Genomic DNA, 72,089 nt, shown 5'->3' on the forward strand with positions numbered 1-72,089 from the left:
TTTATTAAATCTATTATCTATAATAAAACCAGACATGGCATGTTAGCAAGGCTCTCCTTTCTCCCTTGCTATTTATCTAATTTGTTTTTTTTTTGTATTTTTATTTTAAAACTAAACAAACTTACTCTAGTAGCCAATCAATCTTAAGTTTTAAGATTTTCATCTCTCTACATTAACTCATCATTAACTCCCTCTTATCTTTCTCATTAATTCCTTTGATGATCTCTCATTAATCAATCCATTAACTCACTCCACTAATTCTCTCACCTCTTAATTACTCCAAAATTGCTTAAAAATCATTTACTTTTTTCCTTTTTTAATTCATTTTTTTCATTTCTTCTTAATAACTAAAATTAATAAAAAATTACTGAAGTTAATAAAATATTAAATTTTTTCAAGCTTTTACCTAAAAACTATTAAAAATTAAGAAATTAGTAGTTCCTAAATTAAAAATGAAAATACATATGAGTTTTATTAAAAATAATTAAATCAATAGGATAATAAAAATTAATAATAGAAAGTAAAAATATTAAAATAATAAAATAAAGATTTCAAGTCCATATGAAAATTATAAAAATGAATTGAAATTGTAAAACTAATAATGGCATAATTTGAAATGTCATAAGACTCCTTCCAGTTAGGGATGATCATTTATAACTTAGGTCGACTTGACTGACCTATAGGGAAGATAGTTTTTCTCATTTCTATCAAATACCTAGCTTCCCCAATCTAATGGGGTCGAGGTTGCCTTGACAAGGATGGGGGCGAGGACATAGGATTGATAGTGATACCAAATTGGGGACAAGGGTGGGGATAGGGAGTGAATTCCCTACCCTACCCTGATGCTAATTATGTATATATATTAATATTATTTATATGATACATCAAAATATATTTAAAGATTTTTTAAAAAACATCTTATTTAAGTAAATATATCTTTAAAAATACTTTTAAATTAAAAATTTCTGGGATTAGGTCCTTGACCGGGAACCAGTCCCCATTAGGGGGATTGGGGTGGAGGGTCATTCTCATCCTTGATGGGGGTTGAGGTCAGGGATAGGGATTTGTTTCAAAGTTGAGGTCGAGGATAGAGAGTATGGTCCCTACCTTGAACTTGCCCCATTGCCATTCTTATAGACCTACAAATTTCTACGTTTAAACAACTATTTTTTTTTTTGAGCTAGGCCTATCATAGATATGTACCAAGTCCACACATAAGATGCTAGTAGTAATTCCATAAACGAATCAGATTCATATTGGATCCAAATGCATCTGCATCCTCATTCGATTATGAAATCTATAGATCCGCATTTGCATCTGATTATTATTTTGTCATATTTTGGCTCGAATCTGGATTTAATCTGTAACCATATTATTGTGTTTAAAATGACCAAAAAAATAAACAAGTTTTAAAAAACTAATTATTTTTAATATATATATATATATATATATATATAATGTAAAAATATAAATATTAAATTTATCAATTGTAAACTTTATATAATTATACACAATATCTATATGTGTACATAATACATGCATACATAAAATAATAATTTTTTATTGGACTTGGATTTTAGTTGGACCGGATGGGGTTAAATATGCATTTGATCGATTTGATTATATATTAATTGAATGCAAGTTCTAACATCCAAATCCAGGATAATTAGATTCAGAGTCGAATTGAGTATTGATGTACTTTCAAAGTCCATTAATAGCCCTAGCAAGCATGTTCCAATCTAAGCAACCCCTAAGCTTCACCTGAAAGTTATATATATAGATAGATAGATAGATAGATAGATAGATAGATAGATAGATAGATAGATAGGTAGATAGATAGATAGATAAAATTAAAATTAAATGAAAAATTAATTTGTAAAAATCATAGTTTAGGCAAGCCAATCCCTATCCCAATCCCAAACAAATATTATTACACTTGGGGTGTATGCCAAGCTAGGCCAAAAAACATTAAAAACTGTTAATACACTATAAAATTTGGCCTAAGATCTTTTATTTATTTAGTTATTTTTGTTCATTAGGCTACACAATGGTGGTAGCCCATCCCCATAGCTCCTTTGGCTTGAATATTAATAATTTTCATCTAAAAATAGTTAAAAACCCAAAAATAATGCATGCATGGGTTGTACTTAATTCAATTCAGTCTAATTACGAATGTCACATTGCTCTTAAGGGTGTAATTTGGACCAAATTGAGGATCAACCAAATTACAACTAAAGTCTTTAACGTCAATCTTGGGCTTAGATTAATTTCATTATGACTACAACCTAATTTCATATATTTACTAATATTTAAGTATTTTAAATATTTAAGAAATATTTACAAAAAATATTACATTTTACATTAATAAAGTAAATAGAAGACCAATAGATAATATGGAAAAATAATTATTTTATTAAGTAATTGGCAATAATTTATTATTTTTATTAATAATTAATCAAAATTTCTAATTTACTAAATTAATAAAATATTTTTATAAAAATCACTAAAATAAATAATAATTATTTTATAATAGTTATCATTTTCTATCATTTTACCTTCCCTTGACAAATCTCATGCATTGCACAAGTCCCCGCTAGTACAATAGATAAAACAATTGATTTGGATGAGCAGTTTGGTCCAGAATGTTATTATACACAATACGTAAACTGCCATCAACAAGTGTGCCACTACTGTGCAATAGTCCATAGCAAGGTTTTAAAAACTAGACCAGACAAGGAATCGTTTTGGGGACCGGTTCCTAGGTCAAATGGTTCAACCGTTTGGTTCGAATGAATGACCCATTCTGGCTTAAAAATAAAAATAAATAAATAAAATAAAGAACAACAAAAAACTGTTGTCTAGGTCGACAGTTCGATCGCCTGGGTCAGAGGGTCATTGACCAAATCAACGGTTTTGGCCAAAAAGCGGTTTTAGGGTGAAATGGAACCGATTACCTGACCGTTCCCAGGTCAACGGTCTGACTGCCTAGTCCGGTTTTCAGAACAATGGTCCATAGGCCGATTACATGGTTGTGTCGAAAGTAGTGTTGTATAGAACGTTGAAGTCGGTTGTTTTGCAATGGATTTTGAAGTATGTTAGTTTATTGTTTAGAATTGGTGGTAGTCGTTGTGGTTTGTTCTTTGGATTAAATTAGTCAATTGCTAATTGTTCTTTACGGTTCAAATTAAAAAAAATAGAGGAAGGAGTTAATAGGGTATTTCTAATTAAGCAGTTTCCACCTAAGTCCAATTCAAGCATTACTTTTGGGTTATGTCTAGTTTACTTGATCATAATCCAAGTTCCACTTTATTGAGAGTGGCCAATTCCTATGCTCTAGACAAATTTGTAATATTTTTTGTATCTTAATGTTAAATGTTTTATTATTTTTTAAAATTTATTGATTTTTTATTATTTTCATATTAATTTTAGGTAAAATTATAAAAAAAACCTCATCATAATAATTCTACAAACCACCCTTGTGTTTTCACCTTAACAAAAACCTTCATTATTATAGTTTTGAAACTAAAGTACAACCACCTTCTTTCCGTTGGCTTTTCAATAATAAAGGCACTAAAGTTACCAAAATACCCTTACCATTATTAAGACACTATTGTACACAATTTAAAGTTTTAACTTTACCCTCTATTAATTTATTTTGCCTGACAACTTTCAAAGTGTAAATGAGTAAATCTCTCTACTCTTCTCGGATGAAGTAATTTAGTAAACTACTTAGACAATAGGGGAGGTTTTTGTTAAGGTCAAAACACAAGGTAGGTTCATAGTATTACTAGAAAACCCAAGGAGCTTTTTACAATTTTCCCTATTTTAAAATGGGAATTAAATTGATTTTAAACTAATTGAACTATAAAACATTTTTTTTTTGTAATTTTTCTTTTTGGTAATTCTTACTAAATTTAATTAATTGTATTAAAATTTTATTTCTAATGGAATTTAAGTTGGTTTCAAATTAGTAAAAACTAATTATAAAACAAATAATTGTTAGATAATTTTGTATTAGTTTTATATTAATTTTAAATAGATACCAGTTTTAAAATTGTCTTAGTACTTTTTATTAATTAGTTTATTTTCATTATATTAATAAAAATATTTATATCAATAATTAACACTTAATAACTATTTTTATTTTATTCAAGTAGTTTACTAAATTATCTTTGCTATGGTTAATTAATTTTAATTATTTTTAAATGGAATATAAATGGATTATAATTTTTATGATGTTTTATTAAACGTTTCCAACTTGTAGTTGATTCAAACAATTGAACCATTCAAACATGACTCTGGCTTATTTCTACTTCTAGGTTTCCAGAAACCAACTATTTTGTCAAAAAAAAAAAAGTTGATTTGGTCAAAACTCATTCAACTTGCACGGTTGAACTATTGACCCTTTTGACCTAGTCATTGAATCATAAGTTACAATATACAATGTATTGAAAAACTTCTAGAAGACTTAACTTTGTGCTTGGTTGTCCGATTGGGGTCATATTCTTTTCTTTATTTTGGGTAATTTGTTGCAATCTTTGCCACTATACCAAACAAACTCAAATTTTGGCCTCAAATTTTAATTTTCAGCTCTTTTATTTATAAAAATGAAAAACTAAAATAACAATACAAATTATACCTAAAATAATACATGAACACAACAAAATATAGTTATACTATATAATATTATACGTATGCAAATGAATTGTTGAAATGTGACCTGGAGGCAAAAATTATTTAGCCTCCAAGTCAGTTTTTAAAACATTGGTTTTATTTATTGAGAGAAGTAAATAATTGTTATTATGAAATGCAAATTAATTGATTAATTAACTATCTTTTTAGCCTAATAATATACCAGTAAACAGCTCCATTTCAGTATAATTAATTTTTATTAATAATTATAATTCAATGTAAATATATCTAAAGTTAATGGATTAGTAGAATAATGGAGAGGAGAGAGAATTAGTAGCATGGGTTATTGAAAGAAAGAGTTAATTGCATAAATAATCAGGAGAGATAATTAAAGGGATTAATGAGAAAGAGGAGAGAATGTTTATTGTGAGTTAATAAGGGGATCAACTACATCAATTTTGCTTCGCCAATCCATTCTTTTTAAAGTCAAAATCCTTATTTTTAATTATTCCTACATAATTGAAATTGATATGGGTTGGGTCAATCCATTAATGGACTAATGCTACACTGTACAAGAAGGTAAGACTATCAATGTGTTGGATCTATCCGACAGGATCAAACCAACCGAATTTATTGTCTGTCCTGGTTCTACGAATTTGTCTTAATTAATAATTGGGTCGGGAGTGATTCTTGTTGTTCTGAATCAATTATATAGTTAATAATGTGGAAAAGGCCCAATGCAGAATTTTGATTTTCACTGTAGAGATATAAACATTTAAAATGTTAAAAATTCATACTGTATGCACCCAACTAACTTTGAGTCTACAAATTCTAACCCTAGGCTGAATCGTCATTCTACCTAAATTTTTGTTATAGATGGCGTTGATTCTAAACCTTAGGTTGTAATGTCTTGCACCCGTAGAATGGGGGTAGTGGATCCACACACTTTTCAAAGACATAAATGTCCTTGTGAGTATTTCAGTGATGTAATCAGAATACGTCAGCTTGAAAAAATGAAGAAACTTCAAGCCTTAGTACAAAGTTAGTTATCCGTATCAAAACCCTAATAAATATCCCAATATCTGTCATGAAAATTTGTTTTAAATCATTTTATTGGTGACTAGGTTGAGGGCATTTATGGAACAGGCAAGAAAATTACAAAATTACAAGACGCCGGACCTTCTCCAAGCAAAAATTCTGTACACACTTTATATGCATGGAATTCCGACCACACATTGAGATACATGCATAGATGTTATAATGTGTGATTGGATGCGTGTGCAAAGAATTTTTACTTGCAAACGATGATCTGGGACTGGCTCGGACACGGTAAGATCACACACACACTATATTGTTTTATTACTAATTAGAGAGATTCGGACTCCATAATCCATACATACATAGAAAAATTGTTGGTGGGTGTGTATACAGTCTCATAGGGACTGTATAATGAGACTGTATAATCCATATATATGTATACGCTTTTAAATGATATTCAAGTCATGAGTTCAATTATAATGCATTTCCAATTTTTTTATGGCATGGCATATCAAAATTTCAATCAATGATATAAAAAATGTCATATGAGATCTATTTTTCATTGGTTCATGTTTCATATTATTCTTTAAAGACTTGGTATACGTTCGGTTCTGTTTACGTTTATTGAGTAAACATTTTTTGACAGTGCCGTATATGTGTCTCGTCAGCAAATACCTCATTAATTGCATTTGTGTGTATCGAAGTTTGCAAACTTCGATTTCTGTGTGCTCCTTCCTTTTCAGGAAGATGGAGAAGCTTCATTTTAGAACTTCTTGAAAGGGTTAGATATTTATTGGCATTTTGCTGATATAGTGTCTAATGGCACCTATATGTCATAAATGCCCTCATTAAATATATTTCTCGGCTTTACAATCACACAAGTACAAAATGTTTAATGAATAAACATAAACGAAACCAAACACTCTCTTAATAACATTGTTAAAGATATCAGTATGTATCTATTGCAGTATCACTGCATGGTTCATTCAGATTTGGGTTATATTACACCAAATTGGCAATTGTAAAGTGGAATGGTTCGTGAACCCTACTCAATGGCGGTTGGTTGGTGATCTTTGATGATTGGGCCTATTATTTAATGCATGGAGGATTCAAATAAATATACATTCAACGATCAGACCGGACTGTTTACCGGGTCTCGCTTCAAGAGAGGGATCATAATTAATGGGCATAAGATGGTAATTATGCATAAACTATCCAAATTTAAGCTCGAAAAATATCTTCAAATCAGAATTTTGGATCCTTTAATTAAAAAATAAATTTAATTTAATTTTTTAATTCAAATAAAAAACCCAATCCAAAGGCTTTTAGGACTCACCATGTAAATAATAGATTTTTCTCTTTCTGAGTTTCTTCACACCTCCCCTATCCTATGTTATCAAGTTCAGAGAACTTATTAGATGGTCTCCAATTAATCATATCATGAATGTCTTGCTTTAATTTTCTGTCCCATACTTTGAACTTTGCTTTTATCTCATAAAAGTCGCCTCTTTAATACCTTTCAAAACCGGTGGTGTTCTTGGTGAAAGGAAGGTTCCTCTTTAACTCATCTTTTAAATTTGTACGAATGAATTGTAAGGAGGAAGGTAGGTTCCTCTTTCCGATCCCCACAACAATTAAGAATTCGTTGTGCTGTGCTGTGTTGAACAGTGAAACAATTTTGCACGAGGCAGTGACGCAATTCAATCTTTATGACAATTGCTTGGTCAATTGCATGCGGCTATAAATAAGTGCCATACCTTCCTTATCAAGCACAAGAAATCATCCTTCTTTCTTCCCTTTTTCTCTGGTTTAATTCACTCTTGATCTCCCCATTCCCCCTCAAGTAACAATGGCTCCAAAGACTTTCTTTGTCTTGGCTTTGGCCTTGGCCTTCTACTTTGCTTTCACACTCATTCCCTCTGAGGCTGTTCCTGGCGAGGATGCCGGAACTAACATATAGTAAGTTCTCAAAGAAATTAGTTCCATTTTTATGCTTTGGACATTCCTTATTGTTCTAACAATTTCTCTTGTTTTTTTTTTTCCTTTTCACAACCCTTGTTTCCAATTCTCCATCCCTCCATATTTGACACCCTCTTTTAGAACTCTTGTGGTATTTAAAAATTGACGACAAACAATAAAAATGTGTTTGATTCATAGCAATATTTATTCATTTTGCCTATTTTTACCTATTCTTATCCGTTTTAGAATTTCATCTTGAATAAAAATGAGAAAGAATGAGAATTGAACCAAACATAGCCTAAGTTATTCCATCTTATCTTTATAATATAAATTAGTTGGAGCTGAAAAGAGTATCATATTACTATAAATTGAGACATACTGGTATCGATTTGTAGGGTCATGGATACATTGAATAAGAAAAATTATCTTATGCGTTTTCTCTTATTCATTTACATTTTGTTTTCCTACTACGCTTCCTTGAGGGCAAGGTGACCTAAAGAGTAAAGAGATCTTGCATCCTATAAAAAAATAATAATGACACAGGAAATGAAATTGCAGTATGGATATACAAACATTTTTAATTTGAAACTTACATTGTTTTTGTTCTTTTTCTGCCTGTGTGAAGCCAAGGACGTCGTCTTTTCGGACTTCCGCGTATTCCTCCTGGTTTGCTTCGACCTCCTACTCGTGTTATTAAACATCCGCTACCTCATTTTTTTAGTCACCCTCCACACTTCATCGGACATCATCCTCCTCCGTGTTGTTGAGGAAGTAAGTTTCAAGTTCAACAGCAACAACGCAGTGGTAGCAATAATAGAAATAAATGTTGTTACGTTGTTGTTGGAAATTTTGTTGTACCACAGGATCGTGAAGTTGGTATTTAGTATTGTTAAGGTGTGTTGTACTACTTACTATGGTTCCATCATAAATAAAATGTTCACTAGAGTGCTGCATGAATGTGTAATTAAGTTATCTCTTTCAAAGTAGAGGGTTGAGCCATCAACCCAAAAACCAGTGCCCAAAACGATTCTATAATTTTTGATAAATAATTATAATTTATCTAAAAATTTATATCTAAGGCTGATTTTAATAATTATTTTTGATTAATTTATTGATATTCTTAAAAATTGGCCGATTAAACACCAAAAACACTAAAATAATCAACTATACACACAAAGTAACATGTGGCAAAAGGGGAGACCACCCCTTTCGTATATACATATACATATACATATACATGTATATAAGATTTCTGATTTTCCAGATTTCTACGAAACATGGCTTCATGACATCTTGGGATTCTTAGCAAATATAACGCCATATGCCATTACATAAATCAAAAAGCCTAGCTCCTGAACGGGCACTTAGGGCCTATTTGTTTCCTCTTAAATCTTATTTCTTAAGAGGATTTTTTTAACTTTAAGAAAAAAATAGTTGTTCATTTTGTCTTATCTCTTATTTCTTAAAGTGCAATCATACATTTTTTTTTTGTTTTATAGTAATACTCCCAAAAGAAACAAATAAAAACTCTCATATATGGGGTCAAAATAGATATTTGATAATATTTAGAATTTAAAACAACATTCTATACATTCAAAGCTCAAAGAAAAGAAAAAGTTCGTCAATACCAATACATCTCTTAATATAATTATTACATTTTCAAATATCAGACTGCAGAGCGAACAAACAGACCCATAGTGAAGGACTGTGAAATCCTCTAAGACTCCTATAGAATTTCACCCCAAGACCCAAGGGCCCATTCAATAATGCTCCCCACACCCTACCCTTACACAAATTACATTGGTTGAGTAGGAAACCCCACACAGATATTCCTAATTTTCAAAGCTCTTCTACATCAACCATCCAGCAGCCAATCCTATCAATAACTTCTTAATCAGCTTATGATGAGGTTGGTTTGCTCGCGCGCCTTACCTCAGATTCCGACTATCTCAAACAAAAGTATTAGTAAACCAGAATTCACCCCAATCTGATATTGATGTGAGCTATTTTGTATATTTTTTAAAATATTGGGGCTTTTTGCATTTCGTGAGTCCCTGAGAGTTCCCCATAGAGCGTGACCCAAGCCCAGAAGATGTTCCCAATTCTTGGGGGCATGGGCTGTGGGGCACGCTATGTGGGAAGCCCATCCTGTCATCCATTTCACTGGGGGTGGAGTGTCAGATACAGCAGCAGGAGTTTTGTTTTTGCTTATGTGACATGATGGTGATCAGTGCGGCTTGTTGGAATGGTATATGTCTAAAAGGTGTGTAAGCACAGTGTGAATGTACATACAAGAGGATGCATGAATTGATGGAGATACCAAAGTTTGTTTGTATATCTTCAACGGGGTGACTCAACCACCAAATAATCGCAACCAATGTGATGTTCCTCTGTAATTCCATTCTCAATGAAAACCATGCATCCTCTTCAGTTTTTACTAAATATTGTTTTATAAATATTCCAAGTGGAACATATTTTATTACACAAAATAGTATATGTTAAGGGTAACTCTTCCGCTACACACTACACGGAAAATGGTCGGATCCGGCGGTTTAGAGCTAGCGCCTTTCTGATCACCGCTATAGGGATATCTGAGGCGGCGGGCTTCCATTCATTTTAAAAACTGATGCGACGGTCTATAACATAGCTTCGGTGGATTTTCTTAACGAACCGGAATTAAATCGGTCTAATATTATAATGGACCGATGTGGAGAAACACGGGGACGAAAAAATTCTTTCTCCTGCACAAATGTTCTTCTGTTCGACAAGACGGAAGGTTCGCTTTCTAGCAGAGAACCAGACAAATTTGGAAGAAGACAAATTGCAAAGGAAGAAGACAAATTGTAGAGGAATTTGGAAGAAATGCGTGAAGGTTCTCTTCACGAGCAAGAAAAATTAAAGGGGAGAATCATTGTTTGTGCAAAAGTTGGGAAAAAATCTAGGGTTAGAAGTGTTGTGCGGTTCAAGGTAGCAGACTTTATTTATTCTTCATTTGAGAAGAGGAAAAGATCCCTTTGTGCTTGAGAAGGGGGAAATTTGAAATTTTTGGGCAATATCCAAGCTAGCACCGACATCTGTTCGTTTGAGCAAGAGAATAGAAGGTAACGTTCTAACCCTTCTTTTAATGGTTTCCATAATCAGCGATAGTGAACAATGAGAAATTTCTTAATGGTGTTTGTGTATGGAGAAAACGTTTGTTCATTTTGATTACTTCTCATATAACTTATGCAGTTTTCCTTTATTAATGGTGTTTCTGTATGGATAAATTTTTATGGTGTACATAGTATATTTGAATGTTGTCTGTGGTCTAAGATGCTTTTAAAACTGAAAATAGGTCCAAATCGATCTCCAATAAAACCTTGAAGCTTAGGAATGGTGGAGTAAAAGCTCTAGCGTGTAAAGAATTACAATGCATCAAGGGTTATACAATAAGTGCCAAATAATGATTAAATGTTGAAATTTCCCTTTAACCTTTATTTTATTATATTTATTTATTGGATATTTATCAATGAAATATATTATAAAGAACAATAATAAATACAGAAAAGGGTTGCAAACAAAAATAGAAAAGCAAGCAGTTTAATTCTACTTTTAGGAAAGTGGTAACAAGGGGATGTAGTTAGCTAGCAGCAGGTTGGTGGATGTGCTCATAGTTTGGAATATCAGCTAGATTTTGCACAATCCCTCTGAAATCTCCCTATTGTGCTTGGGGTGATATGAAATATTCCAAGAATCTTCTTTTCCCTCATCTCTCTAATATATTGCTAATGTATCAACAATATTTTGAATTTCATTCATGAATTGAAAACATAAGATCTGAAATTTTAGAATATCTTCAATTCTTTCGTCTAATATTTCATTAAAATAGTAAAAAACAATTAGCATATCATCAAGGGACATGAACTTGAAATTCAATGGGTAGAAAGATTGGCCAATTGCTTGGCTGATGGTTTGTCAAAACAAGGGGTTAACAGGCAGCAATTGTTTTGGGCACAAATGTGAAAGTTAAAACTAGTTTTGGGGTGAGATAGGTGAGGCTATGCCTCACTTTGTTTTCCTTGATTGTAACCACAACCACTAGTTGTATATGCTTTCATCTTTGAATGAATGCAATCTTTTTTTGTTGATAATAAAAAAGTAAAATTTTTGAAATTCTTTTTTTTTCCCCTACAAGAAGATGACTGCCCTATTATTTTCAATGTGATTTATTTACTAAGTCATTATAAAATAAAAGAGGGAACAACATGAGATTTACCACTTGCAAAATTCTATCTGAAGCATCACCTCCCAATGCCCTCAGACCTGTTTTGCCATACCATTAGTACACACCCCAACTCTGACTGGCATGTAAAATAAAAGAGGGAACAACATGAGATTTACCACTTGCAAAATTCTATCTGAAGCATCACCTCCCAATGCCCTCAGACCTGTTTTGCCATACCATTAGTACACACCCCAACTCTGACTGGCATGTTGTGATACACCTCTTTAGGAACGACATCTTCTACTTGCTCCAAAAGAGATAGCAAAGAATCTACAGCCTTCTAGGGATCATTGGAAAATGCACTCAAACCTGGTTCTTTCTTGCAAGAACAATGAACCATAATTATAGTAAAACACGCACGCCAGACATGTACATCATAGAATGGGATTTCTCTCTAATCATGGGCCTAAAATAAGTAGAGACAGGAAACATTTAGAGAACAGAGACTACTTTGAGTATTACAAGTGAAACAATAGGAAGCAGCAATCACTCAATGATCCCTTTCTATAGACCTCATATGCTTCGTTCAATCAGTGATACAGTAGAATAGATACATACTTGCAGTGGAAATTGATTAATCTCAACAATTTACTAGGCAAGGATTAGTAAATTTTTGGCTTGAGCCACAGAGGTTGCAGACATACTAGCAAATTATGGGCTTGAACCAGATGAATATACACCCGTGGTGAATGCCCTTCGGAAGAGTCCCCAAGCAGGGATTGATTTCACGAAGTAAAAGTTGGCTTTGTTTATATATAAAGCACCATTTCAAGAATCAAATTCTCATATAACTCAGTTTCAAGGATGAAAAATAGAATAAATAATTCCATTAGTTTTTATAGGTGCCTTGGTATCATTTTATATTAATTTACAGATTGATCCTGTAGTAGCATGAAATCATGTTGTTCTACTTCATCATCTACCATCTCCAACTAGATCTTTGATTTTGTGGCAACCATGTTATGAACCAGATGAATTTGAACCAGCTTTAGGGAAAATGGGAATGGCAATAAGAACTTGTGACAATTGAAAATTTATTTTTGGTTGATTAGCTTAGGAATAAGTTCTATTTATTTATTTTTTTGAAAGGTAAGGTAATTTTATTTAAAATAGAAAAGAGGATACAACAAGGTCCTAGCCAGAAGACTGGCCCAGGACAACTCAGATTACAGACTCCACAGGGACTGGGATCTAAGCAGCTGAGGCAAGTTCAGGTGTTTGAATTCAGAGTTTACAGAAACCCAGGAAATCAGCTTACTCACAGCCCCCCTGCACCAACTCTTTTGGACTTTTAAATTTGTTGCAAAAAAATCTGTTGCTTCTTTTAGACCAAATGGACCAAAGGACAGCTGCTGGAATAGTTCTCCACACCAACTTTCCTTTCTTCTTGAGGCCTCTGGCCTTCCAGCAACATAGCAGATCGTTGACAGTGCTTGTTATGACCCAACTGATTCTGATAGCTTTCATGAAGTGCTCCCACACCCGAAAGGAAATCGAACAGTGGAGACAAAGGTGGTCTGTAGATTCAGGCAGAAAGCCACAAAGCCCACAAGAACGTTTACTCTTGAAGAGTTGCGTGCCTTGGGTTGACGTCTAGTCCAAGCGTATAACCTTAATGAAGGTTGTCTGTTACAACCGGTTATTCGATCGAGGGGTCCTGGCAATTGAACAAAACAAGAACGTTTACACTAAAGTACATCAAGCAGAGGTGAGAGTAACTTGTACACTTTATTCACACAATTTCCACTAACCATATTTACATCACTGATAATACATCCAGAGGTTCTCATAGTTCTAGGTGTGAGGTACTGGTCTTCCACTCATGAACAGAGTCCAGGTAGGCCGATGCCTCTCATCCACTCTAAGGGCATGGCGAGGATGCGGTTGAAAGTGCATTCGACCAGGAATTCTGCCAACGCATGTACCATATTCTCGGGTTCAGCCTCGTCTAGGGAAACCGAGATGAGGTCATCGGTCGGCCGGCCCTGACTTACTAGTTCATCCATGAAGTCAATCCCTTCCAATGGTAAGGCTTATTGGTTCTTGCCTTTTAGTGTTGCAACATAGCATTATCTTTCAACTTGTCGGTTCCCCCTGACCACTCCCATGCCATGTTTAATGGCGAACTTTATGGCGAGATGATAGACCTCTACCCTTGACCATTATCTGCCAACTTGACTTCAACTTATACCTACATAGACCTCTACCCACCTTGGCCTGGGACTAGAAGTAATCCATTAGATGCATAGATTATTGGTGTCAAATTTGTCCCTTAGGCTGTGTTTGGTTGTTGTGCAATTTTATTTACTATATTTTAAAGGCATGGGAGTGCAAATGAAAAAAAAATGCAAATTCATGTTTAATGTTTAATTTTATTCTGGATTTTAATTTATTATGCTTTATGTCTTAATTTACTTTATTTGTATTTAATCAAACAAAGTAAGTTAAAATTTGTAACAAAAATAGGCCAGAATTTACATTCAAATAATTTGCACTGTGATAATTTTGCATGAGTGCAAATTTATTTGCATTGCAACCAAACACAGCCTTAAGCTCAGTTTGGAAGTTGTACAAATACAAATATATAGAGTGCAAAATCTTACATTTTGTATTATTCTGTATATATTTGTATTGTACATAATTCTATTTGTACTCCTTAGGCTCAATTTGGAAGGAATACGTATAAATGCAAATATATAGAGTGCGAACCTTGCATTTTTTATTATTTTGTATGTATTTGTACTCTTTCTAAACTGAGCCTTATTTTATAAACGTTTTGTAGAAAAATTAGACATATCTTTAATATTATATATGAAGAAAAGTAAGTGTGAGTGTATGATAAATAATAGTTACTTTTAATCAGTAATATGAAGAGAAATGATAATATACCGTAAAGGGGCAATGTCAGGCTTTTAGAAAAATTTTACCCACTCATACCTCGTCTGCAAATGGATCTTGATGGATTGCTAACGGAGGAGAGATTTATCCAATAATGTCACCCAATCAGGTGAATTTTAATGAAAATCCACCTGATTGGTTATAAGTTTTTCTACCTTTTCCTACATTTTCCTTCAAACCAAACATAGCCTTAGTGCATGAACAAGGCTGAACGATCAAAGAACTAATCATCCATATGGCAAAACTCATGCAAAAATGGATTGGAGAACAAAATGGGTGCAAATGTTCTTCTTGCTATCCTCCATTAATGGGCCAAATTTACCCCCTCCCAAAAAATGTCTCTTGTAGGATCGACCGCTCAGACTGCCCATGTCATATTCCTCCATACAGCAGGAACATCTCTTCGGTATCATACGTCTCCAGCATCGTAGGTTTGTCCTTTCATGTTAATGTATTTGACTCGTATTCCCATACTAAAGCTATAGTTTTACGTTTGGGATCTGATGGGCCTAATATCATAAAGGTGGTGCATGAACTCATGGGCCACCTAAGCATAGAGAACAACTAAGGATCCAGTACCACTAGAGGAGTTAACCCTTGTTACTTCTTCCAGAAAAGAGAATAAGGGTGCCCTTGTCAGTTCAAATCTGTCTGATGAACTTACAATCCATCAAAGATATATAGGGGAAAGCCAAGTCTTACATTTGAGAGTGTTATATTTTGTTTGATTGCAAAGAAAAGATAAGAGAAAGGGACAGAAAAGAAGAAAAAGGGAGAAATTCTTTTACTAGTACTAGAAAAAAATGAGGTAAGTCCTACTTTTCTTACTCTACACTGATTTTCTTTCACGAAGACCGTAAATAATAATCAACGACATGTATCTTCTAAACCGTCCTGAAATGTAGCCCGGATCGATCCATTGAAAGGAAAAACCGTGTCCGCGTAAATAAGGATGTGTGTGCCTCTAGTATTCCTCAGCCCAGTCATGGCACACATCAAAATAGCCCTTTGCTTTTTCCATCAGTTGAGTGGCTTATTTTTATTATTACTAGTTAAGTGGAGAGGAGGGAGATGGGAAGAAAACAAAGCTTTCACCATTTACATTGAAACCAATGTTTAAACCTTGTTGTCCTGCCTATCTTTAAAAAAAAAGAAAAAAAAAATAACTTTTTTCCTTCTGCATAGGCACATGAGATCACAAGCAGACGCACCTTAGTGCACGAAATCATACACAAAATACCTAGAAATAATTTAATAACTAATAGGAATAAGTGAAAATAAGCATTTGCAAGAATTGAGGGAAAAGGAAATAGATCACATACAATGGAAATGGGGAAGATGCAACTCTAGGATCCTCATTCCAATTCCTTGGAAGAAAACGCCTAATAAATATGCACCACACATTTCAAGCTTTGGTATGATTGAATCGGTCAGTTTAGGAGTTCTAATATGCACCATCTATACCTAATTAAGTTGAGTTCACACACAAATTGCCCGCTGACAAATTATGAAAGAGCCTATTAATAAAATTAGAGACTGAGAAGGAAAGTTCCTCCAAAAGGACATCAACATGTTAAGATATATTTGAAACATTAACAAATAAGGACTCATTAAAAAAACAAATTATATCAACATTACCATCTTCTGTCACCACATCCACATGATTTTCATTACCAATTATTTGATTAACACAAAATAATGGAGACAAATTATAAAACTAATATTTTAATAAAGAAAAGTACACCAAGTGCTAGTCTACTTGGTGGCGAGCTGTCTGAACCCGTGCTCTTCAGACCCGACTTGCTCTAAATGTCGAAGTGCCTTAGTACCGAGGTGATCTTGTGCTAAGGTGGGCCTGTCTTGAGGTGGACTCTATTCAAGGTGGGCCCAGTTGTCCAAGCTTGACCTGTAGCGGACTTGGTACCGTTGTCCTGGTCGCGAGCTGGTACTAGGATGATCTTAGTCCGAAGTAACTTTAATTAGGGGTACCAGGGTACCCGAGGTCGCTTTGTAGCCAGTTGATTTATGTTGAGTTGTCACCTGTGTTGAGTCATGTCCACATGTCGATCTGATCATGTTGAGTTGTCACTTATGCCAAGTCACGTCCACGTGTCTCCCTGTTATGAGGTCAAGCCAAATCCCCCTTCATCAATTGCCCCCCACTCCCCGAGCTAGGGGTCTTGACCTAGTGCGGGGAGTTCACGATGTGACAAATGGATTTGGCTCGAAGTCCAGGCTGCTCTGTCAGATTGCGTGCGGTTTACGCATGGACGTCACACGATCTATAAATTCCGTGGATGCTAAAAAACGTTCGAAACTGTCTTCGATCTCGAGGGTCGTGCAGTCGGTTTTTTAGGAGCCATCAAATTGCTTTGATCTTGACTGTTGCTTCTTTGGTATAGTGGCTATAAATAGGGGGGACCCGGGGCTCATATTCTTCGCCATAAGCTTAATAGCCTTCGATCTGAGGTCGTGCTTAGCTTTTTTAGCTCGAGTTTTCTAGTTCACCACTTTCTTCTAGTTTGGTTGTCATTCTTTGGTGAGTCTTAGCTTTTCTTTTTAGTTCAGTTCAGTTTGTCAATGTCTTCCTTTAGTTTTGATAGTCTCTTAGATGAGGCCAAGGGTGGTACCTCGGACCAGAGGGGCAGTCCGTGGCCCTCTCGAGGGGCAGTCACCCCGTGAGGCTCGAGAGGCCTTGGGTAACCTGGCATCCACCTCTCATCAAGGTCGGGTACCGGACAACTTTGGCCCTTCAGTAATGACCTTGGACAGGCTCCAGGCCTTAGTACACCAGTATAACCTCTCGATAGAGCTCTCCTATAGTCTCCCCGTAGGTAACTTTCCTTGGGAACACGATCACAATGAGATCGTGATTTTTGAAGACCAGCTCGTGACTGGTCTTCGTCTACCTTTGTACCCCTTGATTATAGATGTCCTAAAGTCTTTTAACATCATCATAGACCAGTTGCACCCGAACTCCATTCGCAATGTAGTAGGGACCATTTCGCTTTTTTATGAGTATTGTCTACCCCTCAACCCTGAGATTTTTTCTTCCATTTTGTCTATCAAGAAGAACTCTTCTTATGCTCTTCTCAAGCATAGGCGGACCTACTACCTGTCTCCTCGCCTGGGCTATAAGCTTTTGCGCAAACTACCTAATAGGATCCCGACCTGGAAACGGAATTATTTCGTGGTCCGCAATCCCACAGGGTGGCCTTTTCTAACCCATTGGAAGGCGGCCATTCAGGATTCTGGTGTTAGACTAGACCTGAAGACAAGGAAGACGCTCCAGTCTTGGGCGGAGCTTGGTTTTATTTGTGCGGACTACCTTGCCGAAGATAAGCTCGTGTAGGCCGACTTGAGTCCTGGTAGGTTGCTTCGGGTTTTTTACTTAGGTTCTGATTAGTTCGTGGTTAACCTTCTACTTTTTTGCAGTCACCATGCCAGAGGTCGATGCAGAGTCTCTTGAAGAGTTTCCAAAAGGGGAAGAAGCGAAGGGCCGCGAAGAGACCTCACTAGGAAGCTCGGTCATCACCCTCTGGCCCAACCGAGGTTCTGGCTATGGAGCCGATCTCCACTAAGCCCCCCAGGGAGGAGGCCCGACCTACGTCCCCCGAAGCGGTTGTGGGCGAGGGCCGCGAGTGGGAAGCCCATCCCAGGAGCGGGGAGGCTTGTCTACACCCGGGGCGGCAGACGTCGAATCGGAGAGTGCTCCCGCAAGCACGCAAGAAAGTATAATGGATCGCATGCTTGCGGTGCGCAAGAGCCGAGACGTTGTCTTCTATGATGAGGTCGCGTAATGGGCTGACATGTCTTCAGCTCGGCTCTTGGGACTGGCCACTAGCTACTGTATGGTGGTAAGTATCCTACCTTCAATATTTTTTTTACTGACCTCGGTATTCTTTTGCTAGGCCAACTCTGCTATTCACACGCTGGCTTGCCAATCTGCGACCCGTTCAAAGGAAGCTCGGGACGCCAAGGTGGAGGTGCGAAAGCTTCACCGCGTGTTGGACCTAGTTTGGGGCGGAATACTTCAAGCCAAAAAAGGAGTTGAGGGCCAGAAGCAGCTGATCTTGGTCTAGGAAGGGCAGATCTCCGCGCTGACTGAGGAGAAGGCATGGCTTCAGCGAGAGGTCAAAAACCTCAAGGCCTTGGTCCATGAGCGTACCCAAATCTTCGAGACCGCTATCCAAGAGGCGCGGATAGAGGAAAGGAACTAGGCCGTTGAGCGCTTCAAGGAGTCCCCAGAGTTTCGCGCTCTACAGGTTGAATATGGCTCGAGCTCCTATCGTTCCAGGTTCAAGCTGTATAGGTACCTAGTCTGGTAGAAGTTCCCCGATCTCAACCTTGGTGCCATTATGATGTCGGGCATAGCCCCCGGAGTGGCCAGGGCAACGGACGAGGAGCCCGACTCGTCAGGGGTGGAGAGCGATGACGAGGTCGAAGTGGTGGACCCCTCCGCGTGATAGTTGCTTCTATTTCTTTTTCTTCTTGAATCCTAGATGTACACCCCGAAGCCACTAAGCTCGGGTTGTAGCAAAACTCATGTACTTGAACTTTTTCATCAATGAAATATACTGTTTTTGTGCAAAAGATATTTATGGATAACTTCCGATCTAGGCAACATATGTACAGGTTACCCGAATTGTCGAGCTACGGAGCTGGACAACAAGTAAAGATAACCAAAAGTACAAATTATTTGTTACTCCAAACTCTGGGGTTACCCCAAACTATCGAGTTACCGAGCTTGGTAACGAGTAAGGGTAACCAAAGTGGAATTTTTTCGTGTTTGTCACCCCGAGCTATCTTTTGGGGCTATTAGTAGGGGCGACCTCGATGAGCGACATCGTAGGGTATGTACCCGATCTGTTCGCGTACGGGTTATTTAAATGTTGGTTCCCTGACGGACCTAGAATGTGATTGTTGTCAAGGTGGTATAGACATCGTAGGGTTTCTACCCGAGTTGTCTATGCCTTAGATGCCCATGCCAAGGAGGCGACTGGGACTAGTTCGCCCATGCCGAAGAGGCGACTGGGTCTTATGTGGTGCCGAGGTCTTTTGTTAGCTTGGCATTTTGTTCCTTGGGCGATGGGAGCGACTCATAGTCCACTCTCCTTTGGAGTTCGCCCATGCCGAAAAGGCGACTGGGTCTTGTAGTATTTTAGTCTTTAGGCTTTTGGGAATGACTCAAAGTCCACTCCTGGATTTTTCCCATACCGAAGAGGCGACTAGGTCTTATAGTGTTTTAGCCCTTAGGCTCTGGGAGCGATTTAAGGTCCACTCTCCTTGGTTTTCTAGGAGTGACTCTCAGTCTGCTCCCCTAGTTTGACGATTACAGGTAGTATCATCTTAAATTGTTGATGTTCCAAGCCTGAGGTACATGTTTTTCCTCTAACGTTTTGAGCTCGTATGTACCTTCCCCGGGTGCCCACTTCACTCGATAGGGACCTTCCCAGTTTGGTCCAAGCTTATCCACACCGGGCTCAGGTACTATAACTTTCCGAAGGACCAGGTCTCCAACACGAAAGTCTCTTTTTTTACCCGGGCATTATAGTACCGAGCTACCCTTTGCTGGTAAGCTGCAGTCCGAATATACGCGAGGTCTTGTACTTCTTCTACCAGGTCGAGGTTGGTATGGAGCTCGTCATCGTCTGCTTCTCTGTCGTATGCCTCTAGGCGTAATGTAGGTACTTCAATTTCGGCTGGAATTACTGCTTTCGTGCCGTAGGTGAGGTTAAAGGGAGTTTCACCTGTGGTGGTCTTGATTGTAGTTTGATAGGTTCATAGTACACTGGGCAGCTCATCCACCCATAGTCCTTTAGCTCGGGCTAAGCGGGCTTTTAGTCCACGGAGTATAGTTCTGTTCGTGACTTCTGCTTGCCCATTTGCTTGAGGGTGTGCCACCGAAGTGAAATTCTGTTATATCCTCATCTCAGCATACCAGTTTTGAAACTTGATGTCTTCAAATTGCTTTCCGTTGTCAGAGATAAGTACTTGAGGTAGTCTGAAGCGGCACACTATACTCCTCAAGAAGAAGTTTTGTACATTTCGTGCTGTGATTGTTACTAAGGGTTCCACCTCTACCCACTTTGTGAAGTAATCCACTACTACTACCAGAAATCTCCTCTATCCTGTCGCTGGAGGGAATTGTCCAAGGATGTCGATTCCCCACTATGCGAAGGGCCATGGGCTGGTGAGGTACTTCAGGTCGGTAGCAGGTTGGTGATGGATGTTGGCGTGCCTCTAGCATTTATCACATTTCTTGACGAGCTCGAGTGCGTCAACTCGGACCTTGGAATCTGCTTGGTGATGATGACTGGAAGCCGCGTAGAACTTCCCTGACCTTGGCTAGATAAGTAGCCATGGTGGGGTCATGAGCTTCGTAGTCAGCGGTTGCCTGGTTGACCACGAGCTGGGAGTTGCTGCAGATGACGAGGTGCTTCACTTGTACTTCGTTCGCCAGCATGAGCCTGGCTATCAGTGCTTTGTGTTCCGCTTCATTGTTAGATGCTGCGAACTCGAACCGAAATGTGTATTCCAACTTCAACCCGCTTGGCCCGTACAGAATGACTCCGGCTCCGCTTCCTTGCTGATTTGATGAACCGTCTACATGAAGGATCCAAGGCTCCTCGTCCCAAGTCAACTTCGTTTTAACCGGGACTGGTGTCGCACTGGTTGAAGCTTCCTTCTCGTGCTCGGTTTCTATCAATCTGGGGACTATGGTGCTGAAAATGCATTCTGCTACAAAGTCGACAAAGGCTTAGTTCTTAATTGTTGTTCGGGGCTCGTACTGAATATTGTATTTGTTGAGCTCTATAGTCTACTTCGTCAATCTTCCAGATACCTCGGACTTGAGTAAGACTTGCCTCAAAGGTTGATTGATAAGAACGACGACTATGTGGGCTTGCCCTGGGTTCGTGGAAACATCGGAAAGAGTTTTAAGAAGGGTGTTGGAGAATTGTCAAAAAACGTTCGAGACATTAAAGACGGTTACGACTTGGTTCATGACTTATAGACGATGTGAAAAATGATGCTCCTCCTCCTCCTAAATGTATTGCTGTTCCAAAACAATATTGGTCAGGCGGAAACAAGTAAGAGTGTTTTGGTTGACATCATCCTAGCTTCAACATCCCGTGGCATCAATTACTAGTAATATATAGAAATGAGGCTTATTGTTGTTGTTGTTATTGTTAAAACTTTTATGCTACTATATATGGCCATGTGCTTGTTTGAACTTTAATGGGCTGGGCATATATAATATTATAATATTAAGTTGTATGAGCATCGATCAGACTAACGACCCAAACACAAATTGGATATAAAGGCGATAGTGCAGCAACTCATGGACCACCCAAACATTAATTTGTTTTGGGTGATCATTTCAGCTTGGCCCTTGCTTGGGCTCGCATCAAGCCCACATCAAGGCTCGGCCTGGGCCTAACATTTAAAGTTCGGTCATTTAAGCACTCAAAATCCATAATCTCAATACTGAGGGTCTTGATGAGGGCTACACGCCTGCTAAGAGCATCAGCAACTTTATTTTGTCGTCCTGTCTTATATACAATTTTATATGAGAATTTGTCTAGGAAGGCAGACTATCTAACATGCAAATCACTTCTTAATTGTTTTTGCCCACAGAGATATTTTAGGGCCTGGTGGTTAGTGTAGAGAACAAATTCTTTTGCAATTAGATAGTGTTCCCATGTCTTCAGGGCTCTAATCACAACATAAAACTCATTGTCATAGGTGGACCACTTTTTCCTGGATTTACATAATTTTTCACTGAAGAAAGCAACGGGTCTTTTTTCTTGGGACAATACAGCCCCTATGCTAACTCCACTGGCATCGCATTCAACTTCAAATAATTTATCAAAATTTGGTAAGGCAAGGACAGGAGCAGTACATAATTTTTCTTTTATGAGAGCAAAACTTTGCTCTTGTTCTTCTCCCCATTGAAATTTTTCCTTTTTCAAACATTCAATGATGGGAGCCACAATACTACTAAAATGTTTAATAAATTACCTGTAGAAAGTTGCCAACCCATGGAAGCATCTCACATCTGTGACATTTGATGGGGTCAGCCACTCCCTAATGGCTTTCACCTTTTCTTCATCTACTTTAATACTATCATTGCTCACAATAAATCCCAGGAATAATAAATTATCACTCATAAAAGTGCATTTCTTCAAATTAGCATATAATTTATTTTCCCTCAATGCTTTTAGGACCTCCCTAATATGTCCCACATGCTTAGTGATAGATTTGGTGTAAATCAAAATATCATCAAAATAGACTACCACAAATTTATCAGTGAAGGGACGTAGTACCTGGTTCATCAGTTTCATGAATGTGTTGGGTGCATTGGTTAGTCCAAAGGGCATAACTAACCACTCGAACAAGCCATCTCTAGTCTTGAAGGTTGTCTTCCATTCATCTCCGGGACGGATCTTGATCTGGTGATATCCATTCCTGAGATCTATTTTTGAGAAGACTACAGCTCCATTAAGCTGATCTAGCATGTCGTCCAGCCTAGGAATGGGGAATTTGTACCCAATAGTAGTTTTGTTAATGGCCCTGCTGTCGACACACATTCTCCAAATGCCATCCTTCTTAGGTGTTAGCAAAGCTGGTACTGCACAAGGATTCATAATGATTTGAATGTGTCCATTTTTCAATAATTCTTCTACTTTTTCCCGTAAGATTTCATTTTCTTTAGGACTCATCCTGTAATGTGGGAGGTTAGGTAGACTGGCACCATCGCTCAAGCCGTTGCGCGTTAAGCATGATGAAAAACTATTGCGCGCACTAGCGTGCGGAGCCTGAAAAACGTAATAGGCTGCTACTCTAGGCTCGCTTCACTTCTTAAAGCGAAGCTCGCTGCGCCGCTCGATGACTTCTAAAGACTGCTCGCCCCTATCTCTAAAGGGGCTTACGAACGAGTGGAGTGCTTACGCACAGAACGAGCTTTGTCTACGAAGCTTCGCTCGCCTCAAATTGACAACTCCCCTCGGTCTCTTACCATACACCACTTCGAATGGTGACTTCCCAACGGTCCAATTCACATAGTTTTGATAGGCAAACTCTACAGTTAGAAGAGCTAGAGCGTCTGAACTTGCTGTCGGAGCTTGCAGCGGCGCCACTCGATTGGCACGCTAGCAACAAGCAACAGATTGAGCGCTAGCGCGACACTAACAAGCGGCTGTGCTACCGTGCCGTGCTAGCGCTCAAGCAAGTAGGCTCGAAAGTCGGAGTGCGCATTAGTGCACACGTTTTCTCGCTTGTTGCATCCGGCTTTCTTGCTGCTCACGTTTTTCATCGTGCTGCTAGCGCCCAACCGTTTTCTTCGCTGGTTCTGGGCATGAGAACGCAATGCCATGTTGGATGACTTTGTCGAAAGTGGTGAGGCAAAGTATGGATAGTTGGAAGCGGAACTTTGGTACAAGGGCTCGAATGAAGGTGGAAACCAGAAAATGTTCGGGTTGGTGGCCTGGTAGTTGGCTAGCTAAAGTTCTCCAATGGTTGTAGAATTGGGTTAAGGTTTCATCGTGTTTTTGTTTCATGTTGGCTAGGTCATCTAGGGTTACATTGGTTTCTAAGGTTCCATCGTGTTTTTGTTTCATGTTGGGAGGGAGTTCATTTGGTAATTCCTCTGGAACTACATCATGGAATTCATCAAGTAGTCTCTGCACTTCTACTAGAATTTTATTTTCATCATTAACATTTTCTCAATTTACCACTAACAAATGTATTTCACGAGTATCCTTACATTCTTTAACAAATTCAGCATGGTGATGGGTAATGGTAAGGAAATTTTTCTCATGTGCCTTTGGGGCCTTTGTAATATTCTTTTCAGCCATAGGTAACAAAGTATAACGTATACCCTATTTTTCAAGTTGATAGGTATTCTTCCTACCCATGTGCCTTGCATTTGTATCAAACTGCCAAGGCCTCCCTAACAAAATATGGCAAGCATCCATATCTACAATATCACAGTATACTTCATCGTGGTACTTATCAATAGAAAAAGGTACATTGCAGTGTTCTTCCACCCGTACGTCGCCTCCTTCCTTGATCCACCCAATTGTGTATTGTTGGGATGTTTTTCAAGAAGCAGTTGTAATTTTTGTATTATATCCCTGCAAATAATATTTTCTTGACTGCCACTATCAATAATTAAATCAAATATTTACCCTTGACAGTTACATCTAATACGGAATAACCTATGCCTTTGAGAAGTATCTTTATTTTTCTTGGACAACATTAATTTTCTTACCACACAAGTATACTCTTCATGTTCGTATGGACCCTCTTCATCCTTCCCATCAGGTCCATAGTATACTTCCTCCTCAACATCTTCTTCCTCCTCCCTCTCTATCATATTAATTGCTTTCCTCCTGGGACAATCACTGGATCTATGCCCAATCTCATTGCATTTAAAACATTTAAATGGAGTAGGCTTTGCATAGGGATTATTGGGTTTAAGAGGGTTGGAAGGGTTACCTCGAATATGTCCTCCTGTAATGGCTTTACTGGCGTTAGCTGTATTTGCCGGGTGAGAAGGTTGTGCTCTTGGGACTGATTTGCTTCTGTTGACAGTTGCCGGTCTGTTGTCGCTCCCGCTGTACCGGCGGTAATTATCACTACGTGTCTTCTCTTGGAACATCAGTTCTGCTTTCAAGGCCAAGTTTCTTGCTTCCTACACACTAAGAACCATCTGTACACCAATTTTGTCTCTGATAGACGGTCTCAACCCGCTCAGATAATGGGCTACCTACTGGTTATCACTTTCGGATAATTGGTTCCTTTCAGCTAATCTTAAAAATTCAGAAGTATATTCATTAGCACTACGGGAACCCTGCGCACACCGCTGGTATGATTCAAACATGTACTGTTCATAGTCTGGGGGTAAAAATCTACCTCTGATTAACTGTTTCATGCACCTTCAGGTTCGAACAGGACCCCTTCCTTCTCTGATACGGGTCTCTCTCATCCGTTCCCACCAAACAAATGCGCCTCCCTTTAACCAAAAAGCTACCAATTTTACCCTCCATTCTTCTGGTATCTCCATGTACTCGAAGAAACAGTCGACTTCTATGATTCAATCTAGAAGTTCTTCTATGCCAAGATCCCCACTAAAAGTAGGAATATCTACTTTGAGTTTAAATTCATCATTGTTCCTACGGGGATTGAAATTACCTTGATTGCGCCAATTTCTACTGTCATCGTCAAGGACTGGATGCTAGGATACAGGTCCGTTGTGATCATCTCCTTCGACTGGATACGGATTCTCCCGGTTTCGTGGAACATCCTCCCATAACAAGGTTTGCAGTTGTCCAGCAATCTCTGCCAATTGTTGTTCGATGTTACGTGTGGCTGTGCGTTGTTCTTCAATTGCTCTCCAAATAGCTTGTAACCCCTGATCTCCGTCACGGGGTGGGTTGCGATTGCTGCCGTCTGTGTTGGCCATTTGTCTAGGCGAAGTCCCTGCTCTGATACCACCTGACACAGTGTGGAAGCAGTAGAAAACTAGAGCTAGCTATGCAAGCACCGGGCAAACCTAGTTTCTAGCGAAACTCTGATCTCCAAACAACTTGTAACCCCTTATCTCCGTCACAGGGTGGGTGGCGACTGATACCGTCTGGGTTGGCCATCTGTCTGGGTGAAATCCCTGCTCTAATACCACCTGACGCAGCGTGGAAGCAATAAAAAACCGGAGCTGGCTATGCAAGCACCAGGCGAACCTAGTTTCTAGCGAAACTGCACGATTTCTCTAGGAGAGAGAAAAGGTGGCAGAATTTGAAGAAGAAATCTGAAGAAATTCTGAAGTGTCTATTAACTGAAAAATAACCATATTTATAGTACATGTGGAAATTGTAAAGTAATTAGGAAAGAGAGTTGTGATAGATCCTAATCTGCATGAATCTTGGACTTTCTTGATATTGATCTTGGTCTTGATAAGATCGAACAGTCTTCGGCTTGATCTTCCACTGTCCGATCTCCTCCATGCATGAATCTTGGAAGTCTTGGAATTCTGGATGCTTCTTGATTTATGAAATTCTTGATAGTTCTTGGATTCTTGGATTAAGTCTTGATGGATCTTGAATTACCCTTTCTTGACTTATCTTGGACTCTTATCCTTATCCTAGGAGCTGCCGCCCCTAAGGGTGAGATGGGCCTTGGGATGGGCCTCCATCATTTATAAATTTTTTAAAGTAAACAAATCGGATTGAATCAGATCCGAAGATCCAACTTACCAATAGGATTCGAATTCGAATCAAGGCCTATAAAATCCGATCAAATAAGATCCGATCCAATCCATTTGCATCCCTAGTTTTAGGTTAAAGAGTTTTTTGATAATCGTCAAGTGTCACGGTTCTTCAGTTTATTCATCCCCAAAAATATCCCAATGAAGAAATATACTTCAGGGATCAGTTTGGCACCCCTTCTGGCATAGGACCTACAGAATTACAGGCTTTCCATGTTGCAACGCATGCATCTCCACTACTCTCAATTCATTTCCCTTTCCTTCCTGATGGTGTGAAGGCAAGGACGTCTTCTTGTCAAAATTAATCCAAACACGATGGAAAAAGGATTGGAGATGGCGGCCGAAAATGTAGACAAAATCAATGATGTCCATCAAGTCATCAGCAACCAGCAGTCTCCCTGCCCTCCTTTGGTTCTGTTATACCGTGTGTTTCAGTGGTGCTGAATTCATATCTTCTGATGGCTTAAATAAGAAGAAATAATGGTTATTGTGAAGATGTGTGTTCTAGTGTTGTTGTTGGAACAGTTTCTGTGACATGTTGGTCGATCCATTGGTGCTTGTTGAATACTTGATCATCAAGTCAGTAGTAACGTCAAGATTATGGTTTGAGCGTGTAGGGCGTTGCTTTGAATTGTCAAGGTGTGTATTCTAGTGTGTCGTCCTTTATGTTGGAATGGTTTTGATGGTCGGTGCTTGCTGAACACTTGAATTTTTGGTCAGTGAAGTGTATTGTCTTTTTATGTGAAATTTGTTGTCAAGGCGAGTGTTTGTGTCGTATTTGCTGGAATGGTTTGATATTTATGGTGTTTATTTTTTATTTAGTAAATGTTTTTCATAGTTTTGTATAAAAATTTGGGACAAAATCTGTTTTAAACGGTTTTTGACACCCAGTCTGGATTTTCTACAAACTTCCTTCTACTCCCCTCTACTAACCCATTAAAATTTTTTCAGCTGTTACTAAGTCCTATCTAGTGTAATGATTGACTAATGCCTTAATTAATCCCTCCGTTAAATACTATTTTAAAGAAATATCTGTTTTTATGCATTAATTAAATATTTCTAAAAATAAAAATATAATAGTTTTGGGTTAATAGAGGGAAGTTTGCAGGAAATCTGGAAAATAGGTATTTCTTTAAAATAGTATCTAACGGAGGGATTAATTAAGGCATTAGTCTATCATTACACTAGATAATTACACTAGATAGGACTTAGTAACAGCTGGAATAATTTTAATGGGTCAGTAGAGATGGGAGTAGAGGGAAGTTTGTAGGAAATCCGGACCGTTTTGACACCTCAATGCCATTAGGCGCCATAAAAACCAAACAATAAAAAAACGAGTTTAAATTAGTCCCCTACAAGCTCGCCACTTATTAGAAACATCTCGTGATGATAAGTACCAGAAATGATGAGGCATCATAGGGAGATGTTCCCAATACAATGTAAGGATGTGTTGTGGGACGTTGTGGAAAACTATCTTCTGTGGGGCTGATTTCAACTCTGAAAAAATGCCTTTGAAAATGAAAAATATTATTTTTGTCATCACATTAATCAAATGACACATTTATCAATAAAACAATTCAACTAAATAACGTTTTTGACATTTTTCTGTTACACCTATATATGATGCTGAAATGGCATTTGGGCTTTTGGCCCACATCTCTAATTCTATAAGGCCCCATTTGGTTCATGAAATAAGGGTCTGGAATTGGAATCAGAATGGGCTATTCTGATTCCAACTGTTAATTTGGTTGAGCAGAATCAAAATCCCATTCCTGCTGGAATGGAATTCTCCCATTTGAGAAAATGGTCATTCCCTGTCCTTCCCTTGAGAATGAAATCTCACTCTTATTGATTTTAATTACTATTCTCATTCTTCTTTAAATCAAACAAACTATGCAAATGGACCATTCTGATTCCTATTCTGACTATAAACCAAAGGGATCCTAAATTTACATATCTTGCATAAGTATTGCTCTAAATTTAGAACAACCCCAATAAAATATGAATGCCCAGTTTTTTTATTTTAAATAAAAAAATTCAGTTGATGTGATATTTTGTTTCACCAATTTGCTACATCAAAAAAATTAAAAAACACATCAATTGCATTGGCAAGCTGAATTTTGGAAAAACGATGCTGCAATAATTAGTGCATGAGAGGATGGGCTTGAATCTTCAAATCGGTGATTCCGAATTGACGATCTTGAATCACCAAAAATGATTTAATACTTTGAAGTTTGAAACTGTTGTCATAATGAAAATATTATTTAGATAAAATCAAATCACTTTAAACCTCCAGTTAACAAGGATATACGTAGTTAGAAAAAATAAAAGTCAGATGACATTTATAATTCATGGTGAAATTAGGATACACGTTAGCTATCCTATTTTAAGATTTACACTGCATTGGATCCGAATTTTTCATATAAGTCCATTCAAATTTTGACAAACCCTAACCCAAACCTGTTCAAATTGCACCCCTAGGTGAAATAGAAAATTTGTGAAATACATTAATACCAAACACCCACTTATTGAACCGGTCCTACATCAAAGCCATAAGTACCAATTGGTTGTTATTGTGTTCTTTGAAGATGGTGAAAACGATTATTCTATTTATAATGGTTTTAGGCTTGAAATAACATAACCAAATAATTGTATACAGAAGGATTAACAGCTGGGCGCCTGGGCCTAACACCAGCCTGAGCTTGCGCATGTGTATTGTGTTGTGTACAGTGTCCAAATCGGATCCGGATATAGTAGGCATGTTAGGTAAGCACAATTTGTGATGTGTATTGTGTTGTGGACAGTGTTCAAATCGGTCCGGATATAGTAGGCATGTTAGGTAAGCACAATTTGTGAGTATATAATAGCTATTGACACATGTCCTAATTAATGCGTCTTTCATCCAAACGTTTTTGTTTCGTTATATTGAAATTATCCATTATTTTATTATCTTTATCAAAATAATTAAAAATAAAAATAAAAAAAAGGAAAATCCCAACTCCTAACGTATTTAAATTTTTATTTTTTATTATTTTTATTTCTAATTATTTTGACAAAAATAATAAAATAATGAATAATTTCTGTCTAATAAAACAAAAACGTTTGGATGAAAGACACATTAAGTAAGACATATGTCAATAGATATTACATGCTCACTCATTATGGCCTAACATGCCTACTACATCCAGACCCATACTGCCGTGTATTAAGTAGCAGATATAAACTCCTTGTTACCACACTTTGGAACTCCTCTCCCTAAGAATTGATCCTCACACCCACCTCACAATGATCGATTTGTATTTTCCCTTCATAAAATTGGTCCTCACACTCATCATCTTATAGTACTTGTTGCTATGCATTGAAAACATCTCCTATAATAAAAACATACAAATATAAAGATATTCTAGATGTACAGCTGCAAAGGCTGTGAGGTGGGTATAAGGACTAATTCTGTTTGGAGGACTCATCCATGACATATTACCCCATTCACTCCATTTCTTGTCGTTTGAAAGTTCTGAATTTTGATTAACCATTATCGGTTGGCGTGCACCTTAGTAGATAGGCTGAAAACTGTCCGAGCTATTGTAGTGCGTGAAGTAAGATACCACCATGAATGCGCAAGAAGACAGAATAGTAAATGTAAGGTTAAAAGGACTTATCATCAGCTGAAGCATGTTTGAAACATTGTCCTTTCACCTCCTCTTGATCAAATCCAGTGCAATATAGAAAATCTGGCATTTTACTCCAAAATTCAACAGCCTTAAAAGGCAATAACCATGCACTCAGAATACTAAGCCACATGAACAACAGCAATCTTCATTTCGGCAAGAGATGATACGAATATGAATGAATGAACTCAATAACTGGTCCGTGCATGGAAAATAGACCCACTACCACAAGTGAGAAAGATGGTAACCCTTCTAAGAAACGCGTATAAATATAAATATGTACAGTATAAATACATACAAAATAATATTAAATGTAAGATTTTGTACTCTATAAATTTGTATTTATACTCCTTCCAAACTGAGCCTAAAGGACAATGATAGAGAGAAGCAAATTTGAAACAAAAAGACATTTGCTTTTAAATCGAAAAGTTTTTTGTTTAAATTCAAATGAAGTTATTTGATTAAATGAAAGAATCACAATAGTTGGAATTTAAAATTACATCATAAAAATGTTTGAGAGTAGATAACCCACACCCACGACCCGTCTCAGCTTGACACACAGGTATAAAAAAGGATTCCAAAATACCCACCAAGCCAAGAGAATGCATATGTATATACATCCCATTTGGGTCCCCATAAGACAAAGGGCAATTCTTAGTAATAAGCTTAACAGTTGTAATTATCTCATATGAGATTCATGTATATAGTAAGAGAGGAAAAATGACTCGAAGGTGGAGGAATATTTAAAATTGGTCAAAAATCAAATAGAATTTGTGTGGACATGAAATAAGTGTGAGTGCATACAATTTAATGCAAAAGAAAAAACACTGAAAAGACAAAAATACCTTTTTGAATCACACCTAAAAACCACCTCAACCATGATTACAAACTTACAATCGAACCAAACTATAAGCTGTCCGCCTGGTGGCTTGGGCTATGCCTTTAGGTTCTAACTTCTAACTTCTAAAGCCCGACTTGGGGCCGGACCCAACCCAGTCCATGATTTTGGGCTGTGTGCAAAGAGTTTCTCTACAAAACGTAAACAGTACACACAGTTTCTGGGCCAACATTAATTCAAAGATTTCTACATAAGAGGTCTTTTTGTTTCCAATTGGAATGTGCCTTTGGGCGTAGAGGGTGATAACTTTTGTATGTCTTCAGTCCTTTTGAATATTCTACAAAAAATATACCAAAGGAAGTGACGCTGAACATGAGGATCTATATTTAATTCCTCATGAAGAGAATGTCTTCAATATATACATCAGTTGAAACTTGAAAGGAGGCTTTATATTATAAGATTAATATCCTCATATAACATATTCAACAGTCTTAAGAAAGTGTAAGGAAGTGTTGCAAAGAAGCAACCAAGCTTGGAGGCCAATGCTTTTTTTCTCTTACATAAGAGAGATCTGTATAGTGTGGATCAAGCAGAGTGGCAATTGTGAACTGGTTTTCAGCAAGCAGCGGAGCGTGTTTGTCCACATACAAGGCTGCTGCTAGAGCTGCATGTACTTCTACATGACATGAACCATGAAGAGTAGAATTAGAAACATTCAGTGAAAAAACACAAACAAAGAAAACATTTCTCTTTTCTTGTGTGTGTCTAAATATGTATACTGTGTCATCATCCTTTCTGATGTACCTGGATATCCCTTTAGGGAGACTGAAACATCTTCCATTTCTGCAATTGCTTCTTCTCTATCACCAATTTCATATAAGGCCAATGCTCTTCCCACTCTTGCATACTCTGAAAATGCAAAATCTTTGTACTCCTTCACCACCTAGAGTGATGACAAAGTTGATAACAAGTGAGGTTTTATTATTGCAGGTTTGCGTACCAAACTCCTAAATGGTATCATGTCTGAACTCTGAAGACCAAAAAGGAATCATACGTGCTCCTGCTTTTCAACTCCTTATGCAACATGTGCCTCATAGAAGCCAACTATTGTGTTGATGAAAATAAATACATGATCAATTGAATCATATGTAACCTACATTGGCCTTCAATCTATGCTAAATGTCCAGAATATCATGTCATAAGCTTAATGTAGTTTCATGAACAATCAAAATTGGTTAAACTTTGATGCGGGTGTGCTAAAATTGTAATGAAAATTTTCTAATTTATAGGCAAGAAAGAGAAATTATCGTCACATTTATCATTATTTGATAAATGGGTGAGGAGAACTGCCAACAGCTTGCCAGATGGTCTAGCTAAGCAAGGGGTACAAAAAACGTGAAAAACTCATCTGTATTGGGCTCAGTTGTAATTCTTGGGTTGGGTCTGTGTTCTTTCGTTTTTCACAACCTCTTGTTTTAACCATGCTTTCTTTTTGTTAATGAAATCATTTCTGTGTTGCTGATCTTAAAAAGAAAGAAAAAGAAAACGTAAAAGCTTTAATCCCATGTTGTTCTTGGTTCATACATGGAAATCTATATAGTAGATGATTTTAACTGAAGGTAGGAGTTCTATTAACTTCTTAATCTGTGTAGTTTATGCCTTTCCAAACTCTCCTCCCATTGGAGAAAGTATACACAATTTTGGAATACTTATGTTCCAAAGAACCTGAGCCCGGTCTTTAACTTGATTCTAATGCGGATAACCCATCTTACATTTTTCAAATTTTGATATGGGATACTGGTGAGTCATCAATAGGCAACAGAAGGTGAGTTGTTGAGTCTTTCGTCCCAGGATGAAAAGGCACAAGTTATGTAGATATAATTATTTGATATAAGATCTTTTTTCGTCTTCATTGCTTATTATGCAATAAGCAGGAAATATGTTTGTGCCTCAATTGAAATTTGATGGAATTTTTCGAAGGAATAGAACACCACCACTTAAACTCTTCAATAAATTTGTTAGATGACCTACAGAACAATATGCAGCCATCATATAAACTTGGGTCTGAATTTTCCTAAACGACCCAATGTTCTTTGAGGGCGGTTAGAAAAATCAATGAAAAAAAAATCAACAGAACAACAAGATATATAATTTAAACAGAAATACATTTCTATGCTATAGATGGTCATGGACTATTGGACCACCAGCTGTGGCAGTAATGCTAGTTATTAAAATACATTTGCAAAGGATTTACAAAAGGAAGAAGATATAATGTTCTGTAGTTATTATCTTCCCCAGACATGAGAAGTATGACTTCTTACATGACATGCTGTTTAAAAGGATATGCATCCTGTAATAGGTGGCCCATGACAGGGCATAGTCCGGTAGACAGACAAAACAAACAGCAAAGACAGAACCTACAGCAACAATGATCTTAGAGTTTCTCTAATGAAAACTAAACAGTTCAGAAATAGCCTCAAGCCCATTACAAGTGATTGAACCTAACCTGCAACTGGGAGCAAGGGTCATAACAGACTCCTGCTATGGTTTCTAAGGACATAAGCAAGCAACTATTACAATCCAGTGATCAAGGAAACAACCTTCTAACAAAAAGAGAAAACCGAAAGATGGATCTGGAGTCCTCCACACCTAATGATCAACACATGCTTTCATGTTTCAATTAACAAAGACATTTTTTCTGTAAGGGAAATAAAAACTATAACATCGCCTTTAATGGAAGCTCCGAGTACTGTCCAATAGCTATACATATTATTACTGCTCTAGCTAGATATAGAAGATACTCAGACACGAGAAACACTTCTAGTGTGATAAATTACACCGCAACCAAGAAAGTTGCACAAATTGGGAGAAGGTCATAAGCTCAGACACCATTACCTTGGGATCAATTAAGCATAAAACTATCATGGGTTGCATCATTGACTTAACATTGAAACAAAGCGCAAAGTCTGGTTCATTTTCCCTATCTATTTCGGAAATTTTAATGCAAATTAGATTTTGAATCCTCATTGGGGAACAAAACAAAATCCGAAGAAAGCAAAGAAATGGATACCGTGGTAAAATACTCGAGTGCTTGATTGAAGTCTCCCTGAGCCTGCAACTCCCTCCCTTTATCAAGCAATTGAACAGCTTCGAAGATTCGCCGAGAGAGGGCATTACTGGCATCTTTCTCAGCAGGGCTAACAGGGTCGAAGCTCTGAAGAGCAGAACAAGAGCGAGGCCGACTTGTAGAGGGAACCAGAAGAAGGGTGGAGACTGGGAGAGAGAAGACCAACAAACGCCTCCTTATTAGTGGAGTTACAGAGAGCGTCTTATTGGTGTCTGCTCGTTGGAGGGTCTGTGTGTTTCTAGCTTTTGGGGTTGTCAAGGGAGGAAGATTGAAAATGGATGCTTTGGAGGCACCCATTTCATTGGAAACTTGGGTTTCAGTTTGTTTCTCTTCCAACTGATGAACTATTGAGAATAAGAAGACTGGTGAAGGTCAATATGAATATTTTGGGTGCCGCTGCAAACGGCGACCGCTGCTATTCCATTTGCCGGTGACTCCTTCAGTGTTTCTGTGAGCAGTTTTTGACGGGGCACGTGGTAGGGGAATGTCTCTGGCTGCCAGCTCCCATACAAAGACGCTCTCGAAACGCTACGCGTCCTCTTCTCAACCGCAGTTTAGATTATCCCCGTGTATTAAAAAGAAGAGAATATCCATCCAAGGAGGATGGTGTAATGGTGTTCGGCATGGTTTTGAAAACCGGACCGGACCGAACGATCTGTCCGATTGACCCGGAAACGATTAGATAATCAATTTTGTTTAGCCTAAAATCATTTTTTGGCCAAAAACCATAGATTTGATCAGTAATTCGTTAATCTGGGCAGTTGAACCATACCTGGACAATGATACAACAGTTTTTGGCCGCTTTTATTTTATTTATTTTTTAAGTGACAATGGGTTATCCATTTGAACTAGACAAACAGACCGTTTGACCCAAAAACAGTCTCCAGAATGGTTTTATATCCGGTCCAGTTTTTAAAACCTTGGTGTTTGGTCATTGTAGTTTATCAGAAAATCAGTGCCAATTCAATTCAACCCGACATTAGAGGGGGCGTTCTAAAAACAAAAACATGTTATTGAACTCTGATTTTGTTTTAAAAAAAAAAAGTTGGTTTCACATTGTAGAATGCGCTCAAAGATTAAAATTTTATTTGGTTAAGTCATTTATCAATAAAATACTTTTTTTTTTTAGATTATGTGAGTCCCATCCAATGGAAAAACATCATTTGGATGAACCATTAAGCATTTTTTTAAGGGATAAGTAGACTGTACTCCCCCTTACAAATGTTTATGTGGCACCCAATGTCATAGTTGCCATAAAAAGCAATAAAAACGGTATTGTTTTGATTTTAAGAAAAAAATCGTATAAAATGTTTTGCAAATAAGTGCCGATGGAATTAAACAATCCGAATCTGGATCTATTCTTCACACCAATCTTACATGCGTATCCCATCATCTATCGGGAATATTTCTCGTACTTTTGTGTTATTATTCACTAAAGACGTTTTCAATACACGGTGGGATGTGATTATGAGATTAGTGTGAGGTGCGATCTGTGGCAGAACTAAAAGTCAAGAATAAAGAAGTTTTTCTATTGGAAGGGTTCAACCCCAAGGACGAACCAGCGAACCGAGGTCAGTTGGCTGAGTATCTCGCCTCGGTTTCCCTAGACGAGGCTGAACCTGAAAAGGCGGTACATGTTAGGTCACGCCTTCCTCAAGACACACTTTCCGAACTAGTAAGCTTCCTCAAAACTAACGCCGATGTCTTTGCTTGGTCTACTGCTAATATGCCAGGAGTTGACCCATTAGTCAAGGTTCAAAGTATCGATACTTGCCGAAACGCCGGTAGGGTGTATCAGCCTGTATCGGTACTCCTTCTTTTGTTTTTTTTTTTTTATTTCTTTTGAATCTAGCTTAGAGGGGCCAGTTTAAGGCTGGTCTACCCCCTGAACCACATGCCAACCCGAAATACCCCTGGAGGGGCATATCGGGAAGGTTCTGATACGATAAGTATTGGCCAGTATGGGTTGATACGTATCGATACTTTGAACCTTACCCTCAATCATTACTCACAGGCTAAGCGTGGACCCAAGCTGTAGGCCAGTTCGGCAAAAGAAGAGGAACTTTGTATCAGAGCATTGGAAAGCCATCGGAGAGGAGGTAGATAAGCTACTCGATGTCGGCTTCATCCAAGAGGTACATTACCCTAAATGGTTATCTAACGTGGTCATGTTCAAGGAAGCTAATGGGAAGTGGCGCATCTGTATTGACTTCACAAATCTCAACAAGGCTTGCCCTAAGGACAACTTTCCTTTGTTGAGGATTGATCACCTCACCAATGCCACCACAGGGTACGAGTTGCTATGCTTCATGGATGCCTTCCTCGAATACAATCAAATCAAGATGCACATCGATGATGAAGAGAATACCTCATTCATCACCGAGCAAGACACCTACTACTATAAGGTGATGCCTTTCAGATTGAAGAATGCTAGGGCCACCTACCAGCAGCTAGTGAACAAGGTCTTCAAGGACCAGATGGGAAGGAACGTCGAGGCCTACGTTGACGACATAGTGATTAAGAGCTTGAAAGCCAATTAGTACACCTCAGTCCTCAACGAGACCTTTGAGGTATTGAGAAAATACAATATGAAGTTGAACCCTAGCAAGTGTGCCTTCAACGCCACCTCAGGCAAGTTCTTGGGCTTCATGGTTACTGAACAAGGCATAGAGGCCAAGCCATAAAAGATACAGGCCATACTTGATATGGAGCCACCTCGGTTCATCAAAGAGACAACAGAGACTCACCAGTCAAGTGGCAGCTCTCAGTCGATTCATGTTGAAGTCTACTGGCCATTGCATACCCTTCTTTTGAACCATCAAGAGGCTGAAAAACTTTCAATGGACTGAAGAATGCCAAAAAAACCTTCGAGGAATTGAAGTTCTACCTCACCTCACCACCTTTGCTCACATGACCCCTCCTGGGAGAAACCTTGCTCCTATACCTCTCGGTCAGGGATGAGGTCGTCAGCTTTATTCTGGTACAAGAAGATGAAGGAGTATAGAGGTTGATCTACTATGTTAGCAAGGTCCTCTACGGTACCGAGACCAAATACCCTGAGGTGGAGAATGTAGCATTTGCATTGGTAGTCATGGCTAAGAAACTTAGGCCTTACTTTCAGGCTCATAGCATCACAAAAAGCACTAAGGCAATGATATTTTTGGCCAACCATACATAAGAATGTTGGCATGTTACCAAGCTAGTATAGAAATGTGACTGATGCTAGAGACATTTCAACATCTCCCATTGACCTGCCACAACCCTCTCGGCCCTCAGCAGTCCATCGTCCTTTGCAAAGTCGGGGATGGATCTCATCAAATCGTTCCATCAAGTCACTGGCAATAGAAAATACCTCATTGTCATTGTAGACTACTTCACCAAGTGGATCAAAGTTGAGCCCTTGGCAATCATCATGGCCAAGACGATCCAAAGATTCTTTTAGAAGAATATCATTTATCGCTTTAGCATCCCCCACATGTTCATTACAGACAATGGCCAACAGTTCGACGACGCAAGGTTCAAAGAATGGTGTGCAAGTCTTGGGATAAAACAACAATACACCTCGATAGGCTACTCCTAAACCAACAGCCTAGTCGAGGTCACCAATCGAACCATATTAGAGGGATTGAAGATGAGGCTGGATAGAGCCAATGGACTTTGGGTAGATGAAGTGTACAACATCCTATGGGCCTACCGGATGATACCTATGGCAGCCACAGGTTAGACCCCATTTAACTTGACATATGGGACCGAGGTTGTCATTCCAACAAAGACCAGCCAACTGATGCTTCGGACTGAGGCGCACAATGAGGCTAACAACGATGAAGAGTTCATAAACAACTTAGATTTGTTGGAAGGCGTTTGAGAGAAGGCTCAAGTCAGGGCCACACCCTATCATTAGAGAGTCATCATATACTATAACTCATTGGTCAAAGAGCATCACTTCAAAGAAGGTGATCTCATCCTCAGAAAAGTCATGGTGCTCGAGCTCGGTGTTGGAAAATTTGGCCCCAATTGGGAAGGGCCCTACAGAATCAAGCAAGTGGTCGACCCTGGCACATTTCGACTAGACTACTTGAGTGGAAGGAAAATACCTCGTACTTGGAACTCTAAGAACCTTTGGATGTACTATCGATAATGTAATATAACTAGTGAAAGTTTTATCAATAGTGTGCAAAGTTCCTTTAACTTTGGCTCGAATCTTTAGTGTAAACGTTCTTACTCCATTTAATCGCCAAGACTCCTCGGTCACACGACTAGCCGTAACAAACACAACCTTCACTAAGGTTATACGCTCGGATTAGACGACAGCCAAGGCAGACAACTCTTGAAGAGTCATATGCCTACTTGCCTTTTGTCTAAGGCAGAGAGCTTTCGGGACCTTGGCCATGGTATCGACCTATGACATCGTTCCACCACCTAATGCAAACTAAGATGAACAAATACACTAAGTGAGAAACGCTACTTGGCTAAGGCAAAGGCACTTTGCGACCTCAATTGTACATCAACCGCTGGGCCTTGACAACGTGTGAGCCCATTCTCTAAGTCCCTAAGGAAGGAAGGCCAGGTGGGCTAAGGCAATCACCTCCCTTCCCTTCTAGCTAAGGAAAGAGGCCCCAAGACCTTGGTGGCGAAGGTCGGCCTCGGCCTAACCGCCATAATGGGAAATCCTAAGCAAATAGCTAAGTAAAAAGATATCAAGTTAATTCTGAAACTCATGCCCCTTCAAAGGGGGCATTGACCCCTTGTACAAAAAGAAAAAGAGAAAAAAGACAGAGAAAAATAAAGAAGGCACGGATTTCACAAAAACTTGATGTATTTTTCAGTAAGATTTCTTTGCACTTTGCACTTTACAAAAAAATCGGCCTCTGATGTGGGAGGTCGAGCCCCTTACAAAAAGATTAACAAAAAATGAGTTCTACGAAGAGAAGAAAAGACAAAAGGCTATACGAAGGAGGCCCCAGCCCTGCGTAAGCAACTTCACGCATCGACGTGTATGCGTTCATCGGCTGCCTCTGGTTGGGCAGGTTGCTCATCGCCAAATTGGCTGTCAATTGGCTCCACCGCCTCAGTCGCCTAATTGCTCGAAGGCTAGATACCCACCTGGCTGACGTCAAAGTCTGGAAGAAGCACTAGCACTTGAGCCTTAGTATCTTCGATGCCCTCCAGGTATGAAGTGATAACGTGGGCCATTTCATCTTTGTAGGCCCCGAAGGCCCTAAATTCCTCTACAACCTAAACCGAGGCCTCCTTCTCTTTTTGCTCTTCCACCTTGAGCTTCTCCTCTGCCTCATCTAGGGAGACTCTAGCAGCCCTCAACTGATCCCTCTTCGCCAAGACCTCGACCTCCAACTTCTTTTGACAGTCGTGCTCCTCACAAGCCACCTCAAAAGAGGCATCTCGGTCGGTTCGCGCCTCAGCCAACTGATGCTTCAATTGCTCGACCTCCTCTTGAGAAGTCCAGATCTACTGATAGGATGACAGTGTAGGAAGACATTTGCAAAAAAACAAACCTCCATCAAATAAGAAAGCAAAGTAAAGAAGAGAAAATGACTAAGTACAAGGAAGAACTCTTACATCGGTCAACCGATCCACTAGGGTGTTCTAAACCCCTTGGATGGAAACTTGGGCCTAGGACTACCGATCCCCTGCCAGGAGCATCCCCGTCACCAGAGCTCAGTTGATGCCAGGGTTGCTAAGGGTGTCGCCCCCTCCTTAATGCTCCAGTTCAGGTGGAAGGCTCTACAAGCCGATAGCGGTATGTCATCACGGGGGTCGGATGAGTGAGGCCTAGATTACCACAAGCCTCCAACGGTTACCTTTGTCGGGTGGTCCCTCACCGCCAGCCTCTTGGCCCTCAGAGCTTGAGGGGTCTCGATTGGTCATTTAGGTGTAGATACCCTACTCCTCTCGGCCTTGGTTCATGCCTTTAACCGAGGTGGTTCCTTCATGATTGGCCTCCTCAATGGCCCCTCAATTAGGCCCTTAGTTGACTTTTCCAGTTGCATGAGTTGGTCCTTCATGCTACCATGTATTTTTCAACAAACAAGGAATGCATCAGAAGATAGATAAAACAAGCATAGAATACGACATAACTAACTAATGGCAGGAGTGCCCATATCGAGGCGGGTGGGGCTGAGACCAGCCTACACCAAGTCTTCCTCTACTACTAGGGGCTCAACATGAATCATCCTTGTCAGTCGTATCTAGGTCATCATGGCCGACTCCTCTTCATTATTGTATGGTTGAATCCTCTAGGCTAGCGAATTAGGCTTCCCCCAGTCAGACCTGAAAGACCATTCTTCTGGATAGGAGACAAAGAAGTATTTCTTCTTCCAGTTGTGGATGGACGACGAGTTGTCCACTACGTTGCCCCATCAGCCTTGGAAGTACCACAAGTTGTCCCTAGCAGGATGCCTCCTCAAGGCGATAGACCCCAAAAGATGTTCAAGGTAATGCACACCCCTCAGAGGTGAGCCATTATGAGCACAACTATGGTCTTGACTACATTCAAAGCTAGTTGACTGAGGGAGATGTTATATAATAATTAAAGATGTTTGGGATGAGAGGATGTAAAGGGAAATTGAGGCTGAAGTGGAGGTAGTAGTCTTGTATGCACACCTCCCCCTCAATTGGCCACCACAGCCAGCCACCGACACTAGGGACTCTTACCTTATGGTCCCTGGGTATATGATACATCTCGAAAAGAGCCCTCACTTATTCCTTATCAAGCTTACAGTCCAGATCGGAGCACGAGAAACACATCAGCATCACACCTCAACCTTCGTCCTCGGCAAGCTCCTCGGGAGTAGGATCTCTAGCTTCCTTCGACTCCACCACTTTGGGATGTGCTAAGGCATTCCCCACGGTGTCACCCTCGGCCTCGTGGAGCCAGTACTTTCATTGGGAGATTCCCTATCTCACTAGTCGCACTCAACGCCTCTAGGAGAAATCCTCTCCCTTAGTACCTAAACACCAGGCTCCCAAGGGGAGCTCTATTATCAGTATTTCCATTGTTGGGTGAGGTGGAAGAAGGACTACTAGTGTCACTCAAGTTAGGAAGATCGTAACACTCAGGCTCGGAGTCTGAATACAACATGGTTCGAGGAAAAGTCCTTTACCTAGTGTTTGAGTGTGAAGAAGAAGATTAAGGGATTGGCTAGATTAGTGGCCGAGGTCTTTGGAATCACAAGCGGAAGCGAGCAAATGGTGGGATCTGCCTCAACCATCGACCCTTTTAAAGGAAAATGTATGGCTCAAGTTGCTTTGATCCAATGGTCGTAGAGTTATCGATTTGATAGCCCAAACCGATGCATTACACGTGGCATCGACCTTGGGAAGATGAAATGACACTGAGCAAATAAGTTGGTCTGCCTGTGTACTCCGGGTCAAGAGTGACCAAAATCAGGTTACTTGTAGTGTTGTCTCGAGCACAGACACAACCGATCAATATCGACGCCCATACTGCACACAGATTCACGATGACACCAATACGAAGCACGACCAACGAATGTGGACACCTCACACCCGTGCTGGACACGGTCCCGCGCTCTCGGCCCACCAAGATCCTCCAAAGGGGCATGGAGTAAATAAAGAAGCAGTCACCACACAATCACCAAGAAGAACTCTTAGCAGCCGAAGCTAATGCTTCTGCACTATTGCATGACACTTTCTTCGACCAAAGTCGAGGCCTCTACCCACCACGTCATCCAACTCTTCCACGAAGCAATGCAGTACTCTCTTCGGCCGAAGCCTAGGTCTCCGCTCAGCACGCCACTTGACCTTGGTCACTACAGCCCTGAGAGTGAGACGCAAGTGATGTAGGAACATGTGGCAAGCATCAGATTGCACCACGTGGTATCGGTCGGATGGGATCCTAGTTGTCCATCTCTAACTGCCTCCAACCACACCATGGCAAGGTTATCTATAAAAAGGGGGTGCCCAACTCAAGGTAAATCCGTCTTGATCGCTCTTGCTCTCTTGTATTCCTACTCTCGAGAGACCTCATCTAAGATCTTAAGGGCTAAGCTTTGAGACCTCATCTTAAACCTAGTCGACCCCTCTTAAAGCGCCTGGCTAACGTGATTGTCGAAGTCTCTACTCCTGGATAACACCCGGGACTTCTAACATGTACTCTTCTCCTACTCATAGGTTGGACCCATCGGCCTCGAATATCAACGAAGTTACCTTATTACCCTCGTCCTCATCTTTGGTTGCAACAAATAATTTTACTTTGAGACTCAAATGACAATAAATAGGGTTTAAACATGTAAGAAAAATAGGAAAATAGTGAAAATGTTGGATATGTTGATATGCATTGCAAAAATTAATATCATAAATTGTTTTTAAAAAGTTTTTCCAAAACTATAATAAAATGTATAACCTGATACGTATTCAAATTCTTGCAAAGATCACATAATCGAAGGTTCGCGTGGCCTAATGGATAAGGCGCTCGCCTCCGGAGCGGGAGATTGTGGGTTCGAGTCCCATCGTGAACGGAATCTTCTTACTTTTGATTTTATCTCAACCCATGCCTGCATTTTTGGGCTGTAGGGTGGGACTGGCCTAAATTTGGGTTCTTACCTCAATCCAGTCCAACCTGAGCCTGCTCAGATAAATACATCTTTTTTATTATTATATATACATTTATATGTCTAAATACATGTATATGTGTATTTGTAAATGAAATTTATATATAATTTTAACTAGTAGTATTTGTAAATTAGATTATAAAGCCCAATGAAAAATGAACATATAAAAATGTATTCACAAATTATTTTAAATTTCACCAAACCCAACAACTCAACCAAAGCCCAAACACAACCTGAGTTGTTTTGGATTAACCTCTAATTGGCGGGTTAATAAACATGGGCTGAACCTCAGGTTGGGTCAGGCCCGAACTTGAGGTTTAGACCTTCGGGGTTGGGCCTGGGTTGTTGACCTTGAACCCTACCCAATCTGCCAGAGTTGCACTCTTACCATTATGTGATTTTTTCTATTTTACGAGGACATTAAGGCTATGTTTGGTTTGAAGGAAAAGGTAGGAAAAAGAAAAGAAAGACAGAAAACCTATACAAGATTTGTAAGCCTACCTTTTCTTTCCTTTCCCTCCAAACCAAACATAACCTAAGATTAATAAATGACATGGACTTTTCTTTTTTATACCGAACTGAACCAAACAGGCCCTGGCCCTATCAGAGATGTGTCCTATATATGATAGATTTTTTTGCTTACAGGAAATCTGCAGTGAATTTGATATTTGTCTTTCTTTCTTGATAGCTAAAAATAAATAAATAAATAAATAAATAAATAAATAAATATAATATATATATATATATATATATATATATATATATATATTATCACGAAATCGGAGGTACAAAAGGTTCCAGCCATTTCATCATTACTCAATGTCCAAGTCCTTAAGCCTTACATTGTAAATCTCATTAAATCTTATATTTAATTTATTTTTTATTAATAAATTCAATTACTTAAATCTATATTCAATACTTTTAATCTTTTAAAACCCATATTTTTTAAGACAACTCAAAAATTAAACCTTTCTTTCATCTAGATAATGGGTAAGCAATTCAACCATCAGAATTAAGTGGATTAACCCATGATGTCATAATTAGATAATAAAATTTTAAAGATAAAGAAATACAAAAAATTAAAAAAAAAATGTAGAATACCACTCTTTTACTAAAAAGGGTATGAACCACCTTGTGTAACTTTTTTTTTGAACTAAGATACCCCTTTTCTAAATTTAGTGCCTTTACTCTAATTGTGATGGCAAGAAATGCAATTTGAACTACTACATGTCACATCATTTAATTCCCTCTCATTAAGTCTTAAATTTAAGAAATTAATTCTTATTTTCTCTCATTATATCATATATTTAAGGTGTTTCTTCATTATATAAACTCTCTTAATTAAGTCTATCTAATACTCTTAACACTACTAGCAAAAGGGCATGTGTTATACACATGTATCTAATGTAAAAATATATATAATAGTAAAAACTATTTAATATGAAAAATAATTTTTTAAATAAAATCAAGAAAAAAATAACATTATGAAAAAATAGATTTTTTCATAACCGTAATGCACAAAGATTATTACAACACTGAAGAATAATTGATTATGTGATAATTATTCTAATCAATAATTATCAATAATATACAAAATAATTTAGAGAGTGGATAGTTATCAATAATTATTCTAATCAATAATTATCAATATATACAATGAGAAAATAAAAAACATTGGTTCTCTAGGAAATTAGCAATATAGCAATGATTATTAGGATGGCAATTTTCCTTGGGCCCCTAAGCCTTGCCCCTTGGGGATCCCTACTTATATATGTATATATGTATGCATGTATGTATGTATGCATATTAATATTTAAAAAATATAGTGAAATGTATTTGAATATATTTGGATCTTTTTTAATTGGAGATTGTAAATTTTAAAAATTTTAATTTTTTTATTTTATAAATTTTAACTATTTTATTTTAATTTTTTAAATGAAATGAAAAATCAAAAACACAATAATTAGCATCATAGAAAAAGAACGGGGAGTGGGAATCTTTGTGGGGGCAAAGATGGGGATAACCTTGTCCCCACCAACAGGTACGAGGATTGGAATTTTTGTAGGAACATGGATAGGGAGTGGCTCCTTGTCCTTTCCCCGCCCCATTAGCATTCCTAAAAATTATCCACTATCACCCTATTTCTTTGGGAAATTAGCAAAACTTGTTTTTCTTCCCCAAGCCGACCACATATAAATTATGGAACAATGTTTCCTTGATTTCATTCTTATTATATAAAAATAAAAAAAATCAATAACAATAATAAAAGTTATGAGGAAATCAGAAAATAATCAATAAATGGCATCGACACAAAGGGTATTAATAAAATAATAATTTGTTAACTCGTTGATAGCACTAAATGTTGGGCTCAAGGAGAGAGAAGCAAGGTTTTAAATTTCGCAATGTATCGGCCAATACATATCGTTTCGGAAGAGTTTCGATATATGGAACATGTATAATTACGTGGTTTTGTATTTTTTTTCATCTGTATCAAACCGATACGGTTCTGTATCGGCTTTGCATAGGATTGTTTCGGGTATGTATCGGCGGATACAACCTGAAATGCACTGATACGCATTATGTATCAGCCGAATTTAATTTCCCTCTTCTTTTTAAATTTAAATTTAAATTCTCTTCTCTCTCATTAATATTAATTTTAATTAAGTCTTAAAGTTTGAGACGTCACTAAATGCTAATATAATTTAATTAAATGCTCATTTAAGTTACCTTTGATTACAGCATTTAATATGTCATTAAATGTTATTTAAGTGAAAAAACTTGTTAAAAATCACAAACCATAGGTAACAAGTTTTGAACCCAAGTCATTTGCTTATAACAATAATTAATTAACTGTTATACCAATTTTAATTACTTATTAAAATGACATGTTTTTTTTATACTTAAAGTAACCATTCTTGCTTTGGTGGATGTTTCCCAACAAATGCTATAAATTTGATTATTAATATTTATATTATAATAAGATGAATACAAGTTATATTTATTTATTAAAAATTAAGGTATATATTAACTTGTATACATAGAAATATTATCTAAATCTATATATAATAAATATTAACTAATAAATGATTTCAAAAAAATATTAACTAATAAATATTAGTATATATATACACACATTTTAGTTCTTCTATTATTTTTCAATGGTTACTAATTATATCCCGATACTTTATATAAATCATTAAAGAATGGTTTTATGTTTAAATGCATTAGTTATACTCACATAAAACTCATTTTTATTATTGTTCATATTTTTAAGGATTTCTTTTTGGATTTTCTAGTGTATCCATGCATATCTTGATTTTTTGTCCATATCTATACGGTTCCAAAGCATATCTCGATATGTCTCTTAAAGTTACCTTTCCGATACACCTTGCGTTTCCGATACTTTGAACTTTGGAGAGAAGGTATTGAAAGAGAATATTAATTAGGGCAATTATGGGTCCAATTTTTGTTAGTAAATTATTTTTAAATAAATAAATAATTGAGTAAATCAAATAAATAAGAGTTTATAGATAACATTTCACTTAATTTAATAAAATAAATGAATAAATAAATAAAAACTTTGTTAGGACGAGACTGATATAGGCTATCTCAATCCAGATCAGACCCTTCTAAATCTTGGGCTCCAAGGAGAGAGAGAGTGTGGCTGATAAATAAATAAATAATTAATTAATTTTATTTAATAGAATGAATAAGTAAATAAAGTTTATTTATTATTGGTATAAGATTGGTACAAGCTATCCCAAACCAGATTTGAAAAAAAAAAAAAACAACTACCGATACACCCTAAACAGAGGGCCTATCAAACAATACGGGCTGATACATGTTGATTTTTTGAACCTTGAATAAGATACAATGAGTCAATGATTCTGAAAATGGTTCGCTTATCATTAAGGCAGTTGTAGGTTGAGTGAGATTGGAATTCAGGTTACGGTTAAATAGAAGGATAAATTTCTTAAACTACTCTTATGATTAGCTAATTGACTAAGTGTTTCCTTAGTGTTTGAAAATTGGCTATTCCTTACTGATGTAACCGTTTTCAGCCACGTACCAATGTTTTGTGATGTAAAATTTTTTGGCAAAGTACCTCGTTATTCGACCCGGTGGTGGCGTACCTTAATGACGAGCTACTTGGTGGCGAACTGCCTGGTGGTGAACTGCATGGTGGCGAACTACCTGGGGGCGAACTGCCTTGGTGGCGAACTGCCTGGGGTCGAACTCCCTGGTGGCGAACTCCCTGGTGGCGAACTGCCTGGGGGCGAACTGCCTGGTGGCGAACTGCCTGGGGGCGAACTGCCTTGGTGGCGAACTGCCTGGGGGCGAACTGCCTTGGAAGCGAACTCCCTGGTGGCGAACTCCCTGGTGGCGAACTGCCTGGGGGCGAACTGCTTGGTGGCGAACTGCCTGGGGGCGAACTGCCTTGGTGGCGAACTGCCTGGGGGCGAACTGCCTGGGGGCGAACTGCCTTGGTGACGAACTGCCTGGGGGCGAACTGCCTGGTGGCGAACTCCCTGGTGGCGAACTCCCTGGGGGTGAACTGCCTGGTGGCGAACTGCCTGGGGGCGAACTGCCTTGGTGGCGAACTGCTTGGGGGCGAACTGCCTGGTGGCGAACTGCCTGGGGGCGAACTGCCTGGTGGCGAACTCCCTGGTGGCGAACTGCCTGGTGACGAACTGCCTGGGGGTGAACTGCCTGGTGGCGAACTGCCTTGGTGGCGAACTGCCTGGGGGCGAACTGCCTTGGTGGCGAACTACCTGGGGGCGAACTACCTTGGAAGCGAACTCCCTGGTGGCGAAATCCCTAGTGGCGAACTGCCCGGGGGCGAACTGCCTGGGGGCGAACTGCCTTGGTGGCGAACTGCCTGGGGGCGAACTGCCTGGTGGCGAACTGCCTGGGGGCGAACTGCCTTGGAGGCTAACTCCCTGGTGGCGAACTGCCTGGGGGCGAACTGCGTGGTGGCGAACTCCCTGGTGGCGAACTGCCTGGGGGCGAACTGCCTGGTGGCGAACTCCCTGGTGGCGAACTGCCTTAGAGAATGTTGGAGCTCCCTGGTGCGGCGCAATCCGACTGCCCTCAGCATGATGCGGTCTTCTTTCCTTTGTAGGCTACGGGAGATGAGGGACCTGCGAGAACTTCATCTTTTCCTCCTCTTTGTAGGTGGCGGGAGCTGAGAGACCTGCGAGAACTCCATCTTTTCCTCCTCTTTGTAGGTGGCGGGAGCTAAGGGACCTCCGAGAACTCCATCTTTTCCTCCTCCTTGTAGGTGGCGGGAGTTGAGGGACCTCCGAGAACTCCATCTCTTCCTCCTTGTAGGTGGGGGAAGCTGAGGGACTTCCGAGAACTGCATCTTTTCCTCCTCTTCGTAAGTGGCGGGAGCTGAAGGACCTGCGAGAACTGAATCAGAGGTCCCGGGGGTACTTTCCCGGTGGGGGCTCTCTGATGCTTAAGTTAGCACTCTTATTGTAGAGAGCTTTGAAGATAATATGAGAGAGCTAGAGAGCAGGGTTACTTCCCTTTCTTTTCCATCCCTTTCCCTTTGGGGGGTGAAGTCTTTATATACTAGAGTCTTCGCGGGTTAGGTGGGTGAAAAGCCTCCAAACGGTAAGACTCGTCGCATCCGGTCAGAACTGGGGTACGGTGGTGAACTCCTCGAGGTCGTCAGGCTGGCGCTTGTGTCAGGCGGCCAGGTCGGCGCCTGGGCCGGGTTGTCAGAGGGGTGCCTGCGTCAGTCGGCGGGTCAGTGTCTAGATCAGGTCGTCAAGCTGGCGCCTTGGCCGGATCATGCGCTAGGCTGGTCCAAGTCGGCCAGGTCGTGCAGGCCGTGCACAGTTCGCACAGGCCGCGTGCTAGGCCGCGCACAGTTCGCGCGCGCCGTTCAGTTCGCGCGCGCTGTGTAGTTCGCTCGCGCAGGCGCGTGTCAGGCCGCACGCAGGTGGGTCACCAACTTCGTAAGTTTGTTGGCTGGGTGTTTTCCTAGTTGTCACGAGGTGCCACGTGTTACAATTTTAATGGAGGGCCAAATCTGCCCTCATCAATAGCCCCCCACTCCCGAGCTGATAGTAACTCAGCGAAGGGAGTAGATTTCTTTTGGCCCGTAAGTCGATGAGCTAGTAAGTGCTGATCCAATTACTAGTATGGCCCGTAGGCTTTGGGAGCGACTCGTAGTCTATTCTTTTTTGACTTTGCCCGTGCTGGAGAGGCGACCGGGTCTTGAGCAGTAATGTGGCCTGTAGGCTTTTGGGAGCGACTCGTAGTCTACTTTTTTTTTACTTAAGCCCGTGCCGGAGAGGTGACCAGGTCTTAAGCAGTAATGTGGCCCGTAGGCTTTTGGGAGCGACTCGTAGTCTACTCTTTTTTGACTTTTGCCCGTGCCGGAGAGGCGACCGGGACTTAAGCAATAATGTGGCCCGTAGGCTTTTGGGAGCGACTCGTAGTCTACTCTTTTTTTACTTTTGCCCGTGCCGGAGAGGTGACCGGGTCTTAAGCAGTAATGTGGCCCGTAGGCTTTTGGGAGCGACTCGTAGTCTACTCTTTTTTGACTTTTGCCCGTGCCAAAGAGGCAACCGAGTCTTAAGTAGTGAGGTGGCCCATAGGCTTGGCCTGCATCAGCTTTGTAATGCCGGTCACCTACTCCTACAAGAAGCTACTAGGGGCTCGACCTTCGGGGGCAACACCACTAACTTTAGGTTGCCAACTCACACGGGAGCCTTGGAAGGCTCGACCGGTAAGGGCGCCTATGTAGTCAGTTGGCCGCCAACTTCCGCGGAAGCCACGAAGAGCTCATCTTTGTAGGGGGGACCTTGCGGAGATGACTGATGTGGCATTATCTGAATTGAAAGTAAGGTTGGTAGAGCTACTTAGTCCGTTAGCTCCCTGCATAGTCTCTGAGTTCATAAAAAATGTAAACTATAAAGCGATAGCTTCAATTTCTAAAAAGTGAGGACTTAGTTTTGGCAAAATGAGAACTTAGCTTTGGTAGGCTGAGAACTTAGCTTTTTGTAGCGGGTTCCCATAGACGGCGCCAATTGATGTAACCGTTTTCGGCCACGTACCAATGTTTTGTGATGTAAAATTTTTTGGCAAAGTACCTCGTTATTCGACCCGATGGTGGCGTACCTTAGTGACGAGCTACTTGATGGCGAACTGCCTGGTGGCGAACTACCTGGGGGCGAACTGCCTTGGTGACGAACTGCCTGGGGGCGAACTGCCTGGTGGCGAACTCCCTGGTGGCAAACTCCTTGGTGGCGAACTGCCTGGGGGCAAATTGCCTTGGAAGCGAACTCCCTGGTGGCGAACTCCCTGGTGGCGAACTACTTGAGGGCGAACTGCCTAGTGGCGAACTGCCTAGGGGCGAACTCCCTGGTGGCGAACTCCTTGGTGGCAAACTCCCTGGTGGCGAACTGCCTGGTGGCGAACTGCCTGGGGGTGAACTGCCTTGGTGGCGAACTGCCTGGGGGCGAACTGCCTGGTGGCGAACTCCCTGGTGGCGAACTCCCTGGTGGTGAACTGCTTGGGGGCGAACTACCTGGTGGCGAACTGCCTGGGGGCGAACTGCCTTGGTGGCGAACTGCCTGGGGGCGAACTGCCTGGTGGCGAACTGCCTGGGGGCGAACTGCCTGGTGGCGAACTCCCTGGTGGCGAACTCCCTGGTGGCGAACTGCCTGGGGGCGAACTGCCTGGTGGCGAACTGCCTTGGTGGCGAACTGCCTGGGGGCGAACTGCCTTGGAAGCGAACTCCCTGGTGGCGAACTCCCTGGTGGCGAACTGCCTGGGGGCGAACTGCCTGGGGGCGAACTGCCTGGTGGCGAACTGCTTGGGGGCGAACTGCTTGGGGGCGAATTGCCTTTGTGGCGAACTCCCTGGTGGCGAACTCCCTGGTGGCGAACTGCCTGGTGGCGAACTGCCTGGTGGCGAACTGCTTGGGAGTGAACTGCCTTGGTGGCGAACTGCGTGGGGACGAACTGCTTGGTGGCGAATTGCCTAGTGGCGAACTCCCTGGTGGCGAACTGCCTGGGGGCGAACTGCCTTGGAGGCTGACTCCCTGGTGGCGAACTGCCTGGGGGCGAACTGCCTTGGAGGCTAACTCCCTGGTGGCGAACTGCCTGGGGCGAACTGCTTGGGGGCGAACTACCTAGTGGCGAACTCCCTGGTGGTGAACTGCCTGAGAGAATGTTGGAGCTCCCTGGTGCGGCGCAATCCGACTGCCCTCAGCATGAGGCGGTTTTCTTTCCTTTGTAGGCTGTGGGAGATGAGGGACCTGCGAGAACTTCATCTTTTCCTCCTCTTTGTAGGTGGTGGGAGCTGAGAGACCTGCGAGAAATCCATCTTTTCCTCCTCTTTGTAGGTGGCGGGAGTTAAGGGACCTCCGAGAACTCCATCTTTTCCTCCTCCTTGTAGGTGGCGGGAGTTGAGGGACCTCCGAGAACTCCGTCTCTTCCTCCTTGTAGGTGGAGGAAGCTAAGGGACTTCCGAGAACTGCATCTTTTCCTCCTCTTCGTAAGCGGCGGGAGCTGAAGAACCTGCGAGAACTGAATCAGAGGTCCCGGGGGTACTTTCCCGGTGGGGGCTCTCCGATGCTTAAGTTAGCACTCTTATTGTAGAGAGCTTTGAAGATAATATGAGAGAGCTAGAGAGCAGGGTTACTTCCCTTTCTTTTCCATCCCTTTCCCTTTGGGGGGTGAAGTCTTTATATACCGGAGTCTTCGCAGGTTATGTGGGTGAAAAGCCTCCAAACGGTAAGACTCGTCGCATCCAGTCAGAACTGGGGTACGGTGGTGAACTCCTCGAGGTCGTCAGGCTGGCGCTTGTGTCAGGCGGCCAGGTCGGCGCCTGGGCCGGGTTGTCAGAGGGGTGCCTGCGTCAGTTGGCGGGTCAGTGTCTAGATCAGGTCGTCAAGCTGGCGCCTTGGCCGGATCATGCGCTAGGCTAGTCCAGGTCAGCCAGGTCGCGCAGGCCGTGCATAGTTCGTGCAGGCCGCGCGCTAGGCTGCGCGCAGTTCGCGTAAGGCCGCCCGTGCACCGTGCAGTTCGTGCGTGCCGCGCAGGCGCGCGGACAGGTGGGTCACCAACTTCGTAAGTTTGTTTGCTGGGTGTTTTCCTAGTTGTCACGAGGTGCCACATGTCACAATTTTACTGGAGTGCCAAATCTGCCCTCATCACTTACTATTTCTGGCAATTAACTAATACTTCTTTTACCCTTAATGTTATAACTTTCAAAAATACCCAACTTATCCTTATTATAAGGTCCAACACCAGCATCTCCGTCAATGCACTGGCACCGGCTCCGAAACTGCAACAACCATACCTTATGCCATTTTTAGTTGACACTCATAATTGGCATCAATGACGGTAGTTGCATCAGAAGACAGCTTAGACGATCATCTGAATTTGTAGATCGGAGAGGGAGAGAATAGGAACGATTTCTTATAAGCTCTCCAAGTAAGTCACAGGGAAGGAGAACGAATATTGCTCTGTACACAGTCCACGTCTGACGCCTCTCTTCACCGCCACTGCTATAAATAGTCACATAAACCTATGCACTTCTACAGACAACAGAGATTCTTCTCCTCTATATTAGTACTATTATCACACGATTCAATACTCCCTTCGACGATGGTGCAAGTGAACCTCTCCAAGGCAACTGTGCTCGTCTTCATGGTGGCGATACTCTCAGCGTCAGCTGCTATGGAGGAGGATTATAAGCTGTACCCTTAGCAGCATACCGTCCGTTTATGTTCAGGAACTGGGAATTGACTGAACCAAGGAGGTCAACCCATTACCGAAGAAGATTTGAATGTTCAATCGACTGAACCAGGGAACCAGGAGTGTGCAGCTCCTAACCTCCTAACAACAAGGACGACCAACGAATTACAATAGGGAGTTTGGGGAGGAAAACACGCTCGTCTGGGCGCGAGCTACTAATAGGCTGGTGAGGAGAGCAACATTCGTTGCTCGAAATCCAAGAGGAACCCGATCGCATAAGGTGGATGCTCTTGCTGATTCCGATCAACTGATACAGTAACAGAGGGTAGGGAGTTTAGTGAATGGTTGGGAGAGGCCAAAATGATAAAAAGAATAAGTCTCAGCGGCAGCCGCGATGGTCTCCTCGATGGCTTCAACAGTCTCAACAGCAGCCGCTACTGTGTCCTTCCAGGGTAATAGCGAGATGGCGCCATCCCCGACTCCTTCCATGGTCTCAGGATCGCCCTTTGCTCTGCCTACTCTGGCTCCTCCCTCCTCTTTCTCTCCTCGCTCTCTTGAAGCAGTAAATGAAGAGGAGGCATACGAGAAAAATTGGGAATCAAGAAACTTCAACTCACCGTCATTTCACCAAAATAGAAACTGTTTTGGATTTCAGCGGAATGCGTGTCCATGATGCTCACTTTCACTGAAGAAAAAACCGGCCATCCAAACCCCCTAATTTCTCTTTCAAATTTTCTCCGTCTAAACCCTTTCTTTCGGCAGCTGGGAAAACCCCTCTAATTTCTCTTTCAAATTTTCTCTTGGTCGGTCTCCGGCAGTTGCAATTGGGAAGAAGAAAGCAGGGTGGAACCAGAGAATGATTTCAATACTGTAAAAACCATAGAGAAGTAGACTGGACATGTACTCTCTCTCTTTCGCCTTTTCCTTATTTTATTTTGAAAATTTAAAAAAGAATAAGGGATAAAATGGTCGTTTTAATCTTTCTATTAACAATTATTAAAAGACACTATATTAATCAATTGTAGAGAGAATAAAATAATATTAGTCAATTTTGAAACAGTAAAGATACACTTGATCAATTAGCTAAACAATAAAAATAAACCCACCTTAAACTACATTATGTCAGGAATTTGGCCAATTCAAACCCAATCTCATACGCCAAAATTGAAATGACCTTAGCCCTTACTCCAGAAAATAAGAACATTATGCAAAAAGTAGAGAAGTAGGGTAACCCGAACCCAACCCAAAACTAAGAACATTATGCAAAAAGTAGAGTAGGGTAACCCGAACCCAACCCAAAACTTAAAAGATTAATTAGTTAGGATTAAGGGTTAAACTTGGATGGTTGGATTAGGATTGACCTGAACCCAACCTAACCCGGCCCGATTTGCATTGCACGATCTCTTCTACTTTTCTCGAAGTTTGCTGTAAGTGGTGTTCCCGATGATCAAAGGACAACCCATCAACCCTAAATTCATACTACGTGACTACTTGAGCCAAAGTGATAGATGCTTTCATCTGAATTGAATATCTTCCAGTATATTCAGTACAAATGTACAGTGAAGAAAGCGATTTAGTTAAACAGCAAAAAATTTACATCATTAAGATTTGCTAAGCTGTCGCGGGAGGGATTAACCTTTCATTAAAATAATAGATGAATACAGAATGCCCGTTTCTAAGAGTTAATTGATTACTTCCTCCCAATGTAAGCTCATAAGTTTATAACTTCGACCATTAAACAGAAACTCGTGAATTTCTGGAATTAACTGAGAAGCATGCGCTACATCAAACTTGATAGTTGCAGTATTCACAAATAACTTCTGAGAAGAATGCGCAATCACAACAAACTTTACAATTCCCCATCAAAGATGGGATTACACAAGTGACCTGGAAAGAAACCACCACCACAATCACTGAAACCACTGCAGTGGGAGAAATGAGAAATCTTGGCCGGTGATCAATATTAGCAACAAGTGCTGGTCGATGCATCAGTTGGTGGAGGCTTCTGTTTAAAGATGTTCCTTTTCACTCCAGTTGAACCCTCAGCCAAGAGACTAGGCGTATCCAAGATCTGCATATTACCATGCATGACCGCCATCAAATTTGTTATCATCAAACATGATACAACCCATCACATTCCCAAAACGAACAAAAATAATTCATGGCGCCTCCTATTCACTTGACAAAAAGAACTAAGCAAAAAGACAAATATTCCATAGTTCTCAAACCTGTAGGCAGAAGGGTTAGGGAACAATCTTTGAGCTGAAAATAATTCTTTTGCAAAACTGACTTCAGCTCTGCAGAGTGCTCTTAAGGATGAATTTCAACAACAATAGGAAAAGTTACCCTAATTAGGTCGATAGGGAGCTTCCCTACACAATGTACCCTAATTCTGTCTTCCGTAGGGATGCCGTGGCCAGTCTTACCTGAATACCCGCTGCATTGGTAGGGATTACCTAGACTGGCAACATATGGATATTCAAAGAAGTTTGTATCATGGAGTTCGAGTTACATCATTATAGAGGCAACATGCCAACATCCTTATTCATTGAGCTGGACTCCAAGATCTGCGGCATCTGCCAACTCAACCACAGATGGACTTGCCAAGGTAATCACAGCTGTATGGACCACCTAGAGAAACCATTTAGTACATTACCAGAGAAGGTCCCATGATCATTCTAGAATCTACATATTCTTTATCTAAGTCCTAAAACATATTTTAAAGATTTCATATTTACATGGAAAAGAAACAAAAGAGGTTTAAATCATGAATACCTTCAAGACAAGCTCCTCAAAGCATTGCTCCACATTAACTCTTGTTTTAGCACTACATTCAATAAAAAGGCATCCATATTCCCTTGCAAATTCAAGTCCCTCTTTCTTTGTGACAACCCTTTCACTTTCCTGGCAAAACAGGAAAAGAAAAACAACATAAAATTCAATTCGTATTATCTCTCATAAATTACTTTGTTAATGCTTTATCCAAAGATTCTTATCATCAACCTGACACTAGAAGTCTCAGGAAAAGGATAATTTTTCAACCAATAAGTATAAAGTACCTTATCTACTTTGTTTCCAACCAGCATTTTAATGCAATCTTGATTTGTTGAATAGAGATCGATTTCCTTTGCCCATACATCAGAAAGGTTTGTAAATGTTTCACGCCGTGTCACATCATAAACTATAGCAGCCAAAAGAAGAAATACAGTTACAGGTTTTACATAACAATTTCCTAGTTGCAATTGGCTTACACTAAAAGGACATGCTATAATTGTTAGATGCATAAATTATCAAAAAACAATTGTTAGATACTTAGATGCCTAAAAAACATGTAAAAGGGAGTCTCCATAAGTCTGAATAAAAATTATTTCATCCACATGGACCTGAAGGACCATGTAGTCTTGGATGCTATATTCATCAAGTTCAGTATAACTTTGTTTTCATCTTATGCCATTGATACAATCATCAGATCAATTTTTTGTGAAGCCTCAACATCATTTTTAGTGATTTGGTTAGATTGGAATGAAGGCTTTTTTTTTAGCATAAGCCAAAATTGTTCCACTTAAAGAGGGTTATTATACAGGTTAAAGGGCATGGGGAGAAACAACAGACAAGATTCAATTTCACTGTTTTATACAAACTTTCTGCCAGACCCAATTGGCTAGTAGGGATATAATCAGATCATCTGAATCCAATCTGATTGGTGAAAACTGAAATCCAAATCCTATCAGAAATCCCAATCAGATAAAATGATATTAGATTGAATTGGGATCACCTGTTGGATCAGGTTTCAGACATTAGGAGTCCATTGACAGCCCTAGTAGCTATTGATCGTGATATAAGACATGATGTCATTTTAATACTAATTTATCAGTTTTCTTAATGGTAAAATTCAAATAATAGAAAGTTCATTATTTAATCAGAAGTTGAGATACTAATGCAAGTCAACACATCAAAGTCACCAGAACTGATGTTTTAACATTTCATTCATATAGTTGGTCAAATGAACATTCAAATATAGCTGTGATGTGTCCTTCCGGCATTGGAGGCAATTTTAGAGATGAGAAAGGCAGAATTATTAGTTTATTCTCAGGCCCAATTGGTGTAGGGAATTCCTTAAGGGCTGAGATTATGGCTCTAGTGGAGGGAGTGCAAAAGGCAAAACATACAAACATTAGTAAGATGATTATTGAAGGTGATTCAAAGCTGGTGGTGCGATGGCTGCAAAAAGAAGATGGACTTCAGAACTAAAACAGAGAAAGAAAGAAATTTAAATGGCTGACACAAGATAATGGATGTGAGACTTATGTGGGCTAAAAGAACTACTAATGCCTATGATGATTTCCTAGCGAAACAAGGGGTAGGAAGAAACCAACTTTTTTTGGGCTTAATTGTAATAATTTTTTTAATGTTTTTTTTAGGGGAGTTAAGAGAGCATACCTCTTTATTTGCACTCATTGTATTCTGTTCTAATTCTTAATGAAACTGCTATAATTAATAAAAAATTAGAGCTATAATGTGGGCTGGGCTGCCCACGGGCTGGCACAACCCAAAAAAGGGTGCACACCAGCACAGTCCATGGCACAGCCCGACGCAGATCTGGCATGTGCAGTCCACGAGAATATAGCCATTGAGGGCCCATTTCCAATGACTATAACAGCTTTAGGGGGCCCAAATTGACTGAAATGCCCCCCAACAGCTATAAACAACTAGTTTGGGGGGCATTTGTGTATTTTTCCTTAAGGGGCATTGTATTCAGTTTATTTTGTTAATTTTCCATTATTTTTTTTTTCAATTTTTCTTTCATTTTTACTTGGCAAAAAAACAAACAGAAAACCAACAGGGCTGGCTTTGTGCTGGGCTCCCCTCTTTGCTCATTCATGCCAGGCAGGCACAGCCTGCTATAGGCCTGGGCTGGCCTGATACAGTGCAGGTGGCCCATGAAAGAGGACCAGCACCAGCACGACAGCCTATGTTATGGGCTCTACATCCAAATAGATGCATCGGTACTTTGATCTATCCTAGATTCACTAGATACATGATATGATGCAATACAATGTACCCAACTTTGAAAGGGTTGAGAATGGTAGAGAATTTGACTCTAATTACAATGCATGCAAGATCATAATGTGACAAAGAAAGAATACTAGAAAGAACCATTATTATTTCACATGTTCTGTCAATAGATAGCATTTGTGTATACCCTTAAAACAAAAGGAACCAAATTGACCACAAAATGGAGTATGATATAAAAGTATAAAACAATAAACGGAAAAGCAAGGCAACGAAAACAAAAAATGATAATTAAAAAACAAATTGCACGTCTGATAGATAGAAAAAGCGATGCAGGAAAGGGAAATACGATACCCATTATGATCCCTTGTGCTCCTCTATAGTATGAACTTGTTAACGTTCTGAATCTCTCTTGACCAGCTGCATTAAGAAATAGAAGATAAACTTAGTAATAGTGACAAATAGTTTTTTCTACCTCCAGAAGAAGGCTAAGCGAAAATGACAAACATGCATGTTTCTCACTTTGGTCACTTGAAAAGAAACACAAACAAGAAAGCAACATCATCTAACAAACAGTTCAGACTCTTATGTTTGATCAAGAAATTTTATTCATTTAGCAAACAAGAATGTTATTTTATTCATTTAGCAACTTGAAAAGAAACACAAACAACAAATTTTATTCATAACCAACAATTGGATCTTGCCATCTATTAAGCCAATTTGAGGTGGATCCTAGTTGAATTCTCATCTGTAGTTCTCATGGGGCTGGCAAAGTCATTTGAGTTGTTACTATATACTTTATCTTTGCTGTACTCTAAAGAATGTTATTTTAGAAACTTGCTCAAAGACTACAGAAAGAGAAAGGCAATAATATAGGTGGTGTTTGGTGCATCTTTTCAACACGTTCTTCAGTCTGATGAAAGCTCAAAAGACTAAAAAGTGGTATTTTCCATTTGGTACCATGTAGACTGAAAGACCCGAAGACAAGCGCACAGAAAGACCAAAAAGCCAAAAATCAGGAAGGTTCAAAAGTAGCTTTGGGTCTTTCTGTGTTGAAAATAGCCTTCCCAGCTGTTTTTAACAGCCCGGTAGACCATGATCCGAACTAACAGTCTTGGTCTTTAAAGACAAGACCCCAAAAGCTCATTATGTCTTCTTGTCTATTGGGCTGTTGAAAGATCTACCTAGAAAGACTTGCCAAACAGCCCCATAATAATCACCTACTTCCTCCTTTTTCTTCCATACACTTAACAAGTTATTATTCCAACTCACAAGATGTATGAGGAGGTACAACCCTGCATTTGATTTTTCCTCTTTTATTTTGGATAGATTACATCCTACATCTGATTACATCATGTAGAATGCAACATGGTGCTTTCTTGTATCAAGTTTTGTAAGCTTCAAAACATAAACCTGGAAAACCTTTTCTTTTTTGATGGCGAACAAACCACATGCTCTAGAAGGTAAGGATGACCATAAAGAATTCTGTAAATGATAAAAAAATTTAAGAAACAGACAGAAATAAACCTGAGAGGAAATCATTTACCTGTGTCCCATATTGCAAGCTTCAACTTTTTTCCTCCAATGTTGACTAATTTCACCTTGAAATCCACACCTACAGAGACCAGAAGAGAAAAGGAAATGCAAATTAGGGTATGGCAGAAACAAGAAAAAGTAATGATCCATATAAATGGAAAGAGCCAACTAAAAATGCTCATTCTGTTGCTTAACCAATCAAATAATATGGAGACTGATGCACATAGAATAGATAAATATACAGTTCATTTAGACATTACTTTTGGGAAATGCACTAAATGCAAACCTAACACGTAGGCATCCAGTCATAGCCAAACAGGTATCAAACTGCAAATACTGAATACAAGTAACATCAATTGTAACTTTCTTCCCCCTGGACATTCACAACACGCCCTCACATATTAATATGTGCTAACACGGTTTTCGAAACCTGGCCGTAAACGGTTCCATTTTGAGCACCGGTTCCCAGGTCAAATGGTCTGACCGTCCAGTCCAAACCTGGGTTGGATGGTTTTGGGGGTCTAAAACCAGACCTGGACCCATGATCTGTTCCTGGGCCAACCAGTCCAACCATCTGATCTGGTCCAGTTTTCAAAACCATGCGTGCTAATTTATTGATCTCCCAGACCAATAATCCAAATTATGTGAGTGAGAGTTGGTTATTAAGCCAAAAAACTTTCCAAGTACTAGGACCACACACTAGAGTCCTGATTCTTTTCAAATTAAGATCTCTTTTCTCTCAATAAGACATAAAGGTGAGATAAAGTCAGACATGGTCCTGAGGGTTCTTGTGCATATCTAAAAGAAACCAGACCATAAAATATTAATGTCCAGATTTCTCATATGAAACTCCATGCCAAACTGCAATTGATCATTGCAGAGACTTACATTATTCTGTACTTACCCATACCCAATATTGGTCCTGGCTATTAATGCCAGGGAGATTAGGACAGACTTTATTTAAAATAAACATTTATAGTCTCCAAACAGTGTCAGCCTTGGGTTAGTGGGTAAACTCAAGGTCTAACAAGCTCCTGTCTGAAACAAGGTTGAAGATTGAAAGATCCATAGTAAGTTAGTAATTTACATCCTAAAAATCAAGACTATACAGGGGAATACTTTATTTCTCCTCAAAATCTGACACCCCATGTCCAGTCTTCAAGGTGGTGTTTGGCATTGATGCGGTGCCACATCGGTGCCACGTCAGAAGAAGTGGTGCTTCAGAAAACGGCCTCTTATTTGGCATCGTTTTTCCAGAAAAAAACGTTGCTCCAGACCACGCCTTGGAAATTGGGAAAGTATGGTATGAAGAAACGTCAAATTCAATGTTTTCTCAGAAAACAGCCTATTGCTGCTAGCGGTGCAATGACGAATGTAGACCAATGCTGAAAATGGTTATACAGCACCCGCACCAAACAAAACCAGTGTTGTTTTCCCAGAAAACAACCTATGTGGCAGCATCAATGCCAAACAAAAAATTGGACCGTTTTCTGATAAAACGGTGCAACAGAACCTCATGCATACAGAAAACATTTCTAAAGCAATGGCATCGATGCCAAGCACCTACTACATCTATTTTATTGATTTCTTACCTCCTGAATTAGAGTCCTAATAAAAAAGAGAAACTAGGAACTGCCCAGAAAAGAGCTGGTTAAAATAAAAAAAGAATAGAAACTATCACCTTATAGACTGTAAGCTTCCAAATATGGGTAGACATTGATTCCTCTTTCTTTCATATATTTTTTGAATGTTCAAATCTCTCTATAAGTTCATTCGTTTTATCTTCTAATGATTTAGAAGGTTGAACTACATCAGCCATCTGGGGTACTGCGAGGCGTGAATTGGATAAAAATTTAACTTTTGACATTTTCTGCATAAAGTGGCCATTCTTAGACTCAAGCTCGCATTCTCACACCTTTCAGCCCATATCGTGCAAGTTTACCAAGTAATGGCCCCTTTATCTTCACTAATGACAAACAATAACATTCCTTTCCCTTACCTAGTGGAGAAGTTCTTCGAAACATCCAAAGGTGTCAAGAAGCACTTCAGACTAGATTTTACCTCTTAACAGGAATAAACTACAAGCTTGTTGCAAGGGTACGTAGAATAGCCCACTCCACTCACCGAAGATCTAACAATTCCCCCAAAGGAGAACTCATGAAATTTTCCCTAGCCCCACCAGTACACATTCAAAAAAAGCAATAACATTGGCAAAATCAAGTTAACAGGTATAAGACGACTACAGAGTACAGATCAAAAAGCAAATACAAATTAGAGAATGGAAAAAGAACAAAAAGAACCCATTACGGAAGATCTGGCAGAGAAACTCACCTATCGTGGGAGAGAGATCTTCGAAGGTATTGGAGGTGAAACTCAAAAGGAGAGTACTCTTTCCAACTCCTGAGTCACCAATCAACAACAACTTGAACAAATAGTCGAATTCCGCTTGACTCGTTGCCAAATCCATCGAATCCTTTCCTCATAAAAACCAAAACAAACACTCCATTTAATTTCAAAACCACCATTGAATCACAAACAAAAGAAAACAGACAATAACGAAACCAAATTGCCAATCAATGTACGAAAAAAGTAAAACTAGAGAGCAAAACATTACAGTACCTGTTAAATTTCGAATTTCTTAATTTGAAAACGAAGAAACTCAGATCTCAAGAGCATTAAAAGATGAAGAAAGCTCGAGTGAGTGGTTAAGGAGAAAAGAAAGCAAGCTGCGAAGGTCCTCTTAAGTTGGTAACCAAAGAGAAACCGGTTTTCCACCGCTTGGTCTAATTTCATAATTTATTTATTGAAAAGCCCTGAGTTGGTACCTCACGAAACTTCGTATTAAAGAGTCCTTTGGATCATACACCGTTAATCTCAAAAATCAACTCGTAAAATGAGTAATCGTAGGGATTACTTTCAGGGTAAGTCATCGCCTAGGGAACCGACAAACGAACTCGGATTTGTTTAAATGCTCTGCTACGTGAAGGTCCTTTTAGGTGCAACGTGGCAAGAGTGTGAAATGGATGGAGTTGCCAACTTTCCACTTGGCCAATACACATGAGATGTGTCTAAGTTGCCACGTGGCAAAATAGATTATAAATTGGACCACAAGCCGGTCCATCTTCACGCTTGACAGCATTGCAACTTCAAGGGTGTGCTGATTTGTTTGATGTTTACTTGGGTAGTAAAGCCATAGCTATCAAGGGGCCCACCAGAAACTATTATATCCGGAGATTCCGGACCGTGGACTAGATGACTTAACAAGGGAGTGATTCAGTGGGGTGTATATGTATTGAATTCTCATCTAGACGTTGGTCTGATTCAGATCGATCGTCATGAAACCTAGTCTTGCAGATCTAAGGTTTCAAAGTTGCCACATGTAGCAACTTGCATCAATTGATCACAATGGAGTGGCGTTTGATTGGGAGGAGTCATTTGTCTGTTAGATAACGACTGAAGTGACTGAAAAGTTGCCACATAAGCCCCGGGTTCATTATGGACCCCAACCCGGCCAGGATCGAATGGTGACAGGATAATCTGTTGTCCTTTTGAACTGATCTGAAGACTGGATCACTAAGAACCAGCGGAGACAAAATTGATTAGAGGGGGGTGGTACTGTGGTAGGAAAAGGAATTTTGTAAACCTACGGAGCTCCATCCTAAGCAAAGAGGTCATGGAGAAGCTAGTACTAGAGGTGTAAATCGGGCCGGGCCCGTGGCCCGGCACGATTTTGGACTGGTTCGGTACGGCACGGCATGAAGGTCTTTGCCATATTGGGCCAGGGTTCAAGGTCTATGGGCCAGTGTGGCACGACATGACAATTCGTGTGATGCCGCTTGTGGCCTGCCCGGAATATAATCATTGCCCCCTCCCCCCAAAGGGGCCCAACGGCTAATTTCAATTTTTGGTGGGGTTTACAGAAATACCCCCCCCCCCCCAACAACTATAAACAATCATATTAGGGGAGTATTTGTGTATTTTGCTTACGTGGGGTTAAGAAAATAACATAAATGCCCCCCAACAGCTATATAACAACTGGTTTAGGGGGGCTTTTTGAGTAAAGTTATAAATAACTTTACAATGACCAAAATACCCCTTCCAACAACTAGTTTTTTTGGTATTTTGGGCAATTGAATTATGTTCAATTCGGTAGTCAACAATTCCTATAAATAGCCATATCCTCCACCATTCTCATTACACCAATTCAACAATTCACTTATTAAGTTATTCTCTTAATCTCTTCAGTCTTTCCTCTCTCAGTCTCTCAGTCTCTTTCAGTCTCTCATACATTCTCTGTAATTTGAGTGAACTCTAATAGTCTCATAGTATGATTGGCTGATTGTTTGATTCTCCAAGTTACAAATTTGGGAGGCTTGGAGGCTTGGACATTGTCACGTTGAAAGGCTTTAACCGTCGAAATCACATTGGGATTCTAAGCTGGCAATCCGGGGTAAGTCCAATTAAATTAATTTTATTTTTTAGAATTTGAAAAAAAAAATGTCCAGCTCTTCCCAAAACCCCAAGTTTAGTAGCCCGATTTAGAGAATATTTAAAATAAGGGGAAGAGGAAAAGAACGGTTTGCCAAAAATGTAGAAAATACTTTAGCTATTGTAGCAAGGGTGGTACTAGCCATTTGACCAGACATTTTCTCACACATGAGAATGAAGAAGAAATAACCTACAATTTAAACGAATTTTTGAAATAATGGAAAATATATTTTAAAAATATTGGGAGAAGTCAGAGTCTTAGAAAACATTTCTCGTCGTCAATCCCGCCCATGTTACGTGATTCGTGATCTACTAACCCCTTTAGTGTCTACTGGCTACAATTCCATCGGAGTTTTGCTTAGTTGTTTTAGTGCAAGACCTACAGGTACCACACTACCACTTTATCAGGGTTGGCTAGATGTTGTCATGAATCATGATGAAGAATATAGATTACAACTTTACAATTACAAGACAAAGGAAGGCATGATACTATTACATACATCGGATATTTCATTTTTCACCTGAACCCGATGATGAAAGTGTGTGTGAATGCTTTCATCATAATGTATATGTAAATTTTGTTTAAATTGTAAATTTTAACAAATAACCTACAATTTTTTATTTTGTCAAATTATTATAGATTTTGTTTTAATTTTATTTAATTTATTTGCTATTAATGTAATTTTGTATTTTCAATTCATAACTATATAATCTATATAGTCTATAATTCTATATTGCATTTTTTATATTTTATTAATTTATTCCATTTTCATATTTCATTCATCCAAGTATGAAGTATCCAACCATTGTATATTTCATAGTTTCAATATTTGTATAATTGTATGCTTTGTAATTTGTATCATTATTAATTCAAATTTAAATGAAATAAAATTCTTAAATTTCTATTTGAATTGTTCTATACTTTTATTTATTTATTCTTTGGGAAATTGTAATTCATAAATTCATTATTATTTGTATCATGTCCTGATAATCTAATATCCATAATCCATTCAGTCATTTACTGAGTCTAGCCCAGTTCGGCCCACGCCCAAGGTCCGTCCTATGGCCCAACCCGGCACGGACCAAGCCCACGACATGGCTTATAGCCCATCCTGCAGCATGGCACGACATGACATGGGCCCGCTTGAGCCTGGGTCGTGGGCTGTGCCGGGCCAACCCCCAAAATTTCCACCAAATAGGGCAGCACGACTTGTGATGGCCCATGGGCCAGCATGGCACGGCCTACCTTTAGCATGGGCCACCCATGGGCTGTGTCATACCGGCCCGACACGACCCACTTTACACCTCTAACTAGTAGCGCATCAACAGTAGACTCAGCTGCAATCATGTTTTTTGTTTAACACTTTTGACTCATGCTAGGGGACTATTGATGGCTCGGGTAATCCCATGATTTGTTCTTTGAGGGAGCACTTCAGTCTTCAGATCACATCAGCCCAAATTTTCGTTCTTAGTAGAGATAAAAATAAATTCGAAAAGAATTGCAAGGCTTTGATTTAGGCTGCATTTTACATTCCTTAAAAGCACTTATCTCCTTTCTACCGTTAAAATGCCCCTATAAACACAGTTTTTAATTGCAAAAAAAAAAAAAAAAAAAAAAAAAATATATATATATATATATATATATATAAGTCCTCAAAATAGAGAAATGCCAAACGCACCCTTAATCAATTTCATTAAGATGGAGCTCATGATTTTAAAAAATGATCTGGAAATGGAACTGTTCTGCCCATTGTTTTATGGGTCAATGATTCAACTGTCCAGTTTGAACGGACGGTTCGTTCTAACAATAAAAGTTAAAAATAAAAAATGGCAAAAAACCATTAAATGGATCTATAGGTCGATGGTTTGACCACTCAGGTCAATGGGTCATTGACCAATTCAACGATTTTTTGTCAGGGACCGGGTTTGGGGTAAAATGGAACCGATTTCCTGCACATCTCCCAGGCCGAACAGTCCGACCATCCAGGTCAACAGCAGTTCGAAAACCATGGTGGAGCTAGTAGATCTTTCGGGAGGTGTGATAATGCATAAATTTCCCTTTTATCATCCTCCACTAAGACTATTGATACATAATCTACTCTGATTTGATCATGGTTTTCAAAACCAGACTGGACTGGTAACCGGTTATGTTTTTTCCCAAAATTGGATTTTTGCAAAATAACTGTTGATTTAGTTAACAAACCGTTGATCCAGGCGGTTTAACCATTCGAACCATCCAACAGTTTTGACCGTTTTCTATTTATTTATTTATTTTTAATTTTTTTGCCAGAACCGGCTAACCATTCGGTTCGAATAGTCGGACTGTTTGACCCGGTAACCGGACCCCTGACCGATTTGGTCTCTGAGTCGATTTTGAAAACCATGGTTTTGATTGGTGTGATTTTGGTAAATCACATTTGTTCATGGTGATCCCATGCATGCGACATCAACCCAGCCAAAAAGGAGGGAGGCAATCATAGGTTTGCTAACAATCAAGGTTCAAAAGTATCAGACAAACTTAGCATATTGAGAAGGCAATTTTAAGATACGTATCGAGATATGCCTTGGATATGCATGCGTATCAGAGAAAAATTAAGATACACGTAGATACACATAGGAACACTATAAAAACTTCAATATAACATGAAAATACATCAACAACACTAAATATAAAGCTTTAATGAGATATATACATTAAATTAATATATTTTAATAGAATTTAAAAAAATAAAAAAAAATATTTGAATGATAAATGTCAAATGATCTATGGATATGATAGATTGATCTATAGGTCATCCATATATCTACAATACATTTACGGTTTATGGACAAATCAAAATAAAAAATAATTAATTAATATTTATTTTTAATTCTAAAAATTATAAAAAAAAGCAAAAAAATCATATTTGAATGATAGATACCAATTAGTCTATGGGTATGATAGATCAGCCATATATTAAGAATATATATAGTATTTATGGACAAATAATAATAAAAAATAATTAATTAATATTTATTTTTAATTTTGAAAATTACAAAAAATCATATATTTAAAGAATAAATACCAAAATGCCAAATGATCCATGGATATGATAGATCAGCCATAGATCTACAATACATTCAGTGTTTATGGACAAATCATAATAAAAAATAATTAATTAATATTTATTTTTTATTTCCAAAAATTACAAGAAAAATAAAAAAAAACAAATATTACATAGAAATTTTCAAATCTTACATGGATATGGTAGATCATTCATAGGTTTCTAACATACTAAGTGTTTAAATTCAAATAAAAAACAAACAATTTTTTTTTTAATTTTTTTCTTTATTTTTATTTTTCCATATTTATTCATAAAAAGCCATAGATTTACACATATAATAAAAAAAATTGTGATTTTTGATATGGGAAATGTAGATCAGGTAAGTTTAGAGCACTTCCAAGCATTCAAACAAGAAAGAAACAACAAATCGAAGAGATTAAATGAAAAAAAATTGAAAAGTTCACCTCTTTTTGCAATATTTTCCAAAGCTTCAAAAATCTTTTTAAATCTTCAAGTTTGGTACGTTTTGTATTATTTTTTTTTTTTTTGCAGATCTAACAGCCTCGATGAGTGTGTGAGGTTTGAAATGGTTTGGGAGGGAGAGAAGGCTTTTTTTTTGGGAGAAAGAAGCTTTCTTCCTCCAGCTCGCAACTTTTTATTTTTGCCTGTATCATTTTGGGGTTGTATCGGTGGATACACCCCTGTATTGGTAGCGTATTGACAGATATGGCATCGATATGGGCGATACGCACCCGTATCATGTCGATACATGTACGATACGGTGAAAAAATACGATACGTATCAAAGTTTTAAACCTTGCTAACAATATGTGGCAATTCAGTCAAATGATGGAAGATTGTGGTTTGGTGGGTCTAAGCTGGCATGGACCAGCTTTCACTTGATCCAACTAGCACCAGAATGGTCGATCTATCTATGAATGATTAGATTAATTCTTGGCTTCTTCTTGGTGGTGGACAGTTTTAATTTGGCCCTAATCATTTGCCTGTGGTTCTACAATGATTCCCTCTACAATGTAGAGGAGTTAATCCTTTTCATTTCGAATTAATGTTGATGACATTGGAGGAATGTGAAGAAGTGGTGGATAAGGATGAGGCTTTGGAAGATCTTTGTCTCAACTTCTGTCATTTTACAGCAAATAATTAGCAAAAGGCATGATAATAGATGTAAATTAAGGACCCCCAAAGTAATGGAATAGGCCTAGTTCTAACAAAATTAGAGATCGAATTAATAAGGTGAAATGGGAAATTCAACAACTTCAACTTGATCACATCACTAGCCGAATCACAGATGCATGGGGAGAAGGCTTTATAGAGGAAGCTTGCCAAAGAGCTTTATAAGGAGGAGATTGTGGAAATAGAAGTCTAGAAACCAATGGCTCCAAGAGGGCGACTGCAATGCTAGGTTTTTTCATCAAATTGAGAGTGCTTGGGAGGAATAGAAATAAAATCTTCTCCACTAAGAATGATAGTGGAACTTGGGTCATTAGTGAGTCAACAATTGAACAAGTTATTGTTGATTATTTTAGTAAACTTGTCATCTCTTACAATCCCTGGAGGGGCATATCAAGAAGTCATCGGCATGATATATATTGGCCGATATGGGCTGATACGTATCGATATTTTAAACCTTATTTGTATAAATGAAGACTTGATCCGACCATTTTCAAAAGAGAAGATTGAGCTTTTGTTTTGTTTTTTTTTTTTTTTTCTTTTCTGAGCCTACCAAATCTCTAGGTCTTGATGGATTCTTGGGAGCTTTCTATAAGAAATATTAGAGGATAATGGGTCCAGATATAGTTAATTTAATGCAGGATTCTTTGCTTCAGGGGCTATTGAGGAATATATGAATCAAACCAACACCATATTGGTTCCTAAGAGCAAGAGGCCAAAAGACATGACTGGTTATAGATCGTTGAGCTTAACCACAGTTCATTATAGAATCTTTGTCAAGTGTTAAGTAAATAGATTGAAGGAGTGTAATCCCTACTTGATTGACCAGAATCAATGAGCTTTTCTTTATGGGAGAAGCATTTTGAATAACATTTTGCTCGCCCATAAAGCTTTTCATTGATTAAATTCGAAGAGAGGGAAAGACTATTATGTGTCCATTAATTTTGGCCTAAATAAAGCTTATGACTGTGTTTGGAATGGTCTTTTAGTTTGAATGTCTAAAGTAAGATGAGTTGAATCATCATTGGTAGCAACTTATTTCTAGTTGTTTGTCTACATTGGAGTTTTCTTATAGGCTGTGTTTGGTTTGAAGGAAAAGGTAGGGAAAAGTAGGGAAACCATACAAGGTTTGTATAGGTTTTCTAAATTTTCCTTTCCTTTCCCTACCTTTTCCTTCAAACCAAACACAACCTTATGGTAAATGGTACTCAAAGAAGAAGGCTAAAGCTAACCAAGGTAAATACAAATATGGACAAGTTTAGGGTTTAAAGTTGAAAAGGTATATGCAACCATTGACTTGTTATTTGTAAATGAGGCTCCATTTGAAAGGAGTATAAATACAAATATGTAGAGTGCAAAATCTTATATTTTGTATGATTTTTTTATGTATTTGTACTGTTGTACTCTTTCCAAACTGAGCCTGACTGTTTATTATTGTTTATCAAGCTTATGTTAATAACTGTTTGGCCATAAGAGACATTTTACATGAGTTTTGTAGGGCATCTAGATATGTCATTAATTATCAGAAATCAGAGCTATTTTTCAATAAGAATTCCCCCTAGAGATTTAGAAAGATGATGGCTAGAGTTAGTGATTGAGGACAACTTAGCAATCCATCGGTCACAGCTTTGGAAAGGCATTTGGCTCATGAAAACGCCTCCCAAAAGTGAAGAACTAGTTTATTTGGAGGGTTTGTCACCATGCAATACTTGTACAACACCACCTGGCTTAAAAACATATAAATTGTGATATTCAGTGCCTAAGATGTCATCGTGCTCCTTAATCCATTAAACATCTTTTGTTAAGAGTGTGACTTTGCCTCTGTGGTCTAGTTTGCTAGACCTCTTAATTTGAGATCATATGAGATCTATCTTGTTGAAGGTAAAGGGTTGGATTTCCCATTGGCTTCATGGTAATAGGTGGTCACCTAGTGAAAAAGAACAACGGTCACCTGTTAATCACAATTTGTTGACTATTTTCTCTCCAATTGTTGGAGCCATTTAGGAAATCTCAAGTTACAAAGATAAATTCACCAGGTTTAGTGCGGCATGCCATGTGTGAGGCCAACAAGACAGCCCATACTCTACCTCATCATGTCCCAATTAGTGGTTGTGTTGCCTTTGATAGTTCTTCTATGTCCTCTTGGCTTCAGGCTTTGCTATTACAAGACCTAGGCTATGGTTTTTAAAATCGATTCGGAGGTCAAACCGGTTAGGGGTTTGGTTATTGGGTTGAACGGTTTGACTGTTCAAACCAAATACTCGGCCCATTCTGACAAAAAATAAAAAAAAAAAGGTCAAAACCGTTCGAACAATTACCCACCCGATTCAGTGGTCCGTTGATCAAAATCAACAATTTTAGAGGAAAATCCGATTTTTGGAAAACTAGGCGCTGCTAATGATTGTCGAATGGAAGTCCTATTCCAACACTGAATTGTTTATTATTTTGTCTTCATTGTGAGGCTTTTGGTTCTATTATTATTTTGTCTTTAATGGATGATCATGAACAGTACGCTGGATTGATTAGTGTCATAATTAATTAGCAGTTTGGTTCTACATCAGTGTCCATGTTTGGGGTTGGTATTGGGTTGGCCCTTGCTAATGATAAGGATTAAAATATCGGGGGCGTATCATATCCATATTGGTGTACATGATCTTAATAAAAAGAGCGATCAGAGAATTGAAATGTGAGAGGGGTTTTATATTTTTAATAATTTAATTTAAAATGAATAGCCACACCACATGAGGGGTGCAACCCGGGTTGGTCCAAAATTAGCATTTTACAATTTACATTACCCCTGTCTTGGCCTTCGGACCAGATTTAATCTGTTCAAATTTTGACAAAATCCCAACCCAAACCTATCCGAATTGCACCCCTAATTGAGGTGAGAGGACTCTCGACCTCCCTCGTGTAGATATACTAATAATCCATGTCTATGAGAAAAAATTCTCTCTCTTTCTCTTCTCTCCACAGTCTCCACTCTCTTTCTTTATCTCCTGCCTCCAACAACTATGTCGGTCATCTAAAACGACAAATCAATAAACCATTCAGTTCAATCACTTCACCAATAAGCAAATGGCTCCTGCAATTTTCAAAAGCTGACGTAATGAAAAATGAACATAAGAACAATTCAATGGTTACTAATGTTTCTTTAGAAAAAAAAAAAAAAGATAAAAGTTTATTTAACGATTAATTTCTTTCAAATGAGAATAAAATATACAACAGGGGTTGTCCATACATCACAAACCTCCCAACCTGATGGAGGTAGATTCCATATCAAGTCTCCGCTACAATTGACGTTATTATCAGACTCGAATAAAAAATAAAAAAAAAATCTAGGTGAGACAATAATAGAACCCGAAAAGCTCTTCTAAAACTTCATACATGGTGGAAACTGGGAATGGCTGCAACCTGGGCCAGGTTATCCTGAACCCAACCTAAACTACTAACCCAAAAAGAAAACGAAATATCGGGCTGGGTTGGGTTGGATTGAAGGTAAGGTTAGGGTTAGGAATGGATTATTAAATTTTAAGGATTTTTTAGACTGCAATCCCCCTCAGAAATTTAATTTGCAACCCCCTCCTAGTCTATTAGTACTCCCCCTATAAATCACATCCTACCCGTGAATTTGACATCAATCCACGGGCAGGATTCAGTCCACCCCTAATCTACTAATAGCTCCACCTAAGGGTGGACTGAATGGTAAAAAACCCTAAATTTTAATGGTGATGATGATCGATTGGTCATGGTGATCAACCGTTATTATCACCTGAATTCTATGCAAGTATCACTGAGTGGAAAGTTTGGATGTTAACCTGT

At 39.2% G+C, this 72,089-nt stretch overlaps 2 protein-coding genes, 2 long non-coding RNA genes and 1 other non-coding gene across 5 annotated transcripts; 3 read left to right on the forward strand and 2 right to left on the reverse strand.

Annotated features, from left to right (window-relative positions):
• The first annotated feature begins 7,362 nt into the window (after positions 1-7,362).
• On the forward strand, positions 7,363-8,593 carry LOC148876099 (uncharacterized). Its single transcript, XR_016105537.1, has 2 exons — positions 7,363-7,629; positions 8,255-8,593. It is a non-coding gene; the product is annotated as an uncharacterized LOC148876099 (long non-coding RNA).
• Positions 8,594-10,333: 1,740 nt separating this feature from the next.
• On the forward strand, positions 10,334-27,814 carry LOC148876100 (uncharacterized). Its single transcript, XR_016105538.1, has 2 exons — positions 10,334-10,730; positions 27,335-27,814. It is a non-coding gene; the product is annotated as an uncharacterized LOC148876100 (long non-coding RNA).
• Positions 27,815-31,923: 4,109 nt separating this feature from the next.
• On the reverse strand, positions 31,924-35,255 carry LOC148876101 (uncharacterized). Its single transcript, XM_088966110.1, has 3 exons — positions 34,633-35,255; positions 32,367-32,505; positions 31,924-32,238 (listed from the first exon to the last, which is right to left on the reverse strand). The coding sequence occupies exons 1-3, from the start codon at positions 34,984-34,986 to the stop codon at positions 32,054-32,056; spliced, it is 678 nt and encodes a 225-aa protein (XP_088822236.1). The 5' UTR covers positions 34,987-35,255; the 3' UTR covers positions 31,924-32,053.
• A 7,859-nt stretch (positions 35,256-43,114) lies between these two features.
• Positions 43,115-43,187, forward strand: TRNAR-CCG (transfer RNA arginine (anticodon CCG)). The gene has a single exon. It is a non-coding gene; the product is annotated as a tRNA-Arg (tRNA).
• Positions 43,188-54,733: 11,546 nt separating this feature from the next.
• Positions 54,734-62,424, reverse strand: LOC148876103 (ras-related protein RABC1-like). Its single transcript, XM_088966111.1, has 7 exons — positions 62,168-62,424; positions 61,880-62,021; positions 59,559-59,627; positions 58,367-58,432; positions 56,059-56,180; positions 55,775-55,903; positions 54,734-55,070 (listed from the first exon to the last, which is right to left on the reverse strand). Exons 2-7 carry the CDS (start codon positions 62,013-62,015, stop codon positions 54,963-54,965), a joined length of 630 nt encoding a protein of 209 aa, XP_088822237.1. The 5' UTR covers positions 62,016-62,021; positions 62,168-62,424; the 3' UTR covers positions 54,734-54,962.
• Positions 62,425-72,089: the final 9,665 nt, after the last annotated feature.

Source organism: Nelumbo lutea, chromosome 1 (genome assembly GCF_056320005.1).
Source record: "Nelumbo lutea isolate HS-2025 chromosome 1, American lotus-T2T, whole genome shotgun sequence".
NCBI lineage: Eukaryota > Viridiplantae > Streptophyta > Magnoliopsida > Proteales > Nelumbonaceae > Nelumbo > Nelumbo lutea.

What these genes read in the sequence shown, in the direction of transcription:
- LOC148876101 (XM_088966110.1), bottom strand. Translation starts at nt 34,986, where the DNA reads ATGGGTGCCTCCAAAGCATCCATTTTCAATCTTCCTCCCTTGACAACC. An exon ending in CACTCGAGTATTTTACCACG is followed by an intron (nt 32,506 to 34,632) that starts GTATCCATTTCT and finishes TCATCACTCTAG; the next exon opens with GTGGTGAAGGAGTACAAAGA. An exon ending in CTCCCTAAAGGGATATCCAG is followed by an intron (nt 32,239 to 32,366) that starts GTACATCAGAAA and finishes CATGTCATGTAG; the next exon opens with AAGTACATGCAGCTCTAGCA.
- LOC148876103 (XM_088966111.1), bottom strand. Translation starts at nt 62,015, where the DNA reads ATGGATTTGGCAACGAGTCAAGCGGAATTCGACTATTTGTTCAAGTTG. An exon ending in GCTTGCAATATGGGACACAG is followed by an intron (nt 58,433 to 59,558) that starts GTAAATGATTTC and finishes TTCTTAATGCAG; the next exon opens with CTGGTCAAGAGAGATTCAGA. An exon ending in TTGAGGAGCTTGTCTTGAAG is followed by an intron (nt 55,071 to 55,774) that starts GTATTCATGATT and finishes GGTAATATGCAG; the next exon opens with ATCTTGGATACGCCTAGTCT.